Below are 65,215 nucleotides of genomic sequence, written 5' to 3'. Positions count from 1 at the left end.
TCATGCTAAGGTGTAAGGTGGTAGGTAAGATTGGAATACAGAAAGATGGATAAAGTGTTGGTCGGTGGAATCGACGCGCTGCTTGCATAATCTGTGGCAAATGTTTGGATCGGATTTTGTGAGTGTGCATGTGATGAGTACTTTTCAAAAGTTCTTTTTTTTGGTTCACTGGATTCCCTTTCTCTTTCCTCTTCCTCCTCCTTCTTCTTCTTCCTCTCACTACGTAACAGATACAACAGCCAGTTTTTATATATATCGATTTTTATTTACGGTCTTGTTTGAAGGTGATCCTCTTGGCTCTTATTCTTTCCTTTTTACATTTTTCTACGGTTTATCTTGCTTATACTAATGCACGCCTTCATTATACCATTTCATACAACACAGTTCGTACTTTATACCTTTTGAAGCTGCTGTCGCTGCCAGATGTTATATATAGCTAGAAGAGCGTAAGTTTTCCTTTTTTCATTTTATCTACTGTATACCATTTATCTATAACCCTGACTAACTACAATCTACCACCCATCTCATCGTGCCACATGTACACTACGAACTTATTCATGCCTTGCTAAGGCTTCCTAACGTGATGAAATGGAGTGCTACTATTACGGCTGACTCATATGGATGATAAGGATCAAGGCCTTATAGGTATATGTATCTTTGTTAGTACTCTTTTCCTATGACATATGACGAGCTTCGTTGTCTCTGCACCATTGGTATATATCAAACTGCTCCTTTCGCGGCCGGTCTTTAACTCCTTCATCCTATGAATTATGCATTCTGGATTCTTCACTAACAATCTTCATTGTGTCTTTTAGGAATGTCATCTCCAAAATCGTCTATGAACATCTCCTTCTGCGCTGCTTTTGCTTTCACTTATAATTTGACTCAACATGCATTTTTCCGTAGCAGGACTGCCATCCTTTGCACTATCTCTTTTCGACTACAGCCTTCCTTTTAAAATCATTACATAACATAGACTTACATTTGATGACGTTCTTTTAATGTTCTATAAAGCATAATCTTGTATTGATTTTTTATACAAAATATAATAAAAACGGTTGTGGACACCCATAATAATATATATATTACACATGACCATGAATATAAAAACCAATAGCATGCTTTGTCCGTTTACTATATGTGTGATAAAAAGAACGAAAATATGCAATGCGTGATCCTTCTTTTTACGAACCTACTACAGAAGGCACCCGGTCCAAATGCAATGTATAGTAAGACCGTTATAGACATCTACATGCATGATGTAATCAGATTATGAGCTTGGGGGACTACATGCGCATAAAAATATCAAGGTGTAAAAAGACCTTGATATTTACTCGAAAAGCTAAATATCAAGGTGTTTGAAAACACCTTTATATTTTATAGAAAAGCTGTATATCAAGGTAATATCAAGCTCTTTTCTACCCCTTGATATTCCCCTGCAAGCCCAGTGATTGACTGGTTTCTGGTTTTCTGGTCCATAATAGTGTATGATGATTAATGAAAAAAGACTACATGATGGTAGATCTGCTCATCGGATCCCACCAACATTATATAAGTGATACTGATTGATTACTAGTAATACATACATTGTTCACACTACTCCTCTTTAATCTAACATTGGTGCGTGCTGTATTATCTCCTGCCTGTTGGTGGTAGGCACATTATCCTGTTGACATTGGCTGGATCATCACACTAGTAGACTAATTCTATGGTCGTAATAGTATTTAGCTGGTTGCCACAGCAAACATCCATGTGTATTACTGATGTATGTTGAACCAGAATTTTTATTTTATTTCCACGCAGTATCTGCCGGAAGCGATTTGAACCAGCCCAAGAACCAACTCGAGAGAACTGAGAGTAGTATTGAGTTTTTCGACTGCAGTTTCCAAAGGAACGGTAACACTCATTAATGTACTAATATCAGCTCATTGTTTGTATCCTAAATCTGTCATAAGGCCTGTGCCTATAGCATCATTTACCAGTATCGACATGATGTCGGAATCAAATTCTCGCCCTACTCTAAGGGCCATACAGAAAAAAAACCCTTTAATGTACTAGTATAATTTTGTAAAATCGAAGGGAGTATGTATTAATTATCAAAATAGAGTATAGCATATATATTGTGAGTAAAAGACATGCTTCATTGTCGATATACAGTACGATTGTGCATAGTTGATTGCTAAGTATGAATCATCTTCTAATTGCTGATCTGGTAAGGGGACTTGAGGGATTGCTGGATAGAAATTGCTGGACCATTTATGTGAGAACATCATGTTGTGTGCATAAATTACTGAGAAAAAATCTTAGTGTGCCTTTAGCTTATAGTACTAAATGCTGCATGCTCAGCAACTACCAGTTGCCTAATGAGACATCAAAAAGCTAATGCCTCTGGGCTCCTAGTTGTTATAAAATTTATGCTTTTCTCTTTTCTCCTTTATTCTTCACAGCCAACAACTACTCTTTCCCTTTTCTCTGGTCTTTTTTTCTCTCTGCTCTACTACCTATTAATCTATTCAATAGTTTGTAAAACATAGAAACTTTCTACTGATATAATCCAGCTTACAATGTAAAGTTGTAAACAGCATAATGCGCCTATCAACAAGTAGCACAGCTATGTACTAGCTAACACTGCTCTCCCTTATTATGGAAAAAAATAATAGTAAAATTAATTTTAAATCAGATTTATTATTACTATTGTTATGATATTCTGTTTCTTTTGTAATGTATCACAGCGCAATAAAAAGCTCGAAATTTTCTCTACAGAGTGGTATATCATAGATATATACAAACGATAAAAACTATATATATTTTTCAAAAAAGTCGCAAGGATAATCATAAACAACAAATCCATATTGTACCAACCTCGTGCACCAAGCACATATGGCTCGATGGTCTAGTGGTATGATTCTTCCTTAGGGTGGAAGAGGTCCCGGGTTCAATTCCCGGTCGAGCCCCTCGAGGTTCGAGGCCCACATCTCAATATGTGTCTCATTTTTTTCTGTTTTTTGCAAAAAAAGGTCAATGTTTTTTATCTTTTTTGGCCGTATTTTTGCCCTTTTCTATTGTTCTTCTGGTTCCCACTGCAATCGCAGCGCCGTGGAGTATATGTACCGTGCTTTGCTCAAGTGGAAATGCTCCATCATTTAGTAGCTCGCTATTGCTCTTTTTTTTTGCTTATTCGCGATGTACTACTGGTTTGATTCCATATTGGCTCCTATGTTGTCACAGTTTTATTTCGAGAAGCAATGTGTACGGACTGTAGGAGCATTGAGCTCATGTACTCACACTGTAGGCTTCGGCTAACCTAACCGAGGCTACCTAAAAAGTGGTCTCTACATAGGATACATTGCTGCTGCACTGAGCATCCACTACTGATACTTGACTTCACTATTGTCTCGATCTGCCAAGTGGTATTGATCAAGGTGATCATATAAGAAGCTAAGTTTCGTGGATCGTTTGGAAAGTTCAGGGGTCCCAATCGTTGTCAGCGACTTATATGGCCGGCGGAACAGTTCATGACAAGATATGTCATTTTCAGTCCCTAAAGTTGATTATAATGATGATAGAAAAATGTGAGCCATATGTACAAGACAGAATCAACAAATTACCCGCAAATCTGAGACCACAAGTCGTCATACTGTGTAGTTTGGTCGGGCTGCCAGTGGCAAGCTTACACAGCATTTCCCTCATTTTTTGGACAAATCAATTTGCTCTCGACTAGGCCTTTCAAGCTGGCGGATGGCAACTGCTTTTGCACAGGCATATTTTGTTACTGCCATAGATACAAGGCTTGTCGCGCACTCCCTGTAAGCGAGCGTTCGAAAGTTTGAGCCTCTTGCATTTTTCAGTCCTGCAAGACATTTTAAAAATCCCGCGTGATTTAATGTGAGGCGGCGCTCGTCTTTTCGCCTCTACGCTAATGCTAGTTTGATATCAGTAACGCGGCTTTTATCTAGCGGATCCGATATGGTAGGAATCGATTGAAGAGGAACGGGAAAGATGTCTAGTTGATGCATATTGAATACTATAGAACTAGCTTACCCTCGCACTTTGAAGTTCCACTCGGCAAGAAATGATTCCTTGACAATGCCCAGACGTGATGCTAGATATCTCTCTCAGTGTAAGACAGTCACTGGCAGTTACTTGTAGAGAAATTGATCAAGTGTTTTGAAGATGGTTTTGTGTGCCCAATGGAGCTAAGGATCTTGCAATGGGTGGAACTGCTCGTATTTTGCTACGGCGAAGATACCCTCTAAAGTTACCTGAATATATATATAAGTCAATGTTTAACACACCAAGCTACTTCTGTTAGGAAGCCGTGTAGATACAGTACCAAGCCTTCATATCGGTGGAGATAATTGACTACCTCAGCGGGAATCGTAGGTACAGCGACTGCGGCCTTTTTCTTTTGTAATGTGTTCCATCAACAGCACATCATGAAATGTCTTGACTGTCAGGATATTTTGCTTGATTTAGGCTGATGTCATTTTGTGATAAAAGAAATCCGTCGTTCATCAGAACGTTCTTAGTGAGTTGCGAGAGAGAGAACGGCATATCACTCCACTGACTCAGATCTGAAACATGACTGTAGCGACTTTGAGATTACCGAGTTGACACAGATCAGTACAGCATTACTGCTCTTTTATGGCCAACCAAGAGTTTTCTTATCACTATATAGTCAGCAGCTATTACTCATTCAAATAGATGCTCTCAGCGGACGAGACTACTCAGTACATAATATCTTATGGTGATCATATACGCACTAACAACCAGACATCATATCAGCAGTTTCATTACTTTATTGCTTTACGTATAGCAATTATATTTTCGAATACTTGTTGTTGTCAATAAAAAATTAGCAGATAGTCTAATTATTGTGCGATCCATATAGTTCAATGATATTGAACTCGGATTGACTACGTGAGAAGTTGTAATAAAGACCCTCTTTCCCAAAAACCACAATCTGTTTCTGCTCGCAACAATTTAGCGATACCCTTCATATTTTCGCTAGTAGGTAATCTTCAGCCGACTGCTTTGATCAAGAGATATCCCCATCACTCTTGCAAATTTCCTTTAACAGACCCTGTGTCTAAGCATCAGAAGTTAACCTGACCAAGATTCATCCATTGGTGGGACGTAGAGACATCGCTACTCTTACGATATCCTTTAGACTGCACCACATCAAGAATCGCATCTTCTTTTTTCTCCGATCACGACAACGATATGTCTCAGGCAGCTGATGAATTGAATTGTACTAATCAGTAGAGATGGGCAGGCACTTGATCCGAGACAAGAGGGACCGATAGCTTAGATACACGCTTTCCGTGACGCTGGAGACTTACAAAAGCTAGATTATCCAGATAAGCATATCCGCGCTCAAAAGAGCCAAGGACCTTTGTCCTGATCGACACCATCGCTCACTTTGCACTTTTACAATGTTTTCAAGATACCAAAAATTCTGATAGTATGTCTGTTTGTTAATGCATGTGTTTTATTCAACCATATAAATATACATATTATAAACAATGAATGTATCGTGTAGGAACTAGGACAATCGGGACCTAGACCCAGTAAAAATCAAGCACGCGTATGAAAATCCAAAATGGTAGTTTATTGTTTATAAAAGCCTTCAGAAGACTTTGAAGGCTTTTCCACAGCTTTTGAAGATTTATGGAGCATCAAGTTATAAACATTTATTTTTTGACGACGAGGAAGCATTATGTATCAAGCGCCTACATTATCAAGGAATAGTCAATCACTTCTGATTTCACAATAAGGAACATGTTAGCCCACACTACCCGCACCCCATCCATTACTCGACACACACGCTTAATTTAACGACACGGGCTTAGTTAGCCCCGCGTTTGCCAGCATGGCGGCCCAGTACACATCAACTTTTCGCTGTCTAGACAAACGTAACACTTGTCGAAAGGTGTGGTTCCTGCTACTACAAGAAAAAGAGAAAACCACGCAAGCGTAATTTTTGTCTAACTAGCATATCATCCCTCTCCATCCACCCTCCCCATTTTCCATGATACCTGCTCTCTTCGTTGATAATGTCCACCAGACAACAGCACTTGCAGTTAAAGACGCGCCGCTGCTCGGGACCGCGTCATCGTTCAAGAAGAAGAGGGTGTAAGAAAAAGTAAATGTAATAAATAAAGATCGCAGAGAGAGTTCCTAACTGAGAGGCGAGCCCTTCCCCAGCGTCCACAAACCCACTTGGGAGTACACAACTACGCGAGTGACTCAAACAGCAGAAGGTTCCCTTGATGGTGTAAGAATGCCCCAGGAGCAGCCAGCCACGGTCAGAGATGCAGGACTAGCTACGCTTGGAGCTCTTGGGAAAATAGATAAAAAGAAAAGCTTCGCAGCCATTGGTCGCCGGACAAGTAGGGATTCGTCCTCTCTTACTCTGAATACTCGTAGAGGGCATATACTTGGAGCCGGGTACGGTTTAGGACCACTAGGCATGCTCACATCAGCCCGCCATGCACAGCGGATCCAAAGGCGGCCAACCCTCAAACCCGCACACTCGCTGCACACTTTGGGCAGTCTGCTGACATGAGATGCCTAAAAGAAAAAGTAAAAGGGAGAGAAGAAGTGATCCCAAGCAGCATCGCGTGCCTGCAATTATGAAAAAGAAATGAAAAAAATATTATTAAGAACACGTTATCAGAATTTACCAGAAATTAAGATTGAATAGAAAACAACCATTCAAAAGTGTTCTGCGTCTCTTACCTAACGTTTTTTACCGTTGATCAGGGGCAGTTTGAGTCGTACCCCAGACTTTCGGAAGGCTCTTGTGTGAACTAAAGCTCAGTGGCAATGTTTCGAGCAAACCGGCAAGAAAGCCGCCACTTGTAAATGCTTGAAAATGAAAGTAAATGACATAATAATTAGCGTTTGTTTCTATTTTAAAGTGCTAACAACTTCTAAAGCTTCGAAATCTCTCTATACATACTTGCTGTCGTTTCGCGGGCTACGTTGTTGATTGCTATCCTGTACACTTTGTGAGATGTTGATTTGGTGCAGAGCAAACACTTTTTTTTAGGTGAAGGTGCAGAGAAAACACTGAAAATACGCGGTAAAAAAGCTCGTCACAGAAATTCAGCCCCGCTGTGACGTCATCTAATCTCTTATGGTATTGCTACTGTGCACCTTCAATCAAAAGAGCTATAGAGAAAGAAGTTTCGAACATAAAGAAGTTGCCTGTCATTGTCTTGGGTGCCATTTCCAAGCAGTGCATGAATGTTTCACAACTGCAAGGCAGCTCCGCTTACTTTTGTGGCAGATAGAGTACCTGAACTGCCGCCGCAGAAATCAGCGACAAAAATAGAAGCAAGGAAAAAGGGTCTACAGGTGTTCCATGCCTGAAAGTTGATATAGTAACCCAAATCGACGCTATTTAAAGTACAGGAGCTGCATAAACGCTGGTTCTAGCATCAAGTAGAAGCAAACACTTGATAAACGCAAAAGGAGCGCAGTATATAGAACCTTTTCCCCTGTCTCAATTCAATTTAACATGTTCCTTCAATTTGTTTTGAGCTCACGGCGGCGCAAGTCAGCTAGACTTCCATATTAGTTATAAATCAACTAAAAGGTGGACCTTTAGTCTTCTTTTCCTCGCGGTTATGTTGGTGTTGAGACCACTTTTTAGGTAGCCTCGGTTAGGTTAGCCGAAGCCTACAGTGTGAGTACATGAGCTCAATGCTCCTACAGTCCGTACACATTGCTTCTCGAAATACAACTGTGACAACATAGGAGCTAATATGGAATCAAACCAGTAGTACATCGCGAATAAGCAAAAAAAAAAGAGCAATAGCGAGCTACTAAATGATGGAGCATTTCCACTTGAGCAAAGCACGGTACATATACTCCACGGCGCTGCGATTGCAGTGGGAACCAGAAGAACAATAGAAAAGGGCCAAAAAAGATAAAAAACATTGACCTTTTTTTGCAAAAAACAGAAAAAAAATGAGACACATCTTGAGATGTGAGCCTCGAAACTCGAGGGGCTCGACCGGGAATTGAACCCGGGACCTCTTCCACCCTAAGGAAGAATCATACCACTAGACCATCGAGCCATATGTGCTCGGTGCACATGATTGGTACAATATGGACTTGTTGTGGATAGTTATCCTTGCGACTTTTTTGAAAAATATATATAGTTTTTATCGTTTGTATATATCTATGATATACCACTCTGTAGAGAAAATTTCGAGCTTTTTATTGCGCTGTGATACATTACAAAAGAAACAGAATATCATAACAATAGTAATAATAAATCTGATTTAAAATTAATTTTACTATTATTTTTTTCCATAATAAGGGAGAGCAGTGTTAGCTAGTACATAGCTGTGCTACTTGTTGATAGGCGCATTATGCTGTTTACAACTTTACATTGTAAGCTGGATTATATCAGTAGAAAGTTTCTATGTTTTACAAACTATTGAATAGATTAATAGGTAGTAGAGCAGAGAGAAAAAAAGACCAGAGAAAAGGGAAAGAGTAGTTGTTGGCTGTGAAGAATAAAGGAGAAAAGAGAAAAGCATAAATTTTATAACAACTAGGAGCCCAGAGGCATTAGCTTTTTGATGTCTCATTAGGCAACTGGTAGTTGCTGAGCATGCAGCATTTAGTACTATAAGCTAAAGGCACACTAAGATTTTTTCTCAGTAATTTATGCACACAACATGATGTTCTCACATAAATGGTCCAGCAATTTCTATCCAGCAATCCCTCAAGTCCCCTTACCAGATCAGCAATTAGAAGATGATTCATACTTAGCAATCAACTATGCACAATCGTACTGTATATCGACAATGAAGCATGTCTTTTACTCACAATATATATGCTATACTCTATTATGATAATTAATACATACTCCCTTCGATTTTACAAAATTATACTAGTACATTAAAGGGTTTTTTTTCTGTATGGCCCTTAGAGTAGGGCGAGAATTTGATTCCGACATCATGTCGATACTGGTAAATGATGCTATAGGCACAGGCCTTATGACAGATTTAGGATACAAACAATGAGCTGATATTAGTACATTAATGAGTGTTCCCGTTCCTTTGGAAACTGCAGTCGAAAAACTCAATACTACTCTCAGTTCTCTCGAGTTGGTTCTTGGGCTGGTTCAAATCGCTTCCGGCAGATACTGCGTGGAAATAAAATAAAAATTCTGGTTCAACATACATCAGTAATACACATGGATGTTTGCTGTGGCAACCAGCTAAATACTATTACGACCATAGAATTAGTCTACTAGTGTGATGATCCAGCCAATGTCAACAGGATAATGTGCCTACCACCAACAGGCAGGAGATAATACAGCACGCACCAATGTTAGATTAAAGAGGAGTAGTGTGAACAATGTATGTATTACTAGTAATCAATCAGTATCACTTATATAATGTTGGTGGGATCCGATGAGCAGATCTACCATCATGTAGTCTGTCTTCATTAATCATCATACACCATCGTAGTTAGATATAAAAGACATAATAAGTAATAAAGTGAAAGGAGCTGACATAGAACAAATCTCAATTGCAATAATCATAGATGACGATGTCGTGCGTAACGGTTGTGGAACCATCCACTATATTGTGTGCAATTGTTGCTGTAATGTATGAATACGCTTACTTATATTAACAGGACGCCAGAAACAATGTATTGTTAATGACGACGCTGGGTGACCCCAGTGGACGATTGCCAATGTGTCGGGCGGCAGATGCCTGATGTGTCGTATAAGCTAAGAAGGAAGTGGTACAAAGATATTCTTTATTATCAAAGAAGAAAAAAAGAGCAGGAAAAAAATACTAATCTAGAGTGGTGACTGCGTGAGCTTGCGCGAAAAAGAGTTGTGCGGGTAGTGATTTTGACAGTGTGATATTGATGATGCTCTAGTTGCCACCGCCAGGAAGCAATATTGCCTCGAGTCTCGCTTATGTCTGTGTCAGCAAAACAGGCCTGGAGAGTACCATTGATACGATACTTTGAGCATTTTTGCCGTCTGTCAAATTGCGGTAATATTTTTTTTAAGGATCGTAAATATAATTCTTCATATATTTACAAAGATCGCTAGGTGATGGAATTGGTAAGGGAAAGCGAAAGTATTCATGGTGCAGCACATATCGAACTGAGGAGGACGCGATTTATAAGAACAGGGGACTTTTTCATACATCCACATGAGCGCACACGACAAAACCTTCTCCATACCTCTAAGTCTTGAAATATCTTCATTTCGAACTACGTTTGTTTTGGAATACTATTAACAGTTGCACCAATGTTTTGCAGATAGCTTTGAATAATTTAGAGTATCAGAGAGTTTAACAAGCTTCGCTTTCATTCATCTGATGACTCCATGAAAACATAGCACGGTACAGTTGTTGCGTGTGTGCGTACAATGGCATCGTAGCTGCATTCAACGGCGTCAAAAGGCCTTACTATATATATTCTATGTACTTAATACAGAGAAGTATAAGAGGAAAGAGGAGATCCCAAAACGTGTGGGTGGCATATAGTAAAACCTCAAAAAAGAATGCATGGCACCATATATCTACATAGCATGTTTGATGACAATTTCTTTACTATGCCAGTAGCCCCGCTTATAATTACAAGTCAATACTGTCCCCAGAAAACCGTGCTACCGTTGAGATGTGAGCTCCTACTACTGCCCGCGAAGGAAAGTCATCGCGATCATTCGGTAATGAGCAATTATGAATAAGAAGAAAGCAAATAGCAGTTTGGATTCTCAGCATATGCAGCGACTTAAAGCATCCTATTTTCAAGCGATCATAACGAGCAACAACGATCATTATGCATACGCATCCCCTCTCGTTTAATTCTGAAGTAGCAGTAACACTATATGCACACGTAGTCTTATGCATATTGTCTAAGGTGTATCTTCCCCTTCTTCAGCATATCACAGCTAGTTAGTAATTTTGCGTTACATATGAGCTCCATTCTAGCTTGATTATCCGATGACAACAGAAAAGGAGGAAAGAAAGATTAGCATGGGATTGGACCGTCGTTTTACTACTGATAATAATTTTTAAATTGTGTGCCGCCCGAAGAAAGCAGAGTCATTAAAGTAGCACCAGTTCAAACAAAACAATATAATGATAACCACTGCAATATATTGCTGTACGCAAAATGAGGTAAAGCTCCAGTCTTTAGTATTTTTCACGATTCCCTGCCTTATTACATCGACTACTGCATCGAGTAAGGCTAACAAACGTTCTTATTTTAGAGCCGGTTTGACGCGAGCTTAGTACCACAGAAGGAGGTAAGCACAGTCATTGGTGGGTGGCAATGGCAATAGCACATTGCACGTATTGTCACGTACTACTAGTGATCTTTACATCATAGTAGCATATCATATGAGCACTTTCCTTAATTCCCCCTCCTCGTCCTGTGACATCAACCCTTATCTCGCTCTTCATATCCCTGCATAGTCGTTTCTTGCCTTTCCCAAGACTAAAAGTGTATGCTCTTCTTTATGCGTCAATAACACAGTACATGAATGCCAAATAACCGGTCAGGGCTTCGATAACAGTACGTTCATAGCTTTTGTTGAGTCCAATTCAACCTGTATTTTTGTCACAAGAAGCGTATGCAATTTACCAGCAATAGGTATAGCCATAGTCCACTAAACCCATCTTGCCATAACCTGTTTGTCCCTAAGCATACAGGAAATAGCTGTTTTATGTACTGCTACTGCTACTGGTGCTAACGCTACCGCCATCCATTCTATTTTCGTACCAATGCCGAAGAACGAGCGAAAATAATCAAAAGTATACTGTCACACCCTTCTCCTTTGCTCCCCTTTTTGTCCTTTCTCGTATCCAAGTGTTGAGATATTTAAGGGAGATAATGGTACTGAGTCTATAGTGCAGTGAAGCGGTGTGCCAAAAATCACACACGCCTTCTCCTGCTCGTCGCTCCCATGTTATTCACCATCAAAGTCAAAAAGAGAAGGGAGCGAAATATTGCGTAGTCATTGTTCTGCCTGGAATACAGCAAATCAGCGACACTATGATATGTCAATCAACCGCATTTCGAAAAACTTGTTAGTAAAACAGACACTGACAGATACAGTTGACGCCTTAAAATGTAGTAGACCTGTCTTCTGTGTTACGCTAAACTAAAACTGAGCCAGGCACCACATTCTCCTGACTCCGACTTCACAAAGCAAGCAGCAGTAAAGCTGCAGTGTGCAGGTTAAATAAGAAGCACGAGTTTCCCGTCTATTAACGAAAGGCCCTTTCATCTACCTTTTTTTTTGTTGGGTTCTTTTTCTCACTAGATCAAGATGCCATCCATACAAGTGACTCAGGCACTTGATATTTATACCAACGGTGTTAAAGCATGGTTTCCCGATGACGAAGCCGGCTGGGTCTCTGCTTCTTTGGTTTCCAAGGATGTCACTGACAGCCACGTCAAGATCGTTTTTAACAACGACGCGGACGAGTCTCGGGTAAAAAGAAAACCGCTGGACTTTGTCGATCATCACAATCTAGGGATTCCTCTACTCGATACTGAAGCGTTCTTTCTTGTTCTAGGAACATGTGTTTGAGGCAGCAGTAACAGAGTTGGAAAAGACGCGAGGCAGTAATTTGCCACCACTGAGAAATCCGCCCAAAATGGAGGATGCAGATGATTTGACGAATCTTAGCCATTTGAACGAGCCTTCAGGTAAAGTATAATAAAAACAGCTATAATTGGAGTGCGATGATTGTCTACAATATTAAAGGTTTAAAAAAATCCAACAACAGTGCTACACACTATCCGTACTCGATATGGTCAGAAACAAATCTACACATACTCCGGCATTGTTTTAATTGCTGCAAACCCTTTCGCTCGTGTACAGCTTTATGAACCAGACATCATCCAACAATACTCAGGACGCAGACGTGGAGAGTTGGAGCCACATCTCTTCGCTATTGCAGAAGATGCTTATAGATGCATGATCCGAGAAAGATCGAATCAAACCATCATTGTATCTGGAGAGAGGTACCGTTGTCATTGTTGGTGGTAGCTAAAATGTGTGTGGGATGGATAGGTTATTCAACCGTTTTGTGTCTGTTCCGATGTGAATATATAGTGGTGCTGGTAAAACGGTCAGCGCAAAGTATATTATGCGATACTTTGCCACAGCAGATGATAAGGAGACTGTTGGAAAGAAAGCGAAAGATGGCGCTGGTGCAATGACGGAGGTCGAGGAGCAGATCCTAGGTAAGAGGGAGAGAGAGAGAGAGTGTGTGTGTGCATGTATGTTTTAAACACGAGATTGACAGAGGAACTTATATGTAAATAATGCACATCTGCGTAGCCACCAACCCTATCATGGAAGCCTTTGGCAACGCTAAAACGACCAGAAACGACAACAGTTCTCGCTTTGGCAAATATATAGAGGTGACTATACATGGATCCATATATACTCGTCTTCTTATTAGCGGTATCTCGGATGGCTGTCCATATTGACGTTGTTAGCTGGTTCTTTACTTAGATCCAATTTGACAAGCAATGCAACATTGTCGGCGCCAAAATCCGCACATATCTTTTAGAACGTTCACGTCTTATTTTTCAACCGGAAATTGAACGTAACTATCACATTTTTTATCAGGTCAGTTCTTATACTTTTTTTCTCTCAAGCGTTGGTGAGGAGAATAAATAGGAGTAAGGGGAGTTTGTGACGATGCAGTGTAAGTAGTCAGTGTGCGTGTGCTAAATGCCCTATTTCAGTTTTGTGCAGGCGCATCTGCTGAAGAACGTCAGAAATACGACCTGCAAGAATGGTCCAACTTCCACTACCTCAAACAAGGCGGCACGGGCGATATCCCGGGTGTTGATGATGCTGCAGAACTTGACCTCACGAAAAAATCCTTGTCAATGGTCGGCATTTCAGAAGAGACCCAGCAACAGATATTCCGTCTTTTGGCTGCATTGCTTCACCTCGGTAATATTGAAATTGGCGGACGCACCGACGCTATGCTTTCCGAAGGCGACGCAGCCGTCACAATGGCAACCCAGTTACTCGGTATCAACGCTACAGAATTCAAAAAATGGATTGTTCGCAAGCAGATCAGCACCCGGTCCGAAAAAATCATGACCAATTTGAGTCCTCAGCAGGCTCAAGTGGTCCGTGATTCGATGGCGAAATATATCTACAGCAGCTTGTTCGATTGGCTTGTCGGGGTCGTGAACGAGAGTTTGGCTTGTGATGATGCCGATCGTGTGGCAACATTCATCGGTGTGCTCGATATTTATGGCTTCGAACATTTCAAAAAGAACTCTTTTGAACAGTTCTGTATCAACTATGCAAACGAAAAATTACAACAACAGTTCAACCAGCACGTCTTTAAGCTGGAGCAAGAGGTAATTTGGATGGAATGTAGAGTCCGCTTTACACTTATTAATATGATCGTTCTTAAAAGGAATATGTACGGGAAAACATCGACTGGACCTTTATTGATTTCAGCGACAACCAAAAATGTATTGAAATGATTGAAGCTAAAATGGGTATTCTCTCTCTGCTTGATGAAGTAAGTTAATCTTGCTAACTGATATGAGCATCATCCAAAAAATCAGCTATGGATAATATCCAACTTGAATCTATGACAACTGACTTCTTAATCTAGGAATCACGTTTGCCTTCGGGATCCGACCAAGGTTTCTGCAACAAACTTTACTCTACGTTTGGCACGCCAAGCTATCAAAGCTATTTCAAGAAGCCACGCTTCTCTAATAACGCCTTTACTGTCGTTCATTATGCTCATGACGTCCAATACGAAGCAGAGGGCTTTATGGAAAAGAATAAGGATACTGTGCCTGATGAACACCTTACACTTTTGCAAAATGCCCAGTTTGATTTCCTTGCTTCAATGATCAAGCGTGCTAATGCTGCGTCTTCTCCCAGCCCATCAAACAGTATCGTAAGTATGCGCTTATCTAGGCTTTATCATCCTTCGTTTGAGTTTATTTTTCTAAGCCTTCATAAATAGGGTGATTCTCCTGTCAAAAAGATTGGTGCCGCAAAAATGAATGCCCCAAAGAAACCAACTCTTGGTTCCATGTTCAAGGTAAAGTTTTCAACTCGGCTTATCGAGCGAATAGCTAGCACATCCACCTAACAAATCCCGTCTGTGTTTCTCTATCAGATTTCCTTGATCAACCTGATGGATACCATTGGGCAGACAAACGTACATTATATTCGCTGTATCAAACCTAACGAGGCAAAGGAAGCATGGATTTTCGAGCCAAACATGGTCCTTGCACAGCTCCGTGCATGTGGTGTGCTAGAAACTATCCGTATCAGTTGCGCTGGTTACCCTTCACGATGGACTTTTGAAGAATTTGCAGAACGGTAAGTGTGCTTACTTATAGAAGGTAGAGAAGAGAGAAACCATTCAAAACTCAAATGTGCATTTTTGTTCCTACTACCTCTATTTAGATACTATGCTTTGGTTGATGCCAAACATTGGTACCCCAAAAGTGAAAAGGATATTCGCACACTTTGCTCGACGGTTGTGGATACACACATACAAGACCCAGACAAGTATCAGATTGGTCTAACAAAGATCTTCTTTAGAGCAGGACAGGTAACAGCAACAGCAACAGCAACAAAAGCATACGTGTATGAGAATAAACAGATCGAAAGTTGCTACTCCCGATTTTGATCTCATTCCTCTCTTCTTTTTCTATAGCTTGCATACATGGAAAAACTTCGTACAGATCGTTGGACAGAAGTGGCCATTTTCTTACAAAAGAATTGTCGACGATTCATTGCTAGACGCCGATACCTGCGTGTGCTGAAAATGGTTACTCAGTTGCAGCAAGTCGCTCGAAGAAAGATCGGTCAGATCCAATTGGAAAATCTGCGGCGCGAAAAGGCAGCTACTACCATTCAAAAGTACTGGCGCTGCTATGCTGCTCGCAAGCGGTATCTGAAGCAGCGCGCTATCATTATCCAAATACAAGCAGGTAAAACATATATACATACATATATATATATATATATATATATATATATATATATATCGCACAAATGCATTCATGCGCGATAGTTGTGTAACCTGACTTACTAAATAATGCACATAGCATCAAGAGCATTGATTGCCAAGAAACGCTTCTCAATGATCCGTGAGCATAATGCAGCAACTCAAATTCAAAGAATTGTTCGCGGATGGTATGCGGTATTTTTTGTCACCTTGTTTATGAACTAATTGTCTCAAAAAAGGCAACGCTAACTGTTTTTGTACTGTCTCCTATACATATACAGGTCCGCACGCCGAAAGTATCAGGCACAGCGAAAGCACATCATCCGCATTCAAACTTGTATCCGTCGACGCAACGCTCGGAAACAGCTTGTTGTGATGCGTGCAGAAGCACGTTCAGTAAGCCACTTTAAGGAAGTCTCATACAAGCTCGAGACAAAGGTTGTTGAGCTGACGCAGAACCTTGCTCAACAAAAGGAGGACAAAGCCCGACTAAAGAGCAAAGCAACCGAACTTGAAACCCAAGTCAAATCATGGATCACCAAGTACGATAATTTGGACGACAAGGCCAAGGACCTCAACAGCGTAATTGATAAACCTGGACCGGATGGTGATCACTGGGCATCTCTCCAGCAACAACGTGACGGCTTGAAGAACGAATATGTCTCATCACTCAATAAGATCAAGACGCAGGATAAGGAGATTGCACGCCTCACCGAAGAACTTTCTCGTCAAAAGGAAGAGATTGCTCAGCTTAGAAAGGCGTCGCAAGAAACTGTTGAAAAGCCAATGGATGATGCTGACATGTCTGAGCTGAAAAATCAAATCGCAGCATTGAAGACACAGTTGTCGCAAACATTGGGTCACTCGCGTCGCCAGCAGCAGCAAAAGCAGCATCTCAATCAACAGCCACAACAAAAGACACCTTATCGTGGTCGCCGAGCAGCTGCAGCTATGCGACGCAAGAGCAGCACTACTGTAGAGCAACCCATTACAACTGCAGCAAACGCATCGTCTTGCCAGCCTGATGATCCGTTATATACCCTATTGCAAGATGAAGACCTCTTGCAAGTTGATGTATTGGATGGCCTTATCAGGACATTGGCAATTGTGCCTCCTGACGCATCAAACCCACCATCATCGAAGGATAAGACTTTCCCAGCTCGTGTTATTGGCTATTGTATTGTACAGATGTGGAAACGCGGCTACTTGGTAGAATCTGAGCAATGGCTCTTTGCTGTCATGGAAGCTATTGAGAAGAAGTGCTTGGTGAGTGTTTCTTCTTTTTTTTTGATAATGGCATGTTTTAATCGTTATACATACCATAATGGCGGGATATGCTAATAAGTATATGTTATGCTTGCTGAAACGAATTTCTAGGATCTTGTTGGTGAAGAAGCCAATGGAGGTTGTGCTTATTGGTTACTCAATGCTCATGAACTTCTTTCGGTTATCAGCGCATCCGAAAATGATCTTGAACGCAGCGCACGACAACTTGAGTCGGACAGCAGATGGCACGAGGTTGAAAAGATAATCGCATCCATCAAATACGAGCTACAATATGTCCAGGATAGCATTTATAATCACTGGGTCTCTGAGCTTAAAAAACAGCTACAACGCGTCGTTGTTCCAGCACTTGTCGAGAGTCAGTCGTTGCCTGGCTTTATCAGTAACAGCAGTAGTCTTATGCCCGGACAAGCAGCTCTTGTGACCATGGATGATTTATTGGCTGTTCTAGGCAAGGTGTATGAAATTATGCAAGGCTACGAGATCCATCCGTTAGTTGTGGAACAGGTTATGAATGAGCTTCTGAAGTATGTCGAAGTCACAGCATTCAATGATTTGATTATGCGACGTAACTTTAATTCGTGGAAACGAGGTAAGGAAGGAGTACATATGTAGAGTACAGTGAGATCATATATTGACGGGATTTAACGAATTCGTCCTTTAAAATTATTAGCCATGCAAATTCAACACAATATCACTGTACTGGAAGACTGGTGCAAGACGCGAAACATCACAGATGCAACACTGCAATTAGAGCACCTGTCACAAGCTACAAAGCTATTACAGCTGAAGAAAGCGACTGCCGATGATATCAAAATCATCTACGATGTTTGCTGGATCCTTTCACCTCCTCAAGTACACAAACTGGTACAAAGCTATAGCGTTGCCGAATATGAGGTATGCAAATGACCACCAAATGTGAAGAGGGGGGATGTTTTTTATATGCTTACATGAATGTAACGATGATTTTCCATAGGATCCAATCAATCATGATGTCATGCGCGCTGCAGCTTCTCGTATCACCGATAAAAAAGAAGTATTGTTAAGCTCCGTGCCAATAGATGAAAGTATTTATGAAGTACCTGCGCCATACCCAGAAGCTGCTGCAGATGCATATCTTCCTTCAAGTGTAAGAATACCCTCTTTCTCGTTTATTATCTCGTGCGCTAAATAGGTAATCAACAAAGCTGAAGAGACATATTAAACAATTTATCTCTATACCCTTTCCATTATAGCTCAAACTGGATCGACTACAGCAGTTCATGGAGGGAATTGCATCGTAAAAATATGCCTTAGTAGTAATTTAATCTCTTTCCCTCATTTCCCTTTTGCCTTTTTGTTATATCCGTCACCAAACTAAATTAAACCACATAATCCCCATCGTATCATAATGCAACGATATCAGGAGAATATTGATAAAACATTACATCGTTCATCTTCAGTCAAATTGTGGCACAGCTTAACTGGTACATACACCAGTGATTTACAAGGCCATCTTTGATTACAAATATAAGTAATGGTGTACTAATATATAGCGCTTTTATCTTCCCTGAAATGTTTTCTTCTTCATCTTTGCTGTTGTTCGTTATACATATCTGAGAGCTTTGAAACAATACAGACCGGATTCAATATCAGTCGATAGTAAGATCACATCGTCAAGCGGGCAGCTTGAAAGCAGTATGGAATGAAGAACGAGAAAAAAGGGAATTGACTAGATGATAGTATATTGCGGACCCTCTTCGTTCCTTCATTGTCGCTTGTGCTTTTATTTGCTGGCTTTGATTCTGATTTTGTCATATCACATCTCAACACGGTGTACATTTCTGAAGTTATAGATATATAATAGAAAATAGTGTACGCAAAGCTTGGCATACAGAATTTTCACTAGTGCGCATAATATGGGAGCCATTTCAAGAACCAAGAGCCTTATTTATTACCGAGCCAATCATTTGCACAGTTTTAAAAAGAACTGTAATGGGCGGTTTAGAAAAAAAGATATGCCTGGAAAGGCGTTAATAATGGCCAACGCAAAGCATCCACCACGCAAAAAGCTTCAAAGAAGCAGTGGAAGCCCGTAGATTCGATATAATATATCTAGCGCCGTATAGTTCATTTCTTAGTCCTATCGAAGGGGCTTAATTGAAATGAAGGCAGGTGTGAAATGTGGACTCTTAGCAAAAGTTGACTCTCTGACCCCGAAAGCATTAGTTCAGCCCACTCAATTACTCCAAGCGATTGCCAGGATTAAACAAGCGAAAAGTTTTTTTTTAAACCGGCGATGTGTCTTGGAGGAACCTATGCTGCAGTGCTCTAGTGTTTTTTGGTAGCTATCTCATATGTTGCTCATACTGTGTAACAAAATAAGTGATACAAAGAATCAAATGCACCATAACAAAACACACCAAATGCCCAATCAGAATCTTCAATATGCCAAAATAATTCATGCAACCCCTAGTTGTAAACAACCATCGTCGGCCATCTTGATTTTCATCACGCGCCAAGTTAAATCCCCCATCGGGCAAATGGGAATTTGTGTCACGCCAAGTTGAAAAGCAAGGTGCGCCAGACATTAGTAGTAGCTGTCGAGACTGATACGTGATTCTGATTTGATGGGTTCGCTTCTCAAGAAACAGTGGAAGGTTGGATAAGCATCTACCTAGCGCCAATTACAAATTTGTACAAAGCAGGGACCCTAAACCGGCTTTCCGGATTATAGACGAGTAGATGACATAATTATATGCCGGCCTTACAAAAAGCGATTGTTCTATGCTAGGAAACAACCGCCAATCGAGAAAAAACACATAATTCATGTCCGAGATATCGTCGGTAACAAGAATTGCATCTGATAATTCGGAGGTAAGCGCATTAACGACAGTGACACCATCAAATATTTGAAAACTCCTATTATTGTAAGGCACCATGACAATAAAATATAGCATAACAGCGAGTATGAAGCATCATGCTGTGCCTGAGTGAACCCTAAAAGCAGCCCGATACTTTCCGGCTATGTGTCTCGTGCTTGATCAAGTGGGGCACTTTTAGTAATATAATACAACGCACGATTTTTTTTGTACGGCAAATGAAAAGCATCTTGTCGTGAATATGCTCTTGTATACCGAGAATATGTAAAAATTAACGTTACAGACAATGCGAAAAAACCAGGTTGTGTGGCGATTGATCTGACCAATGACTGAATCACCAAACCAGGTTATCGGAACGGCTGTAATACGAGTTAAAAACCAGGTACACAAAAAATCGGTGGGGCGTCCGCGACTGCTATCAGATGGAGAACATTCGGGAATCGAAAACAAAATTTGCACTCATTAGGTAGTGGCACGTGTAACCTCTTCGGCGATCAACAACACAGTATACACTTCTAATGTCAGCAGAGTGGCACACAACAATGGCAACAGGCAGTAGCTCACCAGATCATTTTATCTCACTATACGAGTGCGCATGTCATCCGAAGAAGCACCTTCCTTCACAGTGCTGTATACCTCAGCAACAATACAAAGTCGCTTGCTAAACAAAGACCCGAACCGCGGCATTCAAAGTAAACCACACAAGCCATTTCTACAGATGGCATCTATCTCCGTTCCTCTCCCGATTTCTTTTGTTAGTTTTTGGATACAACGAAAACCAGATCTGTGTGGAAGACACAAGTAGCCTATATAACAAAAGGAAAGGGTGTGGCACCTACAAGGGAGGCCATTACCGTATTCAGTCAAAACTTCTGGTGTATCTCACCACAAACATCTAGATTCAAAGACCCAAAGGAGCTATTTCCGCGCCCGCGATGAGTGTGTATATGGTCATTGCGTATTGCTTGGTGGCGCGAGATGTGCTATTATGATCTGGCGTGGCATATACATAAGAGATATCGGCCTTTTGCGATTGCGGGCTTCTTGGTTGTACTTGAAGTGGAGAAAGGGACAAATGCGACACATAAAGCCGAGAAGTTGTGTAACAATCTGATAAAAAGATGTCGTGAAGCCGGATTCATATCTTACGATCCAGCCAAATCATTCATTGCTGGTTCAACTGTTGCGCCGAAACCCCGCTTACTCGTTATTCATGCTTTTAAAAACTTTTCGATCTCTTTTCTTTAACTTTTATTTTCTTTTTTCACTTGTCAACTTGCTGCACACACAACACTCCGGGCAATGAGCGAGAAAGAAAAAGAACAGCACGCTGACACCAAGGAGGAGATCCCTGAAGCACCAACTGCTGATGATATCTCAAAGCTTGTTGCACCGGGCGTGAAGAAGGCCGAGCTCGCCAAGTTGAACTCCAGCAAATGGAACATCTATGCTATTTTGGCTGGGTATGTGTACTATACATTACGACGCATAGAATTATTGTCGCCATGGTTGCTTCACAGAAAGGCTAACTCAATTGTAGTATCTTGCTGATCCGATGGGCATATTCATGGGAAGGTTTTTTGACCCAGGCTTTGACGGCACCTGTGACGAGTATCCTGAAATCCAACCACCTTCAAAGTATCCTCAAGACCGTTAGCAGCATTCTGCAGTCCATCATGTTTCCAACCTTCTCCAAACTTTCCGATCTAATTGGCAGAATTGAAGCATTCGTGTTAGCTCTTATTCTGTATATCATCTCATATATCGTACAAGCGAATTCCAACAATTATGGAACTTTTGTGGTAAGAAAAAAGATTATATAGAATGCGGACATGAAAAAATCACTGGATGGGTTGAGTGTGTATAAGCGATACCAGAAGAACTAACAGCTCGGTGCTCTGTGCTTTACTCTGTAACCACCCAGGGTGGCCAAATTCTGAATGCTTTTGGCGACACTGGCATTACGATCCTAATCCCTATCATCACTGGAGGTATACATAAGTTGATGCCCTTTTTGTTGCGGTGTTGTTGTCATAGCAGTTATTTGTTGTTACACAAAGAAGCTAATTCGACTTTTTTTTCAAAGACATGACCAATATCCGCAATCGAGGTTTCTACCATGGTGTTCTTCAGCTTCCAACCATCATCAACATGTTCTGCACTTCGTTGGCTGTCGATAGTCTTCTCTACACTGGTGAATACCCGGGACAATGGCGTTGGGGTTATGGCATGGTCCCTCTCATCATCTTCTTCTGCTCGCTTCCTATTTTGGTCGGACTTTGGTACCCCCAGATGAAGGCTCGGAAAAGTGGCAAGCTTGCAGAATACCGTGAAGAGCGTCGTCGCATCATTGGCAAGCGCACTTTCTGGCAGACACTCAAATTCTTTGGCACCGAGCTGGATTTTGTTGGATGCATCTTGCTCGTTGGTGGTCTGTGTATGATTCTTCTTCCCTTCCAACTGGAGTCAACGTGGGGCGGCTGGACCGATTGTAAGTATTTCTTTCCATACTATTAGAGTCATATATGCATTAGGGACAATACGACTAACAGAGCATGTAAATTGGTGAATTCAACTTGCGATTCTAGCACGTACATTGGGTTGTTTGATTGGCGGCTTCTTCACTTGGATTGCTTTGTTCTATTGGGAGCTCAAGGTCGCCACAAAACCAGTTTTGCCCGTCGGCAAATGGCCCAACAAGACTGCATTGCTTGGTGTTGCTGCTGTATCAGCTAACACCATTGGCTCGTCGACAAACGGTCTTTACCTCCGAACATATCTCCAAATCACTCGTAAAGTCACTGCTGGTAGAGCTGCACGGTTGGTTATCGGTTTCCCTGTTGCTGCCATCACTTTGCAGGCCTTCGTCGGTTATATGATGATGAGAACCCGTATCTGGCGCCCATACATGTGGACTGGTATTTGCATTTTGATTATCGCTCTTGGTCTCATGACCCAAGCCCGTCAACCCCACTCGTCGGACGTTTTCCTTGTTGTTTCCCAGGTCATTGCTGGCATTGGCACTGGTTTCATGGAAGTACCCTTTATTGTGGCCGTTCAATCGTCTGTCCCTCACGAAGGTATGTAAAGATTATGCAATCCACAGCACGCCCGAAAAATGCGGAGCAAGTTTACTAACTGCCAGATTATGTGGCCTTATGCTCTTAGATCTTGCAATGATCACCGCTTTCTACCAGATTGGTCAATCTATTACTAGCAGTGTTGGTTCTACTATCGCTGGCGCTATCTGGAACCAACTGCTGCCTCAAGAATTCGAAAAGCACATTCCCGGTGAATTCAACACCAAGGAAATTTTGGCCAGCATTACCTACGCTCAAAGTCTTCCCGATGATCAATATGCAGGTCTCCAGGAGGCATATGGAAATGTGCAACGCAAACAAACCATCATCCATCTCTGTATGGCTATCCTGACTCTGTTCTTGACTTTCCCTATGAAGTCGTTTGGCTTGCGAAACAGCAAGCGATTCGAAGAAGATCCCGACGATAGCAAACTGGATGAAGTCAGCACCAAGATCGGTAGCGAAAGTGAAATGGACAAGAAGATCGCTGACGACTCATCGCCTGAACACGATATCAAGCCCACTTACCTTCAGCGATTCAAGAAATACGTTCTTTCTTAAAAGATTAACATTATTATATCACACATGTATAAAACCTAAAAGAAAACACTACCCTTCCTGCATTATCCACCTCTACTATTACTTAAATTTACTTTACTATAATCCCATCTATTGATTCCTTCATACAATGAAACGTACCAGTACTTCATCATTAGCTTGCATGTATATAAATTTTGACGTCTGTGTTGCACTAGCCAATAAAAAAAGCAGCGGGTCCGTCCGTTACATGTTTTTCCTTTACATTCCACCTTCAAGTTGCTCAGATCCGCTGAATCGTTTCTTTTCCCGACATTTTTTTTATAATTTTACCATGTTTACTACTACAATAGCCCTTCGTCCTTTATACCTACTATCACTCTTCCTTTTCACATCATTATTGCTTTTACACTCGTCAGTTGTGGAAGCCGGAGATACCGTATGTAGACAGCTCAACCTTTTTCTTATCATGCGATGATAGTGTACAACTGTATTGATTCTTCTTTACAAAAGGACATGATGAGTGGCCCACCTCCACCGGGCGATGGAGAACCTCCCCGAGCACCACCGCACGTACCTTTACCTCCAGGAAAGCGATTCTGGATCTTTGATGACTTTCCACTATTGATGAATTGGACGCTCTTTTACGTTGGGTGTGGTCTCACAAGCTTTCTCTGGTTGACCGGTTATGCGCTGAGAAAATGGGAAGATTGCGTTGATCGGGACGATAAAAAGCCTGATAATGATGACCCAAGTGGAGAAGAAGCTGCCCTTATCCAAGATGCGTATCACAAAAGCCAGAGCAACCGCCGCGGCGATGGGACTTCTCCTCACTATGGCGCGGTTCAGCAAAGCACAAACTAACCCGGGAACTGATTGCGCTTGCACGTATGCACGTCCATAATATATGCACAAGGCTACATTAGATACACAGAATAAAAAAAAGCAGCTGATCAGAGCCTCCTCTCATCATCGGGTTTCGTTGTAATTTTTTTCCGTGTGCAACTCTTTGTTTCTCATTATGAACTCAGTCTTGTTATCCGATCCGAAAAGAGTTACTGTCTTGTGTCTTGTGCTTACGGGTGGGGAGGGGAGAAAATATTAAAGTTATCTGATGGCGGTGTGTGCTTTTTGTGAATAATAGATCTGACGAGCTATCCGGGAGTTCACCACCGCACATGAAACCAGAAAATAACCAAAAAACAAAGTCTCACGAGCTTGCAGGCATGGCGGGGAATTGTCGGTATTACCGCAAAAAGGATGACAACAATGGCAGTTCTTCTGTTTTTTAACTTCTTTGCTCTTTACTTTTCCCCTTTCCTTAACAAAGACACGGCTTGCACACACAAACAAACATCAGACATACAGACACACAGGACCCTGCATACAAAATATGCCAAGCGAGCTCCACCCATTCACAGACTTTCACAAGGCTGGTTACTTGTATTTACTCTGCTGCTGGGCAGCATTTCTTTCCTACTGCGTGCTCTATCAGACCGACCAGTTCATAAGAATATGGGTTCGGCGACGATCCCGAAGACGAAATCGATATCGCAAACGGCGCAAATTGCTGGTCGATGATGTTGGCCGTGATGGCGACAAAGACGACGACAGCGACGACGACGACGACGATAAAATCATCACGCCTCTACAAATTATCAACGATTTCCTTCGACCCTTGGAATACACCGTAACGATACCCTATGTCGCAACCATGATCTCTTTAAAACATCTTATTGGCATGACCCTCTTCTCCATCATCAACGTTATCTTTTGCTACTTTGCCCCGTTCAAGCTCCACCCCGAAGTCAAGGAATACGAGTGGCCGATCGCCGGGATTATAGATCGTCGAGGTGCCTATGTCTGTATGGCCAACTGGAGCTTTGCCATCGCACTTGGAACTCGAAACTCGATCATCACCAGTATGTGCGGCATGACATTTGAGCAGCTTATTCCTTTCCATCGCTGGGTTGCTCGTGTCGGTCTTGCCGAAACGTTCTTCCATATCGTGTATCGATGGTAACAAATTAGGGCTATTCAAACGACTTGTGATATTTTGTAGCTAATGAGCAACGTTTTGATCGTACTGATATCTTCTTTACCCTTCTTAGGTGGGAAGGTGCCGCAGCCACAGGGAAATGGTACGATTCCTTTATGTTCAATGAAGAATACTTCTCTGGGTCCGTCAGCACTGTTGGCTATATGATTCTCTTTTTTACGTCATTCAACTATATCCGACGCAACTATTTCCGCACATTTTACTACTCGCATCTGCTCGGATTTGTCGTTGGCACTGCTGGCGCCATGTGGCATGAGTGGTCATGTATATACTTCTTTTATCCAACCTGCATCCTATGGGTCTTGGACCGCGCGCTGCGGTCATACAAGTCGTGGTGTGAGCCAATCGAATTGATCGACATCAAACAGCACAACGAAAAGGTCGTACACGCCAGATTCTCATATGCTCCGCTCAAATCTTTCCGGCCAGGCCAGTACTTTTTCACGGCGTTCCTGACTGGCAGCAAAGAAGATGACAACACAAGAGGATGGCAAGGCTGGCTACAGCAGCGTTTTGATTGGTACCCCATGACCGTGTCTGATGTCTATAATCGAGACATCGCCGGATCCCAGGAACGCGCTGCATCTATACATATAAAGACCCTTGGTGACGGTACACGACAACTCATGGAAAACGTTAGAGACGAACCAAAGAAAGTCGATCTCCGAGTTGACGGACCCTATGGCCCGCGTTTACATTATATCGATTACAAGGCCGTAGCACTGTTTGCTCTGGGCATTGGTATCACACCAGCTTTGACGGTACTTAAAGACTGCATCGAACGCCCTGATCATCAGTCACGGGTACGCCGAGTATTTCTCATTTGGTCAGCAATCAATGCTGGTAGGTCCATCCACTATCTCTTTCGTTTTTACTGCTATTTCTGTGTATATTAAATCTAATTACGTATTTAACCCGTGAACATTTTTCGTATATTTTATATTAGACGAAGTGCAACCCTTTGTCGACTATATCTCGCATTGTAGAGCATACCCGTCATCTGTACAACTGAACGTGACCATTCATCTGACACGCGAACAAGATGATGCCAAGTGTGCGCAGCTCGCCGAGGCTCTGGATTGCAAAGTCGTTCAAGGCAAACGACCGAATATCCCCGTATGCTTGGATCGAATTGCCAATATCGTTGGTCATCGTAATGTGTGGGTCCACACCTGTGGCTCCGTTCCGTTCATGACCACTATCATTAACGAAGCTACTAGACACAAGTTTGATTTCCATCACGAAACATTTGAATTTTAGAAATGCTATATTGCTATCTTTATACTTATTCGTCCTTTTACATAGTTTTCATATCATAACATCGCCCTTTCTACGATGTTTACATATTCTTTGATCATCCTTTCTCATATACCGCATTCTTTGTATTGCTTTTGTTATTCATATGCTATTTTACCAGTCATTTTCTGCACCATAATTCTCAATAAACATTTAATCTCATCTTCACATCTCTACACTGAGCATAAGTGAAGTAGCGCTCCTCGGTAATCTCATATTCATCTTTCTAATGCCCTTTGAATATTGAAGAAAGAATTGCAAAGGAGAGAGACGTAGAGTTGATGAGGACCCGAGAAAAAGATGGAAAAGTACTAGATAATCAATCGTAAACAGAAACTACGACACTTATTGTATCCCGCCGCATCTACAAATGCTTCACAGCAATAGTGTAATGTGAGCGTCGTCGCCTATTTCATAATATGACGCGTTATGCTTATTTTCACAGCTGGTAATATTACATCTCGCTGTAATCACTTATCGCGGAGCACACCATTTCCTCAGAAATGGATACAACGGTTTGACAAAACAAAGCGCGGATCTGAGCCAGCTTTGCGTAATCGAGCAACGAGCATGTCTTTTCTGTGTTCGCGGTCAATATACGTTTGCGGTACTCTTTTAGGCCAATCCGGTCAGCTACATTAACAGCTTGTTGCTTCGCCTTTCAACGCCACCGTCACTCACCTCTTCTTTTGTTCTTCCTCGCTCGAGAACTTGCATCCCTTGGTGTCCATTAAAGTGCTTAGGCCTGCACTCCAAGCACCTTCGCACCGCTCGCTTTTGCTTTTGCTGCATTGTCGACTGGTTTAAGCATGTTTCGCAGGCCTTTTGACTATAATGTAACCCTGTAGCGCAACTGGATTTTTTGCTGTCCCGGACGCTCTCAAGATCGGCTTTCTTAAACTCCAAAGATGTCACCATTTCCTTGTACACAAAACGTGAGGATGACAACATAGAGGGACTACCACTCATCACGCAGCAACAGTAGCCGCGACGTGTACGGCTGTGGATGGATGGCATGACTGGAACTCGAAACACGCAGTGCGATTGGGGAAAGCCTTTTTCTACAGGTACACATCATGCTGTGCATTCAAAAATCCATCAATCATACTAATGATCGATGAATGCTCCGGTAAAGTAGGCTACTTTAGATATGAACGAGCTGATTTAGTCGTTGCACCAGCAGTATATATAGCTGTAGCGGAACAGTCCATAGATTGCGCATCACTCTATATTGGTGAGCCATGCATGCCCTTGCTGGTGAGAGAATGTAACACGTGGCCTATTAGATAGTAGCTACACGCGAATAAGAGAGTAAAAATAACGCGTTAGGCCATCACTTCTCATAGGTGAAGGCATACATACCCCTACGTAAAGAGTCCGGGAGGGAGACACAGCAAGAGTTGGTGGTACTCTACCATGTAATGAACAAAAGAAAGCCATACCAGTAATTTCAACCTTGCCAGGCCTCCCCTCTCGCTTATTTAGCCCTTTTGCAGTAATACTTATGCTATTGAGTTGGCTGCCGAGAGCAGACAGTGCTACTACACTGGCAGTATTATGCTTGTTGCTTAAAGTTACGACTGACATGTTCAAGATACAAAACACACATGAGCAGTTGAAAGTGTGGTGATTATATATGCCATGTCAGTTTTCCAGATTGGGGCTGGCCAGCTGACCTTTTGATTTGATGGTCAATGCAAGAAAAACATTTTTTTTTTCTTGGTAGATACATAAGCCCTTTCTCTTTCTCCGACATACAACCAACTAATGAACAAAGATCAACAGAATCAAGCCCCTCGAGGCCTTCTGGCCATGTTTGGTGGCTCGATCCCGAAAAAGCTAGAGTCTACAATAACAAAAACGTCAACGATCAATGGCGATGGCAACAAAAAGACCGAGATCAGTACCGGAGGCGGCGCAATGAAACGATCGTCCACACGAAAAGAAAGACGATCATTGGCTGCGAAAGCACAACAGCCTGGACGGACCGTTACTGTTTCAACGAGCCCTGCCGAGATCAAGCAGCAGGCTAGCTCTATAATGAATGACGACGACGATGTCACCATGGGTGGCACTGGAAAGAAGAAACAGAAAAAGCGCTTGTGAGTGTACTTGAACATATGCATCATTATTTTGACAGGTTCCAGAAGAGAAGTATGTGTGCTTATTAACGATACGTGGTTTGTTTTTCTGAAAAAAAAGCTCGCCGTATAATAGCAGGCAGAGAGCACAGCACGTTCAGATAAAGCAGTCAAATAAGCCAATTGAGAAAATTGACATTTTGGTAAAAGTCATATCTTGCAATAATGACACCCCCTTCTCCGTGGCGTAGACAAACTAATTAGAGCGACGATGATTAGGTTGCCGGATTCGTTCCGGGCTCAGAAAACAACGTTGTCCCTTATCTTCAGCAGAAATCCAAGAAGGAATGGCTACCGTTAGATGTCCAGTTTGATCAGGGACAGATGTTGCTCAGTGTGGATGGCCCTGTGATCGCACATGCCATCACCCGCTTGAACGGATACATTTTTGGCACACAACCGGTAAACAAGCTTCCTTGTCTAAACTGCATATATGGACGGCGTACTTACTCAAAAATGATGTCATTCGATGTATAAATAGCTGCAAATCCGTCTTTTCAATCAAACATCCGATGTCTTTGGCAACGCAGCAGCCAAAGCAAATACACCAAAGACAACCACCACAATTGATACCTTGCGTGAATTTTTACGCTCCCGGTGGAATGCCGAAGGAAACTACTTGAACTTGGACGATATGGCCTCAGATCCTACTCTGAAAAAGGCACAGATACGACCTCCCGGCGCCAATAACGCATCTGCTACCGTGGGTCCTGCATTGATGAAATTAGCAGGAGAAATGTTTGAAAACGTCGTATCTATTTCGTTTGCCAAAAACCGGTTTCGAAATGTCCAGCAGATTTCGACCTTAACGCAGTTTCTTCCAAGTATCCAGAACCTGTCGCTCGAGGATAATGTGATTACGTCGTTTTCCGGTTTGGATGCTATATGTGGGGCAGGCAAACTCAAGCATCTGCGAGAAATCATTCTGCGTGGCAATCCGGTTCGGGAGTCGGAATATAAGCAACGTGGCGATGGCCGTGGCTACATAAGGTACATTCCCAGAGTGAGTCAAGTTGTTAATGGAGCAAAAAAAGGTTAATTAGGGATATTGGCCTTTACTTTATATAGAAATGCCGTAAAGCAGTTCCCATCCTTGGTGTTACTGGACGGGGTACCGATTTCGCTGTCTGACGAAGAAAGAGAATTGATCCAAAAGACACGTAGAGTGCTTCCTCTTGCATCGATCCCATACTTTTTTGACAACCAAGACAGCCAAAAAGCTGCCTACGATTTCTTGACGCGGTAAGCAGTTTGACGGGAAGGCGGCAAAGAAGAATGACTGACAAAGAGGGAATAGGTTTCTGCAGTTGTTTGACACAGACCGGGCGGCGCTCGTGGCGATCTATGACCAAGCGGCCACGTTCTCGGTCAGCACATTATTAAAACTGCGCAGTGTGAAGAAGGCCCGAGGGCGCCAAAAGCAGCGGCAGATGGAAGACGACGATGCCAAAATTAGTTGGACTGACGTGAACAGGAATCTAGCGAAAAAATCGAGTGTGTATTATCTAAGGCTAGCAGCTGAGCGAGAGTGGTTTAGTGCGAGTACTTGTGCTCTGTGCAGATCATACTAACAGAGAGTCGGTAATCGACCTTATTTAGAGGGTTCCACGAAGCACTTGTATTCTGGGCCTGAAATGATCGGCACGGTGCTGCAAAAGCTACCAACGACCATCCACGATCTGTCTCAGCCAAAGGACTTTGTGGTGGATGCGTTCCAGCAGCGTCTGGGGCAGCATGGGGTGCTACAGGTGGCGTTGTATGGAGAATTCAAAGAAGGTACCAGCAAGAGCAAGGGGAAGGAAGGGATCAGGAAGCGATTTTCCATAATGTCATTTCTGACACGCGCTATTATATATTTTTGTGTAGCCGACAATCCGTTGCCGTACTCGTTCGACCGCACATTCCTCCTCCTGCCAGCATTGCCAGGGTCACCGTAAGTGTTCTTGTTGCTATTGCTCTCAATTAGGTCTACTCAATAATAACATATTGTCTACATATTACAGTGCAGCAGCGGTTGGAAGTCCCTATACCGTGCTGTCGGATATGCTGTATGTGCGCGACTACTGCTCAATAGCTAGCCGGATGGGATCAGAATAAGCATTTCTTCATTTAAAGATGCATATCGCGCATTGCTGCAATTAGAATAGCCTATTTCCCCCTTGTGCGATGTGATATGTTCTGTGTTGCGGCGAACCAAAAAAGAAAGTTTATCAGCCGTTTGTCAACAATGTAATAAAAGCAGTAATAATAGCAATAGCAATAGCAATAATAGTGTTGATAAGTTAACTCATTTGCGAGTGGTGGCCGCGACCAAATCAAAGAAAAGAATTCATTTAACAGCAAATAATGGGGTGCGACGGAGTAAAGAACACCAATTGCCAATTAACTCTACGCTCAGTCGAGAATATTGGATCGGGGGGGGCTTGCTTCTATGGAAGACGACGGTGGCAGGTGGAGGACAAGCGAAAAGAGGAAGGACACATATTTGATCCAATAAAAAACATATCAAGTCGCCATTCGATACACGGGCTCTGGAGGAGCAGAGGAGAGCACCTTTCAAGATCTCTGATCTCAAGAGCCATGATGCTACTACCACCACCCACTCCATAGAGAGCCCGCCACAAGCAGCATTTGTTAGCAGGAAAAGAGCGACGCGCGCGAAAGTGGAGGCTCGTCCCCTCAAGAGAAAGTGAGTGCATGCACGATGCAGAATGTTGGGGAGAAGAAAGCATATGCGCCAGGCAGCCCAAATAGTTCATTTAAGTGCGTAACCAGCAGTTTACGGGTATGGTGGCACATGGCCCCATGGAACCCGCAATAATGCATTCAATATAGAGTAGATCGATTGTAATAATAATAAATCCCATTTCCTTTCTATCTCTGCCCCCCTTTTTCACTTCTTTCTTCCCTCTTTTTCTCTTTCTCGCTTCCATTCTTCTTCATCACTCGCTTCTCTTTCCCTTTCTTTCTTTCTTTCTTTCTTTCAAAACCCCGTTTTCTTACGAACACCACCACCCCCCCCCGGGAAAGCTCCTGAACAAAACCTACTAGAACAACGCGACATGAAAATCAGGACCCTCACCATTGGCGAATACGGCTCACCGCCGGCCCCCTTTTGTCTCTATCTCTTTCCAACACCATTGACACCTCCGCTCACCTCGCCGCCCTTTTCTAGCGACAAGGATGCCCATTTCCACTTTCTATGTCTCGAGGATCTCGACGCGCTGTTTTTCAGTGCCAATGACAACAACACCAGCAGAAGCAGTAAACAGCTATTAGCGACCATGTATGAGCAGCACCCGGCCTGGTTCTGCAAGGATCAGTCCACCGGACGCTCCTACTTGATGACTCAAGCAGTCGCAACCATAGCAAACAGCCTCAGCATCCATACACTTGTCACTCTGTGCCAACTGACAGAGGAGGAGTTATTGAATGGCAAAGCATCCGAGTTATTACGCCATCATGCAAAGTTACGTACGTCAGCTGCGCCGACATCATGGTCAACAACCTCATCCACTTCTGCTGCTGCTGCTATTACTCATCAAGAACAAGAATTCGTGCCCACACGGCTGCTGGACGGCCGCGACCGCTTCCAACCAACAGTTGCAGCAATAGCAGAAACAGATTCAGAAGCAACAGCGACTATCAAACAAGAGCCACAGTCCCCCGTGATTCACCTGTCTCCACCATCAGGCGAAAGCATCCCATACGATCCTTGTCGCGACGATGTGGCAGATAATAGGTAAGGAGAGCAACAAGAAAACCCTTTTTATTCCTCAATTTGAACATAAAGGATCGCCATATAAAAATAAAAAGGGGGGTTTCGTGGTGCTGGTGTATATCGACCGTGGAGCAAGCGAGTGAGCGAGAGGGGATAATATATATTTCTTTGTGCATCATTGAAAACTCATGGTCTGTGTCACTCTTGTCCTTTTTTAAACCAGGAACCGCCTGTCATCTATGCCACGTTCTCCGCCGCAAGATGTCCATACGACAATGACAGATCCTCATTTGCAGCTTCCTAAACCCTCGTCGCTCCTTTTAAAACGCTCCGCCGGCCAGCAGCATCACAAGGCTCCCACCAATCTCACCATTTTCACCCCGTCCTATGCTCATAATGGAGAAGCTACAAGCATTCGTTCAGCGCCTTTGCATCCACGTGCTTCAAAGCAAAACGGCGGATTGCTGCAACAACGTCATCAGCAACACACTCAGCATCGTGTGAGCAAGGTTGTCAGTAGTAGTAGCAGCAGCAATAACAACAACAACACTCCCACTAGCATTCTCAAGAAACGAGCACAACCGCCTGCCACGGCAGCGCCCTGGCAACGGCAAGCTCCCCAGACCGAGTTTCCTAGTCCACCCATCGTTCCTTCGCAACAACGGTGTCCTCCTCAGTATTTACGCACGGCAACGTTCCCCAAGACGCCAATAACCAATCCGCCTCACCTCCACAGCCTCCACCAGCAACACAGCCAACATCAACAACAGCAGCATTCGCATTATCAACAGCAACAGCGTCCCATGACTGCTGCTATTATGCCTGTGCCAGCCTCCACGACGTCTGCTTTGTCCAAGAAGCAACAATTCTTGCAGCCGTTTGAGTTGCTCTATGACAATATCGAGCAAACTAGACAGATCAAATCAACACTAGACGATCAAATCCGTCGCAGCTCGTCGTTGATTCAGACATTACAGTCGTCAAGTTCCATGGTTGAAGCGTTGGTTCGAAAAAATGTGCGTGAAGCTATGCAGCAACAATTGCAAGTATACAGCAACCGTGTTGAATGGCTCGAAAAGCGTATGCTTTCTTCTTCTTCCGCCAACAGACCCAACAGAAGAACTAGCGGAAGTCAAAGTAGCAGCAGTAACGGTGATCATGATGTGGACTCAACAACTTCTTCTTCTTCTTCACCTCCGTCGTCTCAAGTGGGTCGTGTATTATCAGAACTAGTGGATCGTCTTGATCGACTGGAAACCAAGATGGATACTCGAAGCAATTGATAATGGTGATGATGATGACACAATACCATACTTGTTTAATAGCAACCTAAAAAGTCACCCTTTCTTTTGTTTTACACATCATTTGTAATACTCCTTATACCCCCTCTCCAATTTCTCACCTTCGTAAACACTTCTCTCACGCACAATTTCTTTTTTTACACTATTACCCTTAATAATGATACTATTCGAACTGCTACTACCTTACTACTATCTTTACTATTTACCACTACTACTAAATCACCATCGCCATCATCTCTTACTATTTGCTACTATATCACCAGTAGTAGAAATAAAAGCGAGACATGCTGATCTTGTTCAATACTATCCAATTCTTTTGCGGGGGTGAAATGATCTATTTTCTCCTAGTCATGTATAATCTTTTTCTCTCAGAACCATACATCATCCTCCTTTAAAAATAATATTAAACATTTTTTAGTCTCATTTCGTAATGTCGATACATTTCATGTAAAAGCCAACACGACTTTATACCTCACATGGTGGCGGTGGTCCACCATACTCCAACGCCTCTTGCTCGCGTCGCAGCTCTTCTATTTCTTCGTTCTGGTCTTGCTCGTGCTCCACAAATTCAGCAATACCCCAACCGGCCAAACCCGCTGCGGCCGCGCCAGCTGCAATTTTCATGCCAGTCGACATGCCAGACTTTTTCTGTGGCTCGCTTGGTTGCAGTTGTTGTTGTTGTTGTTGTTGACCTGGATAATTGCCACCAGGAGGTAGATATTGCTGTTGACCGGGATAGCCACCTTGCTGAGCTGGTTGTGATGGTGGTTGATACCCTTGTGGTAGTCGGTAGTATCCTCGATCACCACCTTGTTGCGGTAGGTATCCTTGTTGCTGAGGTGGGTATCCTTGTGGTGGAGGATATCCTTGTGCTTGTAGTGGGTAGCCTTGTTGTTGAGGAGGATACCCCGGAGAAGGTGCGCCATACTGGCCGCCTTGGGACGGCGGTGGTGGTAGTGGAGGATAATAACCTTGCTGCTGCTGTTGCTGTGGTGGAGGAGGAGGTGGGTAATAGCCTCGTTGTTGACTACCACTTTCCTGATAAGGAGGGGGAGGAAGCTTCATTCGAGGATCCTCCCACGTAGTCGAGTTGTTGCTGAGATCCACGTAATAACTAGAGGAATGATAGCAGCGTTGCACTTAGCCTATTAAGCGAGCGAGCATTTGCTGATTTTTGACTCGAAAAGTGGATAAAATACATACGGCCGACCATCTGGTGCGCGACGCTCTTCCCAGCCTGTACAATGTGGAATGAAGACATTTTAAATTAAGTATATAACACACGATGGCTGTTGGTTATAAGCAAACAACCATATTACCGAAATCTACATACCCTGTGGTAGTGGTGCAGACATGACTTATTTTTTCAAGGAAGCAGTATGAGAAAGAGAGATAATTAATCTTTATAGGGTTGGGTTTGATACGGGCTGAAGCTTATTTATGCACAGACATTTTATCTGCGGTGATGGATAATGACGATTAAGGTGCGGGTAAAAAAAATCCCACATGCACAAAAAGCTTCCTAAAAATAAAGCGGCCATGTGCTTATGAGTCTCAAGCGCAAATTCGGTTTGAGCGATTACTGTTTGTTGTTTTGTGGAAAAACAGCATTAGCTGTTGACCTGTTATATCGATAGGGCTCGACATAAATACAGGGCCAAGCAAAACCAGAAAAGGGTCGGTGATGAAAAGGTCTTGGCAATAATTTTCCATAAATGATGAATTTCTTCACAGCGGGAACAGAAGCATTCTTGCACGTGCCTTTCAAAGACGCGTCATGTTGAGCTAGTGTTTGACACCGGTTCCAACTCACTCCTACTATTTCTAATCTTAAAGCTGTGCTCGTTTACCGGTCTACAAAAGGAGGAAGGTTAGGTGGATGTACGCCGCTATGTAAATTTAGTATAGATTGACGTTGAATTTCCCAACCAAGGTAATGCTAGCTCAGGTAACGGCGATGCTAACTCAGACATCAAAAATCAGTAATCCTTAACGGGGGTGATTGCTTTAGCAAGATAGAGAAATGATTTAATGCTGATTGTATCGAAGGGTTGGAACCAGCGAGAATCGTTGCATGAACCTTATGGCAAGACTTCTCTCATTCCTACTTCTCTTTGCGATTAAGTTGGCAGATCTTGTATTTCTTTTATACAATTCTTCCTATACATATTTCAAGCATTATGTTATGTGATTGAATAAAGATCGTTAACAACATCTCACATATTCTGCATTGATATTGATATACAATATACAATATGCACAATATACCAGGCGTTCAGCATGATGAATCTTGTTTGCTGCTATCACAGATACTTATCAGTAACGTTTTACTCCACGTGAGACATAAAGTATTTAGTCCAGCTACAATTAACCAGATTCCAGATTGCACTAACACTAGCCAGCAATATACACTGCTATTGCTGCCATTCTGCGCTTATAATTTCCCCTCTTGCTCTCCTCCAACATACAATGGAACAAAAGTCACATGTATCTTAGAACAAACATTGTGTGCTTTTTTTAATAGGTATGCAATATTCTTTGTGTACTATGTGTGGGTTAGACAGTATATAATTTTTGCTCAACACGTTATTAAGGGTTGCTGATTTTGGACTTAGAACCATCCTTCGTCTTGCTCCTCCTATGTACAACATCACACCATGAATAAATATACAGACCAATAAGCCGAGCATATGGTAAGCCGAATATGAATAACAAATACAACGTACCGTAGTAACTTCACCGTCTTGATCAATGTGGGTAACCGTCACATCGTCGCCGAAGAATCCTACAACAGAAATGTCAGTCAGGGCGTTGGTGCGCCTCTCCTCCTTTTTATTATTATTTACCTTCTTCCCGTTCGATAATAGTGGTCTCGCCGTTCTCATCTATAAGCAATAAATGCAGCATCGTAGATATGGATCAGCACTCTTATCTTCCCGAGTTTAGTAGGCCCACTCTCCCCACCGATTTTCCTTTCTCTGTATCCGTCTGTAATTATAACCCTCCCCTAGCTTCCGTTCTTACTTTGCTGGATGATCGTTTGATCTCCATCCTCATTGTTGATAATGGTTGTGTTGTTGCCATCATCATAGTCAGAAGGTGGTGGATACGAGTCGGCAGGTGGATATGAGTCGGCAGGTGGGTACGATTCCGGCTCGGGTGGAGGCTGCTGGTAGTATTCTTGTTCTGGGTAACAGTGACAACATCATTAGCGAAGAAAAACGCCAAAACCGTTTTCCCAATTGGGAAAAAAAGGTTCAAGGAGGGGAAGTCCCGGATATAAACAAAGGAGCATGTGTGTGAATGAAAACTAGGTTATCTATTTTGTTTTGAGGAACTTACGTTGTTGCTGGTGCTCAAGCTGCTCTTGTTGTCGCTCCAACTCCTCGTTTTGGCGCTGCAGCTCCTCAAGTTGATCACTTTGCTCTTGCTCGTGGTTGACGAGTTCAGCGATACCGTAACCTGCCAGACCAGCGGCAGCGGCACCGGCTGCGACTTTCATGCCAGTAGACATGCCTCCAGACTTGTGTTGCTGCTGTTGCTGGCCAGGATAGCTGCCCTGCTGTGGAGGCGGCCGGTACTGACCACCTTGCGGAGGATAGCCCTGGTAGCCACGCTGCTGTTGGCCGGGGTAGCTACCTTGCGGCGGCTGCGGCGGATAACCACCTTGTTGGGGAGGGTAGCCCTGTTGCGGTGGGTAGCCTTGATATCCTCCTTGAGGTGGATATCCTCCCTGCTGTGGTGGGTATCCTCCCTGTTGTGGCGGATAACCTTGCTGTGGTGGGTAGCCCTGTTGCGGTGGATAACCGCCTTGCTGTTGTGGTGGCGGGTATCCGCGTTGCTGTTGTTGTTGAGGAGGGTAACCGGGTGGTGGTGGAGGAGCTCCTCCAAATTTCGCTCGTGGATCCTCCCACGTAGTGGTGTGATTGTTATGATCGATATAGTAGCTTCAAGCAAACATAAAATACGAAAATAAGCAAAAAGGAAACGTATACAGCTTTCACCCCACCTCTGCTTGCTACCCTTCTGTTCTCTTTCCTATTAACCACACATATCCGGTCCTTAAGTTCGGAGATACTTACTACCGACCATCGGGAGCTTGACGGGCTTCCCATCCTATGTTAAACGAATGACCGTTATACAGTCAGTGAACAAGAACGACTGGCCTACCAGCAGCGACAACAGCAACGTGTGCTCTTTTTTCTTGGTGCAAGACATACCTTGAGGCAGCGGAGCAGACATTTTTTTTGCAGCAGGGGAAAAAGGTGTTTGAAAATAGAACCACAATCTTTTCAATTCAATATACGGGGTAATACATCCACTGGCGTTCTTTAAATGGAAACCCGTCCACACGCAGAAATAGAGTGGCCAACATTTACCCGCTTCTTTTCTTCTCTGTGCCCCCCTTTAAGCTTTCGGAGCATGACACGCCCTTCTGTGCGCTATAGTAACGTAGCACGCCACGCCAGTCCCAGCCCAATTTACCAACATCATGCCTTCTTGCTCTCTAATGGGTATAAGTCAAAACCTATATTATGAGCTGTGCGGCTTAAGAAGGGGGTGAGGTAGACAAAGCAAAAGTGCAAACATGTCATGCGCAAGACAGCAAAGGTGGAAACCTCCTTCTTATGATATATCGCAAAAAGGGACGCGATAGTTGCGGTCTATAAGAACTCATGATCTTATTTGTGCTAATCACTGTAGCCGGCGGATAATTCAAGTGCTACTAATAAGTAGCCACGGAGGTGGAGTCTGCAATTTACAATAATCGGGTTAACAAAAAACACCTTGCCCCGTTTTGCCGTACTATGTATTAGTTTTATTCTTAGCCACTGCCGTCATTACAGACCGGACAACGACAGCAGCAAGCCATTCTTTATCTTATAAAAAGTAGCTTGTCATTGTTTCTTTAAAGCAAGTGTGTGTGTGTTAATCATCGCTTTTATCGTACAAAAGCTGATCATGCCGCCAGTGGTCACGACAGCATGAGAGACAAAAGGTCTGGTATATAGGCAAATTGCAACTAACAAGAAAAGACGGCGTTCAAGCTAACGGCAAATCACAACAAATAGATGGTTCGCAGTTTTACAAAAAATGATCATTCATTGTTTGTTTACACTAGTTATATTAAATTATACTAATAACTTCTTTCTAAGCAAGTCATCGTGGTGATGGTAAAGACTGTGCTGAAAATCAGGACGCCTCCTCTTCTACAATGACTAACCAACCAGTTCTCCAATAATGGACTGTGGCGTGATGACGCGTTTCAATATGTGCTTAATAACTCACGCTGTTGTACACTTTGTAAGCAATTAGAAGGATCACTCACGAGATAGGAACAAAATACCAACTCTGCTGTAGTGTGCAAACACGAATGAATGCCATTTTATGGCTGCTGGCGGAGATAGCAACGATGTTTACAAAACAGACGAAGATAAAAAGCCATTCACATCATGTGTGTATGTGAGACATGTGCTACTGCTAGAAAACGAGAAGATGACCATTGATGATAAGAAAGCCTTTACAACGTGGGTAACAAACATCACGTTTCCTTGGAGAAGTGATGAGAAGATAGCTAGCTCCCTAAAGCTCAATAACGCTTTTGGATTAGCTACAGTGACAAAAAAAAGTAGCTTAATGGTTTGTTGAGTTGGATGGCGTGGATACAAAAAAAAGCGACAGTAATTCTTTGATCTGTGACGCATTGACAAATGGGATGTTTTCGTCGTTCCACAGTCGGACAAATGATGATTACAGTAACTCGGCAACTGACAAAACTATGTGCAACGCCAAGCTAGTATACAAGAGCTTATTTCAGCATGATCATTTTATGCGCATCTAAGCGGAGCGCCTACCACGAAACAGTAAAAGACTTACTACTTGCCATGAGTAACCCATGTCAAACTGTTCATTCACTACAACCAGTATTTCCTTTCAACCATTGCACGAAGTATCGAATAATTGCCAAAGTCGGTCTTAGACGTTCTCGAAAAAACATTACAATCCAGGTGCACAGCAGTACATTAAGACATAGGAAGCAAAGCAGGCACAGTTGAACTGTTCCAAGTTGTAATAAATAGGTAACTTTTTCTTATGCCGTTAGAGCTACCCATGTATTCTTAGCCTTTCGCAATGTCCAATTAAGCATCGACGAGTAGCTCAAACATCTTTTTTTCTAGTTTTACTAGCAGTTATATTTTTACTAGGGATGTCAAATGCTTGGCGTTTATGTTAAAGTTGACTGACAACAAGAGAACTAATAGTATCCGCATATAACTAACGTTGCAACACAAACCTTCTTCTTGGTATTCACTTCCCACCTTCTTTGATCGCAAAAAAATTGTCACCTCCATCTGCTTCCATCGACTCTTTTCAATACATGACATCTACCAAGCTGCTGGCCGTCAGCAATCTTTTATACCTTAAAACCGACGCGCTGAAAGAATGGACGTTCACGTAAAGGCTTCGCGGCACCCAATGGACAAGACACCTAGTGCTATTTGCGATGCATACCGGATGTTCCGAGCAAAACTGGAAGCTACTATACGTCTATAGCCTTTTGGTACAGCATCCCGTATGGGAACAGTATATGCCTACTACTCGACATCTTTCTGTCTCCTCACACTAAGTAAAACGGGGAGAGATGAATTCACAGCCACCGTACGACAGCCTACTATCGACAACACAACTTATAACATTAGCACGACTGGCAGGAATTGCACGAACAGTGCCATCTAGTTAATAACATTAGTTATATATTAGACTTAACAGCAGCCTCAGCCGCAACAGCCAACAAGTTGCGCTGTCACCAAGCAATGGTCGGTCTTTCTAGGGCGAAACAAGCATATTACCCTGCATTCCCTTTCAACTTGAAACTTAACGTTATTTCCTTTGCTCCAACCCAGCAAGGCGTCTTCTACTCCCACTCATAGCTTAAAGATTAGCCTCGAGTAGAAACCTATTGGATAAGAGATACAGTTTCGCACGTTTATTTCCTACCTTTCTAAAAGAGAAGAGAACTTTTATGCAATGGCACAAGAAAGAGTAACGTTTCTTTTTATCCCTTCTGACGCTGCTGACAACAACCGTAAATAGTAGGATGATCATATAAAAGCTGGTAGCCTTCTGCATTGCATTGTACTAAACATGAGCATATACACAGTATAAGTGACAACTCCCACCCATTTGAATGCTTTAAGCTTTCTTTGCATATCGAAAAACGTTTACATGTCTTCTACTCGCTTTTTTGCATGAATCTAGCTTTTCGTGAAGGATAGCATTGTATTTTCCAAATAGCAATTATATACACCAAATTCAAATAAATTTAGTATATCAAAAGTATTGCTCAAGTTTACGATCGTGAGATCAATTTTCAATGTGCCTTGGAGCGAGTACTTTTGCGATGCATCCTTTTGTGCGAAAGCAAAAGTAATTGGGAAGCACCGACAACTGTCGGAAGGTCTTTTCGCTAAAAATTAAATTTGCGCTCAGCAGAGCCAGGCCAACTTTTTTTTCTTCCTCTTGCCGATTTATGTTTGGACAATCTACAACATCGCAATCAGTAGGCACTTTTAGCTTACGCGGATCTGACAACACTACCGTCAGTAGCAGTCCTTTCGCAAATAACAGTAATAACAACAATAATAACGCGTCCACCATGTCGACTCCCGCTGTCGCCAAACCATTGTTCAGCCAAGTTGATACCAGCATTAACAATAGACCATTCGCTGTCCGCTCATCGAACAACGGCAGCAGCAACAACAACTCCCTGCTCTTTACAAGTACATCCAACACCACAAACGCTACACATAATTTGACGGCACCTACTACCGCTGGTATACCCGCATCGATACCGTTGCAATCTACTTTGCACAATAAAGAGACCAGCTTCAACTTGGACTTGACCAACACAACGACAGCCACTACACGATCAGCAGCCTTTCGTGGGTATTGGCAATCGCCGCCTACTTTCTTTATCTCTTCACAGGAACAGCAAGATAATGACATGGATGTGGATCAGTTAACTTCGGAAACAACGACTAATGTTGCTTTCGGTGAAGGCAAATCACTGCTACGATTCCGTCCAAATCCAGAAGTAAGGAATCAAATAAAAGACGGCTATTTTTTCTTGTTTTTTTTTCTTATTTCTTCTAATCCATTGAGCACCATCGTTTCCAGTCTTCAAGAATCGCCGGACGTAAACGTGAAATTGCAGCAAGCTTGAGCAGCGAGTAAGTGTTTCCTTTTCGTCGTCAAACACTGAAACAAAGTTGTAACAAAGGCACAAAAGTTAAATCAATTATCGGCATTCTTAGACGACGAGTATCATTTAAGCGCACAAGTACTGATGAAGGCAAAGGAAAGGCGCGCGCTGATGATGGAAGCAAAGGTTAGCCAAATAGAAGGCTCTATTTGAACAATGGCGATTGGTTTACTTACCAGACTGACTCTCTTTATTTCTTTAACATATTATTAGCAGATACCACCGTTTCAGACAGGTACGCGAATCGGAAATATGGGATAAATAAGAAACAGAGATATGAGAGCAAAGGGTTGAATTTCGTTTTCTGTTAATAAATAGGGAAGAGGCCGAGTCGATCTACGTGTTTGGATTTGCACCGGGCACTGAACAACAAATTATCGATTATTTTGCTAGCCATGGTAAAATCGTACAGCACAACACTTCGACAGGCAACTGGATCACGATCAGATACGACTCTGCTGCATCCGCAGAAAAGGGATTGAAGAGCAACGGCGTGGCAGTGACGGGCGATCATATTATTGGTGTTACACGTGGCACAAACAAGAAGACGCAAACGGCAACCGCCGAAGCATCAACGGCGTCATCCCATAAAGACGACGTGTTCCGAGTGATCCCGTTCGACCAAGCCAAAAACCTGTATAAGAAACCAGAAGCCATGAAAGGAGCACAACAGCCATCATCGGCAGCTGAAGGCTTGGGAAGTGGCAAGACCGGATTGAGCGTGTTGAATGTGCCAACGGTTAATCCGCCCGGAGACGTTAAGCTTATCAAGGATACCGGATTGTTGACCAAAGTCAAGGATTTTCTTTTTGAATGGTAAAAGCAGACGGACAACAACAACACGCACCAATACTGACGATGACGATGACGATGACGATGATGGATCTAAATTTTCCAATAAGCAGCGCACAACCCCTCTTCCCCATCCCCCATCCATAAACCTTTTTTTCACTCACCTTCCAATACACTCACATTCTCACTCACACACGCACACACTTCTTTTCTACTTGCAACACAATGCATCTTGTATAAATCTTTCTTTCTTTCTTATATACTTATAAACCCGTAATTTATAGGAGAGAGACTTCCTTCGATCGCACATAATGGCATGTACTTGGAAAAAGAGTATATAAAGGGGAGGTCATTGTTGCTTAGCGTCCGTAATTTTTTAGGGGGCCTTAGTGAAAGAGAGATAGAGGATAGGGGACTGTAGTCGGTGGCTGGGGGTGGAGGGTGGATATACAAGATAGAGGCATGTCTGTCTGCGTGTGTCTGTGTAAAGAAAAAAGGAAGTGGAGTGGGGGTATATGGTTCAAACAAAACATCAGATCATTTTTTTAAAAAACGCGCAGTTTTCAGATAATCAAGGGTTAAGACAAATGGATCAATATGTCTTTAGATGTCTTCTTCACCCAGCACATTTCGAATTCGATCTCTAAGTGCTTCGATGGCACCCATCTTCATCTCGAGGACTTCGTCGAGTCTGTCGAGATAATCGATAAACTCGCTAGACATCTTTAGATCGTCATCCGACCGTCGCTGTCCATGTCCTTCCTGCATCTCTTTGAGACTGGTTATGCTTAGGGAAAAATTGGCAAGTAGCTTTGTCTCTTTCTTGGAGCATTCGGCGACCTCACGGATCTCGCCGCGGTGGTATTTGATAAAGTCTTCAATGGTATGCTGTTCAAAAATGAAATCATCGTCGTCCATGACCGGGTCGTGCTGTTGCTGTGCAGCAGGTTGCTGTTGGTGCTGTTGGGGTGGTGATGGCTTCATTGGCTGCATAGAGAAATCATTAGTCGAGGCAGTCGAGTGGCTACGATGCATGGAATTGCTGCCATGCTGAGAATGTTGTCTCACAGGGCCGCTGCCATGGCGACCTCGCATAAATTCTGACGAATCATACATCGTCTCTGGCGAGGAATCAAGCACAAGACCTTCATCAGCACCACTGCCTCGGTGGCTAGCACGGGGTATACTAAATTGTTGTTGGTTGTTATTGGATCGAGCGCGTGAGTGCTTTTGCTGCTGCTGCTGCTGCTGCAATTGTTGCTGTTGCTGGGTATCAGCAAGCGGCTTTGTTCTCATTTGAGCAGTTCCATAACCTTGTCGGCGATGTGATACGGGCTCATGAAAATAGCGATTATTGTTTTCATGCGGAAAGTCTTCATCGAGGATATTGACATCACCGTCGCTGGGAAAATATTCTTCGTCAAGAAACAAATCATCGTCATCTCCATCGTTGTAAAGCTCAGGATCATCCGACTCGTTGTAGTCGTTCTCGGGATAATCATCCTGGTATGAATCGTCATTGGTGTATTCCAATTCATCGCTCATATTTCTCGTGTTGAGGCTCGTGTCGCCGTGGTTATCGTTGGCAACAACACGTCGATCGCGCTCACCCTTCAGTTCTTTTACCCTTTTGTATTATAAAAGTAGTCAGCACAATCATCCATTATCCACTGTTTAAGGTCTCGGTATCCGTTAATGTTATCATTACCTGTCTGCATAACGTAGCGTGTTGAGAGTATGTTCGCTGTTGCTCTGATTGGGTGATATAGTAGCAATCATGCATGTACGCGAGTTACCGACGAACGAATCTTTCAGGACCTGTGTAAGTTTGCTTTGTCGGAAAGGGGTATGTCTTTTATCCTGATCCAAAGCACGGATGCATTCCTTCAACGCTAGTAAGCTCTTGTTGATTTCGGCACCTTCCATCCTATTGGAGTATGTGGTTTACAGTTTCGGGTTAGTTTGCTCAAGGTAGCTTTAAGGAAACACAAAAAAGAACATTAAAGACAATGTCCTTCTTTTTCGAATATATACCTCGTTTTCGCGTCAGCATCGCCACGATCAGCACCACGTTCACTGCCCGCCAGATCAATGAAGCTCAATTTACCAATAATTTTTTTACGACTCTTGGCTGGCTTTAACAGAATTTGCAGAATAGCGTGCGAGCGGGAAGAATCCGAATTCGCACCCGTGCTTCCTATATACAAATATGGAATTACATCAAGAGAATCAACATAATCGCCCTCTTTTTTTCTCTCTCTCAAAATAAACAAAACGCATGTTGTTTTTTCTAACGATCCCCTTTTTTCTTACCCGTGCTCCGAGCTTGACTTCCGTATTCAAACACTTGCATCAGGTCATCGACGTTTTTGATGATATACTCTTTTAACCCGACAATAACCACATTCTGCTTGCCATCCTCACGGGCAAATAGCTTTTTACGATTGTTCAACAGATCATACAATTGGCCTTGATAGATTTCGTAAAAGCCAATCCATGCAGTTAGATGCTGATATTCAGGCTGTCGGAGCAAATGGAAAATGTCTCTTGCCGCAAGGACATAAAGGCCGTGTCGGGGATCAAGCATAGTGAATGTTTTTCCTGAGCCGGTTTGGCCACTGATTTCAATTCTGGTTAGAGTTTAAACCAACTTAAAAGATCACACACGTAATGCAGTACTTACTAAGCAAAGCAAGTGGCCTTTCCACCACCAAAAATATATCTGACCAAAGGTTGAGCAGTACGTTGGTATACCTAGTATTATGTATGTCAGCGTATATATCCGATCGTTTATTAGTAAAAAGAAAGATAGCCGAAAATCGCTCACTTGATCATTAGCGGCATCAGAATCGAAAACATCGTCGTATGTAAAGCTGTGCTGCTCGATATATTTTGTGAGGTCAACCTTTGTTCTGATCATGGGTTAATATTTACTGCATACAGCCCAGAAGAAGACCAATGAAATTCATTTTGACATTTCGCACATTTATAACTTACTTGGGCTCGTTCACATTGATACTACGAATACCAGCAGTAGGCGATATATCCTTTTCACCTCGATCTAATTCCTTCTTGTTAAGCGGTCGCTTTCTCACGCAAACACGAATCTTTTGGTTGAGATCACTCTGGATAGCAGTGGATGCAAAATTGCTGTTGCTTGATCCTACTCCGGGCGAAGAAGCTGGTGACGAGCCGTATGAAGCAGCAGTCATGCCAAAAGCGCTCCCTCTCTGACCATAGCCACCACCACCACCAGCACTGGCACCTCCTCCTCCTGATCGGGCTTTGCTGTGGATAGGGACACCATACGGATCTAAGAGAGGACCTGACCCGCGCCTTATCTCGCACTTTTCCTCCTCATCCGAAGATTCATAGTCGTCAATGTTGTTATTACTATTGTTACCGCCGCCGCCAAGAACGAATCGGTCCGAATTGGCCTGTGATGATTGTGGTGGTCCCGGTGACTTGATCTTCAAATCTGGTCTTTGATTCTGATCGGGCAAAGTGCGCGATCGTGAGCGTGTTTGGGGTGCTGCGAGGTTGGAAGAAGCAGTCGACTGGGGGGTGTTGCGCCGAGAAATGCTAGATGGATCCGGGATGCTAGAACCTCCTGATATTGACGAAACACCCTTGCTCATAAGCAGCGACGACGAGTCTGGAGGTCGACGACGATACGATTGCGGTGTCTTGAGACCAGTCGTTTGAATCGGAACACTAGCAGGAGAACTACTAGCACTGTTAGGACTATTATTCGTTGCTGTTGTTGTCGTGGATGCTGCTGTCAAGGTGGGTGTTGTTGCAGTTGTCGGCGTAGGGGTGTTGATAACGGGAGTGGCCGATGGAGACGATGCAGCGGAAGACGTCAAAGGAAGACTGCTGGTGACTGGGGATGAGACTAGACCGTTTTCCAAAGTGGGAAGTTCTTGACGTAACTTCTGCACGAGCTAGTAGTTGATTTGGGGGTTTTTAGTTGTTTTTAGCTGCTGCCGTCGCCTTCCGGTCCACAGACATATCCGTGTATACATTCGTAAAGGCACAAATACTCTCTCGTTTCTCTCTTTTTCACTTACTTGGAATAGCCTCCTTCTATCCGGGATCGACGTTATTCCCAAACTGCTGTAGTCCTGCATGGACAACTAGAGAATATCGGTGCTTTTCGATTAGATATATAAGCAGAGCGAAAATACGCCCTGAAGTCATAGGTGGATGGAACATATGGGTAGGCGACGACAACCAGCAAATAAGCAACCCGCCTCAGGGGAAACGCTTTAACCAAAAAGAAGGATACGTCCTCTACACAGAGAAAACTCATCGCGCCTCAATCCGGTCCTCTTGTTTCCTTCTCCAAAATTACGTTAAAGAAATGCGTACCTGAGCCAATGACTCTAGTTGCGTGATTCCATTGGACGAGAAGCTGTTGAGATGTAGTAGCAAAAATCACAGTTACTGCGTGAGCCCCGCGTTTTGTTCCTGTTGGAACGTATTTGAGAAGAAAATATGAACGTAATAATACTGCTATGCTAACCTGAGATAGTACTAGCATTCGAAGGTTTCAATACGTTAAAGTTTTACGAGGAATGTAAGTGATTATGCTGTATGAAGAGCGAAAAGAACAAGCAAAGGAAGACAGTATATGTGCTTACCTGTTCCAGTTCTGCGTTTCGTAAGGTTTCTAAAAGTAATGTGGTTACCATTGAGCAGCAAAGAAGGAAAAGAAAAAGAGAGAGAGAGAAAGAGCGGGGCAACGGGAGAAGGTGGGTGTTGTTCGGTTTTGGGTGGGGGGGGGAGACAGAGTGCGAGTGGTGAGAAAAGAGAACTAATGCGAAGCAACTACTAAGTAGCAATCCGGGCTGCTGCTGTTGCTTTTGCTGCTAGGAGATATCCAAAGTTTGTTAGTCTGCGCTCGTTTCTGGTCTCAAAGCTTATATCTCTCTATCCTCATCTCTATCTCATAGTTTTACTAAAGTACTTACCCACAATGCACAACACCTGGCCCTGCCACAAACTGTGTTTATGAAAAGAACTGGGGCTCCTGCAACTTGCAGCAACAAGTAAAAAAAAAAGCACGCGGAGCACACGCTCCCGTTTTCTTTTACTCCGATCACACTGCACTTACACTAGTTGAATGCATTTCCCGATTTCTGCTACAGCATAATGTCGCAGATAAAGCAGCAAATATCAGCTTCTCTGTTATGGTTTCTGTTACAGGCTTACTATTCGATATCCTTTGGATAATTGTATCAAGGTAGCTTATTGTGTAGTGACCATATTATAGCTGATATGTAGCAGTACATGGCAGCGGCTACAAACTTGATATCGTGCGTCTTATCATCCTCGGTATATGAATAGGCATGTAGCAATCGACGGAGTATAGAAGAATATGGCGCCGGGTTCCTTGTCTGATTGAACTTTAAATAAGTGACAGATCACATTACATACACATGCTAATAGATTCTCTTTTAACCAAGTGGAGCTTTACATCATATTAAGGCATTCGACATCACTCTTCTTACATCGATAAAATCTCATCGATAAGAAGCGCAATGGTGAGTTATGATATATGACTAAGTAGTAACAATAAGGGAAAACAGCGACGACAGTGATCGCCCAGGAGAATCAAGAATTATACAAGACTATTTGTCTACTAAATATCAATGAAAAGTTTTTGATGGTAATTCTGTGGTTTATTTATTTCACCATGGTTAATGCCACATGCAACAGCTTCTTTATACTAGTCGATTCAATCCGATATATTTACCTTATACTTTACGTTTTTTATTCGAGGAAAATGGTCAGCATCATGTCTAGAATACTCTCCTAGGCCCTGGAGAATGTTTCTTAGCGGCTTTGATTTATGCATATTTATGCAACCATGATTAAATGTCTTCATGAAGCTTTCTCCATTCCATTTCACCAGTGCTGGAAAAAAGGACTACTACTATGATTTTTACTGGCAAAATAAATCAACGAAGATTGAATGTAAAGTGGTGAATAGCAACGACACGTTGACGTTGTACAATTTATTTGTTGTATTAAAAACTGTGATCCGATCCTCTGGTCCGCCAATGCTTTCAGCAATTGACAGACACAGCATACAAGCGCCGTTATGAAAGAACGGATAAATATCTAAATCAGGTAATTATCGTGTTACTATGTGCTGAAAAAGATGCATGGCTTTTGGTTCCAAGCACTGGAGCAATTGCATGCCCCACCACAAACCTCGGATCAGCTCTGGGATGCTCTCAACATGCGCTTTTCCAATGACAACATGCTCCGGCGCTCTCACCTCGGCGCGCTTAGGGTTTTGATACAGACTGTGTGGGCCATGCACTGGCGCACTGCTGTACTAGATGACATAACCACCTACAAAGTCATCTCTCCCGTTCCCAGTAGTAACCCCATCTCAGGGGACTCACTCACGAAATTTTGGGGCTCAGAACCTTCAATAAAATTTACCATTCTTCATACAAAATATTACATGGCTGCTCAAGTCTATACACCACCTTATACGATTACTTAGTGTACGCACCTCTGAAAGATAAAACATTCATCATAATATTCAATGAATGTACATGCTGATAATATAGTGCCAGCAAAACTGAAAAAGTGCAGCAGACAATAATACCATGATGGTATATGCATACAACTACATTGTCGGATTAAAGTCTCGAAATGAAAGAGCTGTGCTTCATCTTGGCGTCCGAAAATAAACGATCGCATCATGTTGCACTAGTTGTTCGACACAGTTAAGGAGGGTGAACCCGCCCTCTGGCAGAAGGCGTCACCGAGAAATATTGTTTGCTTACATCTGTGCGTCGCACGAATCAGACCGTTGTCGTTGTTACTGCTGCTGCTGCTGCTGTTGGCTTGTTGTTTTGACTAAGCTATTAAATTCATTCACGCTGCATTTGATCCGTTCAAAAGAAAAGGTGGCTATCGTTGCATCACTCTTCAAATTGATGACACATATCATATGCTACATTGCGTTACAAGTCTCAAGCATAATGACGATGATGGTATAAGAACAGTTACTCATCATTTGACGTGCGTCCAAAATTCCTTGTTTGTTGCCATATTCCAAATACTAACAGCATCATCGATCGGTGTCTAGCTGATAATGCTTTGTCCGTAGGATTGGCAAAGCGATAAATGGAAGTGATATAGTGTCTTTATGGAGATGAAAATATAGTCAACGGATCATCCCTCTGTTCGTGTCACATTGAAAGGCGTTAACTTCACTGCGCATCCAACAGCACATAATTCATACCTTTGCTTAAATGTACAGGAGGACACCATCATGATGATGCACTTTTGACGGTTTGTGCCCAGACTCTGCTATATCAGAAGTAGTTTTAAGCAGCATATGGAGTGCTGTGACTTCCACGCCTTTTTAGCCCGAGGATGGTGGTTGAGGTGTACCACCTTTTGTCTACCTGGCGTGCCCTTCCAGTATCAGTGTGCTGTGTACATACACTAGGCGCGAGTCGCTATATGGGATAAAAGAAGCAAACGAGTGAGAGTAATCCGGTTCCAGGCGCTCGTGTAACTACGCAACATGCACCCAAAATGTTCACAGTCATAAGAACGACAGTTACCCACTCCACAGAGAGAAACACAATATATTATATGCTCTCATAAACAAAACAGCCCTTTTGACTATGTGGCCTCATCAAACCCCACCATGAAAGTGGTTGCTTATGCTTAGTTGACGCACAGCCGCTCTTTTATATAAGTTTGGACAAAAAAGCAAGCACATTTGCTCCGAAGGCGGATTGTTGGTAGCACGTATCACCAAAACATTTTTTTTCGATAATGTACATCACGCTACACAAGGCTGATGAGCAAATGTTCCGGTGTCCTCGGGACACTTTACCCGATCAAAGAAAAAGAGTGCGCAGAAGTTTTTCCTTTCATGCAGGCCAACCTTAAAGTACCGAAAGAAAAGAACGCAGATGAAGAGTGTCAGCAGAGGACATGCTTCCTTGCAAGCTACTTTTGCTATGAACGAAAGTAAAAAGAGTCAAACTGTCGCGTTGTTTACGCGGGTATGGACTGCAGGAAGATTCCCCTTCTCTTTGCCCCTTACCACCTTCAGTGCTAAACACGGACATTACCGCCCTTTGATGCTTTGTCGGCGCATATGTTGAGTAACCTGAAGTTGCATCATACGAGAACGAAAATATAAAGAGCGGGTTCCGGCGGTTGCAGTGACATACATCAGCAGTCCGTTTACTGCAATAACAACAACAAGTATGTATTGGTGGCTCTATATATACTTGCAGCAACAATCCGATCGTTATCTTAACCAATAAGTGTTTCGAAACGAAGAGAAAAACAAACATAAGCGTTATGCTTGTCAGTTTGGGGGCTAATCTAATCACGAACCGTCAACAGCATTTGGGGGTTGTACAAAGAGAAGCGCGCGTTAAAGTTTTTCACATATACTCTTTCGCTCTAAGAGTTACTGCATTAAAGAAGATTGAAAAACCTTTAAAAGCACCTCATTTTTTCACTCATCCCACTTTTTCTCTCTCTTTTTCTTCTTTCTGCTTTGTGATTCTTCTTTGTTGATACGCCAACACCACCATGTCGAAGCTTCATATTTTCCAAAAGGTAGTCAACGTCGTTGTCTATCTTTTCTTCCTGTCCACCACAGTATACAGCATCGTAGGACCTGCCCCCAATGACGATGTTATTGGCGAGGGTCAAACCTACATCACTCCATGTAAGTACATCATGTCGCTGTGTGGATGTATAAAAGCCAATTTCCGCGTTGATCCATATACGCGCACGCGCACAGAATGACTGACAGACATGGAATTACTGTGCAATAATAGCCTTCTGGATTGAATGGGTCTGGACTGTCATTCATCTTCTTTTGGGTGCCTTTGTCATCTACCAGTGGTTTGAACCTGCCCACGAGCAGGCCATCCATGGTGTTGGCTGGCACTTTGTCATTTCTGTCTTGCTCAACGCTGCTTGGCTCGCGCTTGTGGTGAGTATTCTGTTAATGAAAGAAAATAACTGTGGTCTCTCTTCACCTCACACGCGCTCTATCTTACATTTTTCAATAGAAACACGGCCACTTCATCATCGGCTTCATCTTCGTCCTTCTGACTGCTTCCTCCGTTTCATACGTGTTCTGTAAGTATATGTTTCGTCCTTACTCTTATTTGACTATGGCGATCACTCATCATCACATACGCTCTCGATGTTGCTTTATGCATAACAATAGACAACCTCAGCAAGAACCATCCTGCTACTACGTGGTGTGACATGATTCTTATCCACGCCCCCTTCTCTCTCTGGCACGGCTGGATTGTCTTCTCTGCTGTTGTTGGATTCTTCCAGGCTTTCACTCATGTTAGCGAGGATGGCCCTGGTTTCTGGAGCCGTATCTTTGTGATCATTGGCATCTTGTTCTTGGCCGGTACTGCTATCGGCTATGTTGAGTACAAGAAGGAAAAGGGTGATCTCACCAGTGCCTTTGTCATTGCTCTTGGATTGTTGGCTGTCTTCACCAATCAACAGGATGCTTGGATTCGCTGGTAAGTTTCCTAGTTTCTATGAGAGTAAATAAATAGAGAGCAGATGCTCATCCTTGTGGTTTCTGATTGGCTCATTTCTAATGTGAACGTACCGTTTAAAATGAAATTACAGGTTCGCCTTTGCCTTCGCCATTTTGAGCTTCTTGTACCCCGCTCGTGCCGTTGTTTTCAAAAAGTTGGGCCGCAACACCGATGCTGCAAGCGCACCTTTGCTTGGTTAAAAAGACAAAATGACCAAGAAATACCAACTTCCATCATGTATATTTTAGTTATATTGAGTAGCTCTTAGCCCTTTTTAAATAATCCCACCACTTATTGAATCTTAGCCATCTTCTATTCCCCGGCTTTCCCAACCGCTGTATCTTACATAAAGAAATGGTGTGCGAGTTGGTGATGCGTTCTTATAATAGTTTATGTGCTGTGGGTCCAACCCCTCTTTTTTGTGTAATATACCTTTTACGTCACTTCTCCGCATAGGTGTGTGTGTCACATTACGTTGTAAAATGTAGGCGCATTTTCTATTCTCACTCTCTATTCGCTTCGTGTCTATCGTATTCTTTTATGTCGCACATTATTCGCGAAAAGGCACATCACCACAACAGTGAAAGCATCTTCTTCTTTTGTGTGCTGTTGCAACAATATGACCTATCGTACAGAAAAGAAAAAGCTAAGCTGCGCTAGCTCAGTTTAAAGTGTACGCTTATCACGAAAAACGCGACATTTTATTTTTGTATTCGTAAACGTGTACTCAACCTCTACTTCTATTGCTTCACTTGTTATCAACTATTTGAAGACAGCGAATGTACCTTTTTTTTGGTGTGCGTAGTATTCGAAAATGGACCGTGGGACTTTTCATCACTATTGTTACTTACTACCACTGCAACTCCTAGCCATAATAGCAAAGAACCTGTGACGGATGCAGTACAACAAGCTGCACTATTGCTTTTAACATCGAGATGAAACTCTCTTTAGCATCGTCGAGTGATACACCTAGGTTACACCCACCTAGTCTGGTAACTTTGTGCTTTCTATCCCATTTTTGTTTCTTTCAATGGCTAAAGCATATCTAATACATTTTGTTACGTTTAGTGTCTGTACTTGCACCCGCGCAATATTGTCATCAGTCTAGTGATAACATAATATTTGATTTAGTGAATTGTTGAGAATTCGCTTTTTCTGTCTGAAGCAGTGCTCGTCTTTGTTAAGGAGAAACTAAACATTCCATGCATACCACACGCGCTAGGAAGATGAGATGAGTATAAATCAAGAGTATATAGATTCAATACCGGCTTGTTGCTTTACCAAATCAGTAAGAGACGCATACCATATGGATTATTGTATAAGAATTTGCAGCAGATGTTGCATATCTTCCAAGTGCCTCATTAAAACAGCTTCACAATGGCTCTGACTATTATTCAAACTACAACAATTGTTCCCTTAAATGTAAATATAATTTTTTTAATATTACTGTACCGTTGCTATGCAACGCTGCCACTAACACATGTACTAAAGCTTGTTATTGTTGCTGGTACATCTTGCTAGCTGCATAGAACATGCCAACATTTGGTCATGTTAGGCAGTTTATTTGTTCGACAAAAGTAGACCGAACAATCGGACGCGAATATATCAAGTGACGTGCTTGTCATGCGCCAACCGTGGTTTACCTCACTTAGGAGCACGTGAACCATACATGATACACAATTTGTTCCTATGTACAGCCGTGAGTCCTGATTATTATCATGTGGTCCACAGAATGATCAACCATTCGAAGAAGATAAACCCCTTTTTCATTGGAGGTAGATCATCAATGTAATCGGATTATCTTACTAAACTAAGCTACTACTACGGCGAACTATATAACACATGCTTATACTACATTGGTTGGATATGATACGAGAATTCATCCTGCCTCGTTTTTCTTTACAATAGAGAATTTCTCCATTTCATATAACTATCGTCAGCAAGAAAACGTTAGAGGCAGCATTTTGTATGCGCTAGAAGCTATATGCAGCCTCATACTGCATATTGCATCTATTAGCTATAATCCTACCTGTGCTTTTTGAAGAGCACGAGCGCGCCCAGAAAATAGTCTATGTATCAATCATACCGATGCGCCATAGAATGGCCACTGTATAGTATACTGAAGGTGGGGTCCCTGGAATGTATGCGCGCAGCACCAGTCAGGTTGGTGCTGTCTTCGTATAATCACTGCAGCTACGTCAAGTGGTTGAATAAGCATGAAGATGCTAATCACAGTACTACTGCTTTAATTGGGAAACGAAAATTTTAGATGATGGTGCTCGAATTCCAACCTTGCACAGACCTTGTCACACACGCACTACTACACTCTCTTAACTTTTTCCTCCCGACCAGAAGGGCGGGTGGGATTTAAGTTTTTGCTATATAAAACATATCCACACGAACCGCAAGGAAGCGGCCGCAATGTCTATTGGCGCAGGTTAACAGTCTTCCACGAACAATAAAAACCAAAATTTTCATCTAGTGCTTTAATTGAAGAATAACAGACAACTTAAACTCTCGCAAGCAACTCCAACAGTTTTTAGTTCTGCTAGTGAGATTTCCGAGGTTCAGAGATTGACTCTGTAACTAATATACGGATGGCTACTTTGCTAGTTCACTAATAACTGACGCGTTGCAAAAGGCGGGAAAACGCGGATTTTTTTATACGAAAATGGCATGAATATAGTAGTGCATTATGCGTACACGTATTACTGTTCACAGCCACCGCCTTGGTTCTTCTTCGTTATTCGAAAATGTTTCTTCTAACATTACAAATAGCACGAGCTAAGGGTTGACATATTAAGTACATTTATGATACTTAAACGGTTTCCTTCATCATATAATACTTGAACTTCTTGTGTCAGTACTAGGTGGTAATTTAATTATCCAAAAATTGTGTGCTGATCATCTCAGAAAAAAAAGATATGCGGTGGTTACATCATATTTAGCCAACAAAGGCTCTCAAATTCCTTTTTAAAGTAGTATAGTGGCTGAGCTTTAGAATGTATACACCTTTCCCTTTTTCCTCTATTCACAAAGATGAACATTCTCTCGTGACAGAGATACACATGGTTTTACAATAAGGTGAACAACAGCAACATTTGTATGTCATGCACAACAATTTATTGCCATAATCCATCATCAACAACATCAGCAGCAGCAGTTGTTTGAGCTAGCAGTGATCGCACTTGTATTATTATCTGGCTGATGATCGCTTTAATTGTTGTTGGTGCTGGATGGGTTTCCTTTTACCGAAGAAGAGCCGAAAACAAATGCGTCTAAATTCGCAATTGTAGTAGTGGTCGCGCTAAAACAGCATTATATAAAAAAGAAATGTAAATTACAAGGAAACATTTACGCAACAGCCACCAATTATCTCAAAATTTGAGCATATCATCACCATTACCCGTCATCGCCAGCGCTTCCAACGGCATCACCAGAAGACGATGCTTTGAGCACGTATTCATTGGCGCTATTCAGGACAAAATATCGTGATTCGAATTGATTGTCTTGTTTCTGACGCTCTTTAGCTTCTGCCCGTTGCCGATCCTCTATCGACATTTTTTCATCGGTTGCAACGTCCATATCCTGCCGCTTGATTGCATCTGTCACTTTCGCCCACAGCCTGATATATCGTGTTATGGATTATATGCAAAAGATCGAGTGGGTACGTATCACATTAGCATACATACAAACAATTTAAAAATAGAACAAACCTTTACCTTCGGGATTCTTGATCTTCCTGTCGGTGCTCATGTTCCACAATCATGGGATGGATCATTGACTTCTTCACATCAAATAGCGACTGTTTCTTGGACGACTATGGTTGTTTTTGACATGGGTAACAGATTTAGCTTCTTCATTTACATATTAGCTAGTAGACAGCGCCACTGACTTCAGCTGATACATTCACGAGACTACCTATAACGATGTTACTCACTTTGGGAGGGCTGATGAACAGTTCATTCGACCATGTTCCGGATATCTCTTTAAGCACTTGACCTGTCGCTTCGTTTTTTATTTTGCCAGTGACCACATTGTACTGCCCGGAGAAAAAGCCCTGAATACGATATGTCATTTACTATAAGCATCATTCAACTATCGATTGATCTATTAACGTCACAAAATTTCATGCTGTTGTATATACTTTGGTTTTAAAGTCCAGTTCGCAAACGAATCCATTTTCAGGACATTTAACGTAACAGCTGTCACCAAGCTCCATGATCATTTTTCCAACTATGACAAAAGAATTCCATCACCAAAACCATCATCATCATAGTTAGTCTTTTACCCTTGTCTCCTTTTTAACAACCTTCCCCCAGGTTTTTAAAATAAAGTAGTAAGACATACATAAAATTCCTCGAGCATAGACATTCGGCATAGTGATACAGTATTTCTCGTCATCCCAACGTGCCATAGTGATTGTAGAAAAGCCTTCCATAAGAGTCGCTGCGCTGTTACCCAGGAACTTTGGCTTGGGTCTCAGGTTACCCTGAATAGTGACTCCATTTTCTGGGCTCGCATAATGATACGCACTGATCGGTGGATGATGTGACACCTGCTCTGCAACGTAAATTGCTTCGGTACCATTCGCATAACGCCAGCGACTTCGAAATATCTCACCAAGAACAGGATTGTACGGTTTTTTGACACCCTACAAAAGTTTTTGAATATTGTTTATAAAGGTATACATAGCGTATGTAAGAGATGAACCCTGGAATTTTCACGTGGAGTCCCCATCTATGTGGATATGTTTTTGTTTACGATGATCATCACCCGCTCTCTCTCTTCTTACTTTGGGCTTGATATGCCAGCCGGACAAAAAGAAACGGACAACCCCAATAAATCGCTCCAAAGGATCAGTGTGTGTGGTGGCTCTGTGCGTGTAAAACGTTTTTGCATGATTATCACCGTTGTTACCCAATCCTTGTGCACCCGGACGACGAACTGACCACACACCCACACATCGTTGATGCATTATGACCCCCACCAGCATCGACGCCCATCCCTTATCTCCCTTTGCTCCCCATGAGAAACATATATGTTCCTTCATAATCATGGCTGCTTACTCTAGTAATAGTTCAGGATGGCTCATAAAATCCGTGATCCGTTCCAACATGCTGCGTGGCTCCAGCACAAATGTAGGTAGAGTAACTCGATGGAGATCAGTGCCCTTGCCAAGCTGTGCTATGATTCCCATGAGGATGCTGCGTGAATCGTCCTCCAAAAGCTCGGTACAATCAGGGTCGCCATCAGGGCCCGATGTGGTACTGTTCTTTCGAGTCATATTGCAAAAAGTATAAAGTCTTTTGCTGTTACTGTTTAGTGTTGCTGTAGAGAAAAAAGAAGAAGAAAAACGAAAAAACGGTAGCTATTGAAGAAAAAAGGGGAAAAGAAAGCAGAGAAAGAAGCAAAGTTTATGCCAAACCTTTTCGTTGCCTCAGGGTGTTTATATATAAATGCTGCAGATAGATCGGATCGACGGCATAAGCGGTGTAGTAGCAGCGACAGGTTGCACAGCGCTATTGCAGACCTTTCATCTACAGCTTACGCTTGATCCTCTCCGTATTAGGCAGTTATTTCTTGGCCGTAGATTTCTCCTTTTTCTTTGTTAGAGAGCTATACAGTAGTACGTACATTTTACATTGACCCTATCTGTTGCTCTATGTATTAAACTACTTCCAAATTTTATGTGCATACTGATTCATGGTGTAAAAAAAGGAGACTAGGAGACAACTGAGATACTTTCTTTATGAATGCTTGACTGATAGCTGCTGCTATCCCTGTTCCTAATACCTTGCACATTGAGCGAACGTTGACGGACGAGCAGATCAAAAAAAAAGAAAGAAGCAAGCTATGCCACTATATAGACGCCCAAGTGTGCTTTTCAAACACCGCATAGCCGGAGGGTCCGCCTGCCAGCAACTTGAAGCGTTCAGTGCTATTCGAGTTCCTCCTCTTTAATCGATAAGGTAAAAATCCAAGCACCATCCATAAAGAAAAGAAAAGCCATCCATCCATCCATCCATCCATCAATACTAACGACATCCGTTTTGATTTAATCTATGTCATTCAAACTCTCGTCGACCCTGTTTGTTCTCCACAACGAAAAAACAAAAATTAAACACGACATTCCATTATAATTCACTTTTTTCTTTGTCTCTCATTTTGCAACAACAACAACACGTTACTACAACTCGCCTGACGAATAATTAGCATGGTTGCTCTTAACGTGCCCGCTGACATCTTGGCCAGCGCTGACGGCTCCCCCAAGCTCTTCAACAAGTGGTCCTATGAGGAAGTTGAAGTGAAGGACATTTCGCTCCAGGATTACATTCAGGTCCGCCAGCACACCTACTTGCCCCACACTGCTGGCCGTTTCGCTGTCAAGCGTTTCCGCAAGGCCCAGGTTTGTTATTACTTTAGTTTTGCTCGCTATGGAAAGAAAAAGCGAAAGGAGAGAGAAACAGAGGTTTTAGTGTAACTGCTCAAAGTGGACGCGAGAAACTAACCCGTTTATACATCGTATAGTGCCCCATCGTTGAGCGTTTGACAAACTCGCTCATGATGCACGGTCGCAACAACGGCAAGAAGTTGATGGCTGCCCGCATTGTTCAGCACGCCTTCGAGATCATCAACTTGTTGACCGATCAGAACCCTATCCAGGTTCTTGTTGATGCTATCATCAACACCGGTCCCCGTGAAGACTCGACCCGTATCGGTTCCCAGGGTACCGTCCGTCGTCAGGCCGTTGATGTTTCTCCTCTCCGCCGTGTCAACCAGTCCATTGCTTTGTTGACTACTGGTGTACGTATCATTCTCTTACTTATATATTTGACCCACGAAAAAGCAAGTGCTTTTAAGGTATAAGATATTGATGTTTGTTTATGTGCTTTATAGACCCGTGAGGCTGCTTTCCGCAACGTCAAGACCATCTCTGAGTGCCTTGCTGACGAGCTTATCAACGCCGCCAAGGGTTCTTCCAACTCGTATGGTATTAAGAAGAAGGACGAGCTTGAGCGTGTTGCCAAGTGTAAGTATTTGGATTACAATATATACATCCGCAAACAACTTGACGCAATAATTATTACAAATGAACTAATGCAATATTATTCTTTTTTTTCCCTTTTTTAAATAGCCAACCGCTAAGGTTAATATTACCCTTTTTCCTGGGTTGCGGATTATTATCTTTTGTATCCAATAAATAAAACAAAAGTAAACTTAGCTGTTGCACGGAATGGAAGTCATGATTATTTATTGAGATGGAAAAAAGCAATTGCTGTGGCGCGTGTAAACGAACTAGAAGAAAAAAGATTGGAGTATATTATTGTAAAGTGTTGTGGTTTGGGTGTGCTCGAGAGAGAGGGAAAGGCAAGAAAGTCTACAACGTGTGTGTGTGTATTGATTCTATTCATGTTATTATTCATGTTATTGGTTGTCTTCTTGGACGTAGTATAGTTTGCGCTCTTCAATTTGACGCTCAATGCTCTCAAGGTTGGGAAGATTGAGATATGAATTATGGTAAGCCAGGACTTCTTCAAGCGATAAGTGTGGGATCAGGTTACTATGTCAAATATGAAAGAAAAAGAAGTTATTATATGCAAGAATGATAAACACAGAATCTCTACTTACGTGCGAGGTGCAACCTTAAGACAATGCTCGGCATCGAGATGTATATCAAGGACATCCTTATAATGGGCACCAGAGCTAAAGCCTATCCGCAACGAATATTCTTTGCCAGGTTCACTGTGTTTGTTACGCTCGTACAACTCGAATGTGATCTGGGTTAAAACTATTGTAGCATAGTCAGTACCGCATGTCAATTCATTTGCATCCCTTATACGAAGAAATGCATTGGTGTCACTGCTGAAAAAAACTTACAGTCCAACTCTGGTAAAGCGTTTCTAGGGACCTTGGTTGGTACTCCAGACAGATACACCAAATTCAATAATGCATGAACATGAGATTCTACATAAAAAGGAGATAGTGATATTTAGCATTGATCCCGTTTTTGACGCTATTACTGTTTACCTTTCGTAAAGTAAAGTCGTGTCTTTGGGTTGTCCGAATACTTTATATCTCTCAAGTCGCTCAATATCGACTTGAGCAAGGGTAGCCCAATCAACAAGCCAATGCTTTTCTTTTCTTCATCCGTAATACCATACTCTTGAGGCGCCACAAAGTCAAACATGGTGCGGACGTACTTGTACAGTTTTCGCAGATCACTGCTACCATGGATAACGCTGGAAGAATCGGTGGAAGGACGACCCCGTGACGAGCTTCCGTCAGTTGATCCGGTTTCCGATTCTGGAGCGGGTGCATCAGGATCACTGAAAATACCCTGCAAAAAGGGGCGGTTATGCAAAGCATCGTATTTCAGTGCATCATAAAGCTCTGGGATCCATGCCGGATCAGGCGCAGAATGCATTCTATTTCGAATATCGGCCTCGTCGCTCTCGTCGCCACTGCCGTGATCGCAGAAGTTCTTGAATTGCTTTTCCCAACGCTCGCGGAACAGGGCAGGGGACTCAAAACAGCACCATCGTCTTTGAATTTGATCAACATCCTTGATTTGCCAGTTGTAACGCATGATTTGTCGTAGACGTGACATGATCAAACTAATTTCTTGCATCACCACATGAGGCTGTGGCATGTCTTTGGGCCAGCCTACTTGGGCTAATTGAAGCTGTGGGATCTCATAGCCTGGCCGGATCAACGTTTTGAGTTGTCGCTTGACTGCATCGCCTTGCTCTTTGGCTGCGTTGCTATCATCCAGCAAAGACTTGCTTTCTGAAATGACGCCTTCAATTGACTCGGGTTGACCAAGGAATCGTCGAGCGAACACATCGGCTATCAGGACGGGGTGAAGGTGTTAAACACAGTATTGTAGATCCACCTGATGGTACATATCCTGACATATCATCGCTATTCTTATTACCTGTGGCTCTCACACGGCGTTCAGAGCTGCTAAAGATTTTGACGTCGTCCATGATATTTCGATTCAAGATGTTCATATCCTTACGCAGATTCTCGCCCAGATCGCGGGATTGATGCAAGCCAGCGTGTGTAAACTAGTCCATGTAGACAAGGTATGTGAGATATCAGGAAACGCTAACTCTTCTTCGTTGACTTACCTCGCCACCCCATTTCACGTTCACTTGAACCTTCTTGACTTCTCCGGTCTCCTTGTCAAATTGCGGCTTCACTTGTACCTTGGTACCTGGTAAGTCCCACTTCTTTTCGAGAATCTCTTTCAGTGAGCGTAGCTTGTCCGCATCGCTGTGGTTCAATTCAAGCGACTTGTCGACAGCCTGAGCAACCAATGATAATTGATGCTTTTGCCGAAAGACGACTTCTTGTGTGCTTCCATCAAGAAGATCAATAAATGGCTGGGCTTGTGTTGAGATTTTGGACTTGTCCTTGGGCGTACGATCGGCATGTCGGAATACAGCAACAAAGCCCTTGATACGCCAAGAATGTTCTGGTGCGATTTCTCGAGGGATGGTTTCTACCATGGAAGGGCGGCGTTGTACAGATCGATAGAACGCTTCGCTCAACAGTCGTGCGCATTGATCATAGTAGTAATCGCTGCCCTTAACAAAGCTCCAGCCGTTCACATCAATGACATATGATTTGCCGTTCACGCGCAGGATATCTAATCCGCAGACAGTCTGGCCGAATGCTTTGGAAACTTTGCGGGCGATATCCTCTTCTTCCGGAGAAAGTTCCGTGCAATAGCGTATTTCTTTTCCGTCTGTGTTCCGTTTGACTAAACCATCGACTGTTGGCGATCTAGTTGTTCGGTTGTTAATACTTCCCCAGGAAACAGCGTTTTCTGGTCATACGCTCTTTCTGTCTCCTTACTTTCTGGTCTCTGCATGAATAAAAGTTGGACCCACGGTATACAGCTTGATGTCCTCGCAATTTTCGGTTTCCATCAGCTGTTCGTAGATCCACGAGTTCTCCTGCTGTGGGGTCGAGAGCTCAGGATCAAATTCACTTGATTTGTTTCCAATCTATTACAGACCAATTAAAGTCAAAGGAGGGTTTAGTAACAAAAGATGTTCAAACTTGCGTAACGTGTGCTGATGCAGCGATTAACAACCCGATCATGCAGGTATGCGAGAAACGGTAGTACCTTTCTGAACAATCGACGACCACCACCTCCCTTTTCTCTACTATAGTAGATGTTGATGTTGTGGTTCTCACCATCGGCAGGCTTTTCGATAAAGGTCTTGGACAAGGAATTGCCCTCGACCTCTATTTCGTCATCATGGATTTTGATCTCTTCTGTGTTTCGTGAGTACTTTGCCAACACACGATGCAAATCCATGCCAGTGCACTCCTCAAATGCACCAGCAGCGTCCGGGTCGACTTCAGGTCCGCCATCACGCGTGACAACGAGACGAGGGGGCGTTGGAATGCCCATAGCATCCAATATGGCCAAAACAACCCGTCGGTCCCACAACAACGACTGCATGACGACGCTGTTGACAGTAAATGGCTTACGGAGTTTGACGTATTGAATGGCCTTGTCCAACGGAAATCCATCCGAGAAAAAGCAAATCAAAAAATCACACCCAGGCCAATTCTCCACCTCTGCATTATTATAAACAATGGACTTGTATTAGTTGCAATGCGTCAAAACAAACAGTACAGCACACTGTCTCTCTTTGCTCAAAGCTAAACTTGCCTTCGTCAAGAATCGTCTTGTCTCCAAAGATCACAATGCTGTAATCGCCGTAACTGAGCAGTCGGTTGAGAATGTGTCGCATCGGTTTCGATCGGGCCTTTTTGTCCAAGCAGCATACCGCTACCACGTCTATATAAGGAATGACAATTTATGTTGGTCAAATTGATTCTTAGTTCACTGGGAAAATGAAGGGTGATGGGAAGCAAGGAAAACGTGATATCATACGTTTGCCTCTTCTGTCGCCTGGCGATGGTGGGGGTTGGGGTGAGGATAATGACGGCATATGGAAAAAGAAATGAGTGAGTGAGGGAAGCTGGAGAGAGAAAAGAGGGAAAGATAGGCCAAGTTCAACAGCTGTCGTTGAAATCGATTGCAAGGAAAAAGAGAGATTCAGTTCGGTGGACCGAAATGCATGCGAGTCTGTACCACCTAGACAGATGTACGGACAGGTTGTGGAGACACAACATCAACGACACACGCTTTATCTTCTTTTCTCCACCAATCTATTCCTTATTAAGGTGTCACATGTGGTTCCTCTTACGGAAGCTCATCAGACCTCAAACCAGGGCACGTTTGAAAGCTAATGACATAAAAACAACTTGCAAGAACTACTTTTGGAAATTACGCTTAACAAGGAGTTGCTGCTGTCATAAACGCAGTGAGTATGGTATTTGTACCCTTCTTGTCTACGTACCGTGACATATGGTAGTACAAGTACTCAACATCTAGCAGTCAAGCCAGGTTTACAACACTTCCAGCCGTAGCTTAACAATAACAATTAAATACCCGGTTTTTCTCTATTGTGGGAGGATTGCAAAGTGTTCTTTTTCGAAAGTATGCTTTTTAAGCATCGTAGAGATGTACACTAACACTATACGGAATATCTGCGCTTACACTTCTTCTTCTCTTCTTCGGTTATTTTGAGCTTAACGAAGCTACGACGCCGGTTGCCTGATCTCGATCAAATCATCAACTAGAACTAGAGATTCCGTTTCTTCAACACGTGTATGAAGTCGGTTACTCTGCTAAAGTTTGTAATAAGCAGTTACTAAGTACACGTCCATTGGTTGAATCGCCTTTGGCACCGGCAACTGGAAAATGAGATGTCATTCAATGACATGATAGGATTGATAATATGCGCAACCCCATTCGCTTGCCATGATCGTTTATATTTCGACTGACACACATTTACTATGGCTATAAAGAAGTGGAGTACTCCAATATCGCGCTTTACAGAGCGGATGAAGCACGCTTGAATTTGCCTGCTGGAAGCTGCCGTTGGAGAAGGATGCAGCCGAGCACGACGTCTTTGTAAGTGAATAGTGGTAGTGGGGCTGTTCAGGTTATGGCGTGATGGAAATTAGGGGAAGTACGGGTGCTGACACGATAAGCCAACTTATGGTCAAATGGGTCAGATTTCTTTACATACGCATACTTTTCCACTACTGCTGTCAAGGAGTATCAATCAAGTCTTGGCCTGCTGTGGCGCGATGTGGTGTCGAAGCGCCTTGTTCCGTCGTTCATTGCCTAGCTTCTTTCTCCCACCCCAATTGTGGTTTGCCGTATCATGACCTCGCTGGTAACTGATCCACATCTATATTCTTAGTG

At 42.9% G+C, this 65,215-nt stretch overlaps 15 protein-coding genes and 2 non-coding genes across 17 annotated transcripts; 10 read left to right on the top strand and 7 right to left on the bottom strand.

The window, feature by feature from the left end:
* Positions 1-2,882: 2,882 nt before the first annotated feature.
* Positions 2,883-2,954, top strand: BDB00DRAFT_t131. The gene has a single exon. It is a non-coding gene; the product is annotated as a tRNA-Pro (tRNA).
* Positions 2,955-8,015: 5,061 nt separating this feature from the next.
* BDB00DRAFT_t130 lies at positions 8,016-8,087 on the bottom strand. Its single transcript has one exon. It is a non-coding gene; the product is annotated as a tRNA-Pro (tRNA).
* A 4,235-nt stretch (positions 8,088-12,322) lies between these two features.
* On the top strand, positions 12,323-18,577 carry BDB00DRAFT_879659 (P-loop containing nucleoside triphosphate hydrolase protein; the record flags this gene model as incomplete). The annotated part of the gene is made up of 19 exons (XM_053127898.1): positions 12,323-12,487; positions 12,573-12,705; positions 12,786-13,023; positions 13,115-13,245; positions 13,343-13,425; positions 13,520-13,636; positions 13,756-14,388; positions 14,448-14,555; positions 14,652-14,945; positions 15,015-15,092; positions 15,171-15,376; positions 15,464-15,611; positions 15,717-15,993; positions 16,111-16,198; positions 16,292-17,276; positions 17,388-17,886; positions 17,968-18,191; positions 18,271-18,423; positions 18,530-18,577. The coding sequence occupies 19 exons, from the start codon at positions 12,323-12,325 to the stop codon at positions 18,575-18,577; spliced, it is 4,608 nt and encodes a 1,535-aa protein (XP_052972740.1).
* A 2,880-nt stretch (positions 18,578-21,457) lies between these two features.
* BDB00DRAFT_885496 (major facilitator superfamily domain-containing protein) lies at positions 21,458-23,796 on the top strand (the record flags this gene model as incomplete). Its single annotated transcript, XM_053128417.1, has 6 exons — positions 21,458-21,618; positions 21,795-21,957; positions 22,080-22,146; positions 22,242-22,646; positions 22,744-23,235; positions 23,324-23,796. 6 exons carry the CDS (start codon positions 21,458-21,460, stop codon positions 23,794-23,796), a joined length of 1,761 nt encoding a protein of 586 aa, XP_052972739.1.
* Positions 23,797-24,291: 495 nt separating this feature from the next.
* BDB00DRAFT_793432 (uncharacterized protein) lies at positions 24,292-24,636 on the top strand (the record flags this gene model as incomplete). The annotated part of the gene is made up of 1 exon (XM_053121204.1): positions 24,292-24,636. One exon carries the CDS (start codon positions 24,292-24,294, stop codon positions 24,634-24,636), a length of 345 nt encoding a protein of 114 aa, XP_052972738.1.
* Positions 24,637-25,074: 438 nt separating this feature from the next.
* On the top strand, positions 25,075-27,327 carry BDB00DRAFT_860216 (uncharacterized protein). The gene is made up of 3 exons (XM_053125987.1): positions 25,075-25,791; positions 25,884-26,674; positions 26,778-27,327. The coding sequence occupies exons 1-3, from the start codon at positions 25,166-25,168 to the stop codon at positions 27,089-27,091; spliced, it is 1,731 nt and encodes a 576-aa protein (XP_052972737.1). The 5' UTR covers positions 25,075-25,165; the 3' UTR covers positions 27,092-27,327.
* Positions 27,328-28,791: 1,464 nt separating this feature from the next.
* Positions 28,792-31,528, top strand: BDB00DRAFT_860212 (uncharacterized protein). The gene is made up of 8 exons (XM_053125986.1): positions 28,792-29,229; positions 29,330-29,411; positions 29,488-29,670; positions 29,750-30,258; positions 30,337-30,510; positions 30,566-30,762; positions 30,868-31,201; positions 31,272-31,528. Exons 1-8 carry the CDS (start codon positions 28,895-28,897, stop codon positions 31,363-31,365), a joined length of 1,908 nt encoding a protein of 635 aa, XP_052972736.1. The 5' UTR covers positions 28,792-28,894; the 3' UTR covers positions 31,366-31,528.
* A 1,593-nt stretch (positions 31,529-33,121) lies between these two features.
* On the top strand, positions 33,122-34,448 carry BDB00DRAFT_203628 (uncharacterized protein). The gene has a single exon (XM_053116450.1). The coding sequence runs from the start codon at positions 33,229-33,231 to the stop codon at positions 34,270-34,272; it is 1,044 nt and encodes a 347-aa protein (XP_052972735.1). The 5' UTR covers positions 33,122-33,228; the 3' UTR covers positions 34,273-34,448.
* A 307-nt stretch (positions 34,449-34,755) lies between these two features.
* Positions 34,756-35,645, bottom strand: BDB00DRAFT_793428 (uncharacterized protein; the record flags this gene model as incomplete). The annotated part of the gene is made up of 3 exons (XM_053121203.1): positions 34,756-35,404; positions 35,494-35,527; positions 35,624-35,645. 3 exons carry the CDS (start codon positions 35,643-35,645, stop codon positions 34,756-34,758), a joined length of 705 nt encoding a protein of 234 aa, XP_052972734.1.
* A 1,136-nt stretch (positions 35,646-36,781) lies between these two features.
* BDB00DRAFT_860202 (uncharacterized protein) lies at positions 36,782-38,566 on the bottom strand. The gene is made up of 7 exons (XM_053125985.1): positions 38,511-38,566; positions 38,373-38,406; positions 37,633-38,237; positions 37,315-37,476; positions 37,137-37,175; positions 37,017-37,075; positions 36,782-36,928 (listed from the first exon to the last, which is right to left on the bottom strand). Exons 1-7 carry the CDS (start codon positions 38,530-38,532, stop codon positions 36,902-36,904), a joined length of 948 nt encoding a protein of 315 aa, XP_052972733.1. The 5' UTR covers positions 38,533-38,566; the 3' UTR covers positions 36,782-36,901.
* A 3,229-nt stretch (positions 38,567-41,795) lies between these two features.
* BDB00DRAFT_860194 (uncharacterized protein) lies at positions 41,796-43,427 on the top strand. Its single transcript, XM_053125984.1, has 5 exons — positions 41,796-42,385; positions 42,469-42,521; positions 42,606-42,679; positions 42,767-42,788; positions 42,872-43,427. Exons 1-5 carry the CDS (start codon positions 41,822-41,824, stop codon positions 43,371-43,373), a joined length of 1,215 nt encoding a protein of 404 aa, XP_052972732.1. The 5' UTR covers positions 41,796-41,821; the 3' UTR covers positions 43,374-43,427.
* A 292-nt stretch (positions 43,428-43,719) lies between these two features.
* Positions 43,720-47,694, bottom strand: BDB00DRAFT_203469 (P-loop containing nucleoside triphosphate hydrolase protein). The gene is made up of 8 exons (XM_053116449.1): positions 47,416-47,694; positions 46,343-47,289; positions 46,173-46,257; positions 46,029-46,099; positions 45,659-45,963; positions 45,380-45,542; positions 45,054-45,272; positions 43,720-44,972 (listed from the first exon to the last, which is right to left on the bottom strand). The coding sequence occupies exons 1-8, from the start codon at positions 47,473-47,475 to the stop codon at positions 43,949-43,951; spliced, it is 2,874 nt and encodes a 957-aa protein (XP_052972731.1). The 5' UTR covers positions 47,476-47,694; the 3' UTR covers positions 43,720-43,948.
* A 3,508-nt stretch (positions 47,695-51,202) lies between these two features.
* On the bottom strand, positions 51,203-51,863 carry BDB00DRAFT_860183 (uncharacterized protein). Its single transcript, XM_053125983.1, has 2 exons — positions 51,432-51,863; positions 51,203-51,269 (listed from the first exon to the last, which is right to left on the bottom strand). Exons 1-2 carry the CDS (start codon positions 51,685-51,687, stop codon positions 51,256-51,258), a joined length of 270 nt encoding a protein of 89 aa, XP_052972730.1. The 5' UTR covers positions 51,688-51,863; the 3' UTR covers positions 51,203-51,255.
* On the top strand, positions 51,864-53,438 carry BDB00DRAFT_966283 (uncharacterized protein). Its single transcript, XM_053129798.1, has 5 exons — positions 51,864-52,070; positions 52,183-52,340; positions 52,420-52,489; positions 52,581-52,893; positions 53,006-53,438. Exons 1-5 carry the CDS (start codon positions 51,932-51,934, stop codon positions 53,112-53,114), a joined length of 789 nt encoding a protein of 262 aa, XP_052972729.1. The 5' UTR covers positions 51,864-51,931; the 3' UTR covers positions 53,115-53,438.
* A 2,374-nt stretch (positions 53,439-55,812) lies between these two features.
* On the bottom strand, positions 55,813-58,326 carry BDB00DRAFT_860179 (uncharacterized protein). The gene is made up of 8 exons (XM_053125982.1): positions 57,984-58,326; positions 57,710-57,791; positions 57,265-57,568; positions 57,062-57,150; positions 56,855-56,974; positions 56,637-56,734; positions 56,321-56,539; positions 55,813-56,221 (listed from the first exon to the last, which is right to left on the bottom strand). The coding sequence occupies exons 1-8, from the start codon at positions 58,199-58,201 to the stop codon at positions 56,131-56,133; spliced, it is 1,221 nt and encodes a 406-aa protein (XP_052972728.1). The 5' UTR covers positions 58,202-58,326; the 3' UTR covers positions 55,813-56,130.
* An 805-nt stretch (positions 58,327-59,131) lies between these two features.
* Positions 59,132-60,063, top strand: BDB00DRAFT_879648 (40S ribosomal protein S5; the record flags this gene model as incomplete). Its single annotated transcript, XM_053127897.1, has 4 exons — positions 59,132-59,323; positions 59,446-59,721; positions 59,815-59,947; positions 60,053-60,063. The coding sequence occupies 4 exons, from the start codon at positions 59,132-59,134 to the stop codon at positions 60,061-60,063; spliced, it is 612 nt and encodes a 203-aa protein (XP_052972727.1).
* BDB00DRAFT_203213 (histidine phosphatase superfamily-domain-containing protein) lies at positions 60,024-64,079 on the bottom strand. Its single transcript, XM_053116448.1, has 10 exons — positions 63,833-64,079; positions 63,608-63,736; positions 63,053-63,513; positions 62,779-62,930; positions 62,049-62,706; positions 61,853-61,985; positions 60,946-61,764; positions 60,796-60,882; positions 60,547-60,706; positions 60,024-60,478 (listed from the first exon to the last, which is right to left on the bottom strand). Exons 1-10 carry the CDS (start codon positions 63,888-63,890, stop codon positions 60,343-60,345), a joined length of 2,793 nt encoding a protein of 930 aa, XP_052972726.1. The 5' UTR covers positions 63,891-64,079; the 3' UTR covers positions 60,024-60,342.
* Positions 64,080-65,215: the final 1,136 nt, after the last annotated feature.

This window comes from Zychaea mexicana (assembly GCF_025766255.1).
Source record: "Zychaea mexicana strain RSA 1403 chromosome Unknown BDB00scaffold_184, whole genome shotgun sequence".
Taxonomy (NCBI): domain Eukaryota; kingdom Fungi; phylum Mucoromycota; class Mucoromycetes; order Mucorales; family Lichtheimiaceae; genus Zychaea; species Zychaea mexicana.
This window is presented reverse-complemented; position numbering and strand designations above follow the sequence as displayed.

Coding starts and splice junctions, on each gene's coding strand:
- BDB00DRAFT_860216 (XM_053125987.1), top strand. CDS start 25,166: ATGCCAAGCGAGCTCCACCCATTCACAGACTTTCACAAGGCTGGTTAC. Junction 25,792..25,883: donor TTCCATATCGTGTATCGATG/GTAACAAATTAG, acceptor TACCCTTCTTAG/GTGGGAAGGTGCCGCAGCCA. Junction 26,675..26,777: donor TTGGTCAGCAATCAATGCTG/GTAGGTCCATCC, acceptor ATTTTATATTAG/ACGAAGTGCAACCCTTTGTC.
- BDB00DRAFT_860212 (XM_053125986.1), top strand. CDS start 28,895: ATGAACAAAGATCAACAGAATCAAGCCCCTCGAGGCCTTCTGGCCATG. Junction 29,230..29,329: donor AAGAAACAGAAAAAGCGCTT/GTGAGTGTACTT, acceptor CTGAAAAAAAAG/CTCGCCGTATAATAGCAGGC. Junction 29,671..29,749: donor ACATTTTTGGCACACAACCG/GTAAACAAGCTT, acceptor ATGTATAAATAG/CTGCAAATCCGTCTTTTCAA.
- BDB00DRAFT_203628 (XM_053116450.1), top strand. CDS start 33,229: ATGCCACGTTCTCCGCCGCAAGATGTCCATACGACAATGACAGATCCT.
- BDB00DRAFT_860202 (XM_053125985.1), bottom strand. CDS start 38,532: ATGTCTGCTCCGCTGCCTCAAG. Junction 38,238..38,372: donor CAAGCTCCCGATGGTCGGTA/GTAAGTATCTCC, acceptor GTTTGCTTGAAG/CTACTATATCGATCATAACA. Junction 36,929..37,016: donor AAGACGGTGAAGTTACTACG/GTACGTTGTATT, acceptor TGTTGTACATAG/GAGGAGCAAGACGAAGGATG.
- BDB00DRAFT_860194 (XM_053125984.1), top strand. CDS start 41,822: ATGTTTGGACAATCTACAACATCGCAATCAGTAGGCACTTTTAGCTTA. Junction 42,522..42,605: donor GCAGCAAGCTTGAGCAGCGA/GTAAGTGTTTCC, acceptor CGGCATTCTTAG/ACGACGAGTATCATTTAAGC. Junction 42,789..42,871: donor GATACCACCGTTTCAGACAG/GTACGCGAATCG, acceptor GTTAATAAATAG/GGAAGAGGCCGAGTCGATCT.
- BDB00DRAFT_203469 (XM_053116449.1), bottom strand. CDS start 47,475: ATGCAGGACTACAGCAGTTTGGGAATAACGTCGATCCCGGATAGAAGG. Junction 46,258..46,342: donor ATCAATGTGAACGAGCCCAA/GTAAGTTATAAA, acceptor ACCCATGATCAG/AACAAAGGTTGACCTCACAA. Junction 44,973..45,053: donor ACGCTACGTTATGCAGACAG/GTAATGATAACA, acceptor ATAATACAAAAG/GGTAAAAGAACTGAAGGGTG.
- BDB00DRAFT_860183 (XM_053125983.1), bottom strand. CDS start 51,687: ATGTTTGTTTTTCTCTTCGTTTCGAAACACTTATTGGTTAAGATAACG.
- BDB00DRAFT_966283 (XM_053129798.1), top strand. CDS start 51,932: ATGTCGAAGCTTCATATTTTCCAAAAGGTAGTCAACGTCGTTGTCTAT. Junction 52,071..52,182: donor TCAAACCTACATCACTCCAT/GTAAGTACATCA, acceptor GTGCAATAATAG/CCTTCTGGATTGAATGGGTC. Junction 52,341..52,419: donor CTGCTTGGCTCGCGCTTGTG/GTGAGTATTCTG, acceptor ATTTTTCAATAG/AAACACGGCCACTTCATCAT.
- BDB00DRAFT_860179 (XM_053125982.1), bottom strand. CDS start 58,201: ATGACTCGAAAGAACAGTACCACATCGGGCCCTGATGGCGACCCTGAT. Junction 57,569..57,709: donor GCTGGCATATCAAGCCCAAA/GTAAGAAGAGAG, acceptor AAACTTTTGTAG/GGTGTCAAAAAACCGTACAA. Junction 57,151..57,264: donor CTATGCTCGAGGAATTTTAT/GTATGTCTTACT, acceptor CTTTTGTCATAG/TTGGAAAAATGATCATGGAG.
- BDB00DRAFT_203213 (XM_053116448.1), bottom strand. CDS start 63,890: ATGCCGTCATTATCCTCACCCCAACCCCCACCATCGCCAGGCGACAGA. Junction 62,707..62,778: donor ATTCATGCAGAGACCAGAAA/GTAAGGAGACAG, acceptor CCGAACAACTAG/ATCGCCAACAGTCGATGGTT. Junction 60,479..60,546: donor CTTAAGGTTGCACCTCGCAC/GTAAGTAGAGAT, acceptor TATTTGACATAG/TAACCTGATCCCACACTTAT.